The sequence below is a fragment of the Pygocentrus nattereri genome, chromosome 28 (assembly GCF_015220715.1).
Source record: "Pygocentrus nattereri isolate fPygNat1 chromosome 28, fPygNat1.pri, whole genome shotgun sequence".
NCBI lineage: Eukaryota > Metazoa > Chordata > Actinopteri > Characiformes > Serrasalmidae > Pygocentrus > Pygocentrus nattereri.
Window position 1 is genome coordinate 15313619 of NC_051238.1, and position 72089 is coordinate 15385707.

General features: G+C 39.5%; 2 protein-coding genes across 2 annotated transcripts; one reads left to right on the top strand and one right to left on the bottom strand.

The window, feature by feature from the left end:
* The first annotated feature begins 11127 nt into the window (after positions 1-11127).
* On the top strand, positions 11128-55837 carry cttnbp2nlb (CTTNBP2 N-terminal like b). Its single transcript, XM_037535695.1, has 6 exons — positions 11128-11238; positions 24997-25104; positions 47070-47324; positions 49385-49492; positions 53596-54552; positions 55241-55837. Exons 1-6 carry the CDS (start codon positions 11233-11235, stop codon positions 55577-55579), a joined length of 1773 nt encoding a protein of 590 aa, XP_037391592.1. The 5' UTR covers positions 11128-11232; the 3' UTR covers positions 55580-55837.
* Positions 55838-59053: 3216 nt separating this feature from the next.
* Positions 59054-66929, bottom strand: capza1b (capping actin protein of muscle Z-line subunit alpha 1b). The gene is made up of 10 exons (XM_017687783.2): positions 66808-66929; positions 64568-64631; positions 64077-64128; positions 63878-63941; positions 62495-62701; positions 61514-61593; positions 61269-61347; positions 60945-61016; positions 60531-60593; positions 59054-60376 (listed from the first exon to the last, which is right to left on the bottom strand). Exons 1-10 carry the CDS (start codon positions 66844-66846, stop codon positions 60236-60238), a joined length of 861 nt encoding a protein of 286 aa, XP_017543272.1. The 5' UTR covers positions 66847-66929; the 3' UTR covers positions 59054-60235.
* Positions 66930-72089: the final 5160 nt, after the last annotated feature.

Consider the following 72089-nt stretch of genomic DNA (forward strand, 5'->3'; position numbering starts at 1 on the left):
ATGAATGAATCAAAGGTCTGCGCATGAATATTCATACTATCTGCTGTCACAACATTCAGATTACAGTTTCTCAACTTATTTGGCACATTTCTGCATATTAACATCCATGCTCTCACAGCAGTTAGCACAGCTGTCAGACAATTTTGGTCAACACATTTGGTTTGCTTTATCACTAATTTGCAACACTAGAGACAGTTTTTGCCTCATTTATGCTGAAAGATTTGATAATTTTGATACATGACTTGTCACTACAGTGACAAACGGAGAGTGTCAGAGAGTAGAGAGTGCCAAATGATTTTAACCCCAATCAACACATTTCTGTATTCTGTGCTTCATTGACCCAGTCTGTGCGAGCAGGCACTAGTCCATTTTTTGTACACTGGTGAATAGGAGTTGCCATACTTTATTAAAAAACATTTAAATGACTGCAAATGACTATAAATATTAATCTTAATAGAAGTTTGAGTGTGCACAAACAGTTTGTATGATCTCCATAGAAAAGCACAAAAGAATAGGATGCTCTGGAGCAGATGAATCTGAGCCCAAGGTCACCATGCACCATGCCAAGCACTGGCTAGAAGGATCTGTGTTCTCTGGAGTCTCACTAATGCTCTAGTGGCTGAAGGCAATCAAATCCTCACAGCAATGTTCCAACACCTGGTGTAAACCCCTCGCATAAGATTGGAGGCTGTTACCTGTTATCTATCTATCTATCTATCTATCTATCTATCTATCTATCTATCTATCTATCTATCTATCTATCTAATGTTTTCACAGGAACATGGCTCCAGGCATTAAGGTAATCTTCACAAAAAACTGAGAAATTCTCTACCACTGTCACATTCAGTTTGTCCTTCACTTCTTATTGGAGGTTGGTTGATGTCATGGATAAAAACAGTCACACCCCTGGCACCTTCTATGACCTTCCTGACCCCCCTTTCTCCCAGGCTTCCTCTGCTCATCCCTGTAGGCTGTCGCTGCTCTCGCTCTGCTGCTGTCCTCTCTGTCTCTGTCAAAGGCAGCAGCTTTTATTTATGCAGGGACCAGCAGGGTTTACTTTGAAGAGAACCTGTGCTTTGTAGTTTGAAGGCTGAGCTCTTTGCTATTAAAACTTATAGTGACAACACCAGAAAGGTTCTATTACAGTTCTGAATAGCTCTCAACCTGTACAAATAAGGTTGTATTGGCAGTAATGTTTAATCTTTGTTCTATAGGCAGTCTACAGGAAACTTTATGCTAAATAGTTTGTTACTGGAAAGAGCATTGTTTTAGCTTCCTCTGTTGTTTTGCATGAGCATTCTTAAATAACAGTTATGGATACTGTTCACATTCATTTGATGCCAATTGATCTGGCTGGATTGACTTTTCCATATTTTCATATTTCCAATTTTGCTATTGATGTATGTCATATATATATATATATATATATATATATATATATATATATATATATATATATATATATATATATATATATATATATATATATAAATATCCCCCTCTCCCTTCTTATTCTGACAAGACCCCACCCTGCACTAGGACCAAGATTGACTAGCAGTTTGTACACCTGTATTATGACTATCTAGTAGTTTATACATCTGGGTTACCTTTACAGCACTTGGCAGATGCTCGATTCCAGAGCCACTTACAATTTAATTATATTAGAGAAGCAGAGATATATAGTGTACGAGTCTATTATGTATTGTTATAGCACTTTATCAGCTTGCCAGGCATGGAATCAAACCTTAATCTGCAGAATGGAGGGCAGCCCACCATACTAAACAAACAGGACAACTCAAACTCTCAGACCCTCAAAAGTGTTCTACCTATGTTGTTACATCTCATTATATAACATTTTTTTTCTATTTATACTTGTTCGTTCTGCTGACCATTAGGTAGAGGAAACTGCTAATGAGACAACATATATGCGAAACAAGGTTTGAGACTATGTTGCTTTACTTTTTCTTTACATTGTATATGGAGTACAGGCTGTGTTACCATGTGTTACCTTGTATTCCTGTAACATTTGACTGAAGTGGGATGCCTTTCACCCCCCTCTCTGATTTTTGATTGCAATACCATGCATGCACCATCAGGAGGAGAAAAGTAACCTTAATCAGTTTAAGTATACGAATACTAATATTATTTAAGTTGAATTATATCGCTGTTGTCGGAAGCAAAACCTCAAATCTCCAAAATGGTAACTTTACAGGAGAAGGAAAAAACATACTTTACTTTTAATGTACACTCACCAGCCACTTTATTAGGTACAATGTTCAATTGCTTGTTAACACAAATAGCTAATCAACCAATCACATGGCCCCAACTTAATGTATTTAGGCATGTAGAGGTGGTCAAGACAACTTGCTGAAGTGCAAACCGAGCATCAGAATGGGGAAGAAAGGTGATTTAAGTGACTTTGAAGGTGGCGTGGCTGTTGGTGCCAGATGGGCTGGTCTGAGTATTTCAGAAACTGCTGATCTACTGGGATTTTCACGAAAATCAGAAAATGCCTTGTTGATGTAAGAGGTCAGAGAAGAATGGGCAGACTGGTTCCAGATGATAAAAAGGCAACAGTATCTCAAATAACCAACCAAAGTCTCTGAGGAATGTTTCCTTGTTGAAAGTAGTCCACGATGAATAAAGGCAGTTCTGAAGGCAAAAGGGGAACCTTCTAATAGTATTAGTAGTAGTAGTACCTAATAAAGTGGCCGGTGAATATAAGTCAATGGAACCAGACATTTTTCCAAGTCATTTTGGACCAGTTCTTTCGGTCATCGTGAAATTTACACACAATGTAAAAAAAACAACAGGCATTTTCAAATTATATCAAACTGAAAAACACCAAAATTGGAAATAAAAGGTTTTGTTCTGAAAGCAGCGATATGCTTTGTATAGACATGCGGCTGCATGTTTGAGACATAAAGATTACAGCAAAGGTCATTGAACACATTTACCATGGGTGCAGTTTTAATTGGATGGCTTCCACAACCATATTTTTTCATATCAATATTTAAAATGATTACTTTAATCTTTGACTCATCTCTAACCAACACTTGACTGTGTATAATAGATTTGGTTAAATCACTAGACATGGACCTAAATCACACAAATGCAAATTATGAACTGCTTCAAAGACTTATTGACTTTACAAGCCACTCTGAGAAACAGAGGGTGAGTTCTTGTCACTTACAGAGAGAAAATAAGAGGGAGTGTGTATGTATTTGTCTGCCTAGTTGAGAAGGAGCATGAGAAGAATCTATTAGTGAAAATCCCAGAGGGCAGCAGCCATCAGACAGTAAATTAGAGGTCGATAGAAGCAGCCGCTGAGACTGCTCTGGTTTTTTGTATTTTTTTTTTAATAAGTGGCATCCTTCTTTCAAGTGCTCTCCTTCCCTCAACTCATATCTGACAACACCATCTCAGCTACGGTGCATAGGAAAGCATGTTCTGAAGCCAAATGCAAAAGAAAAATAATAATCCTCCTTAAAATTAATGAGGGAAGAGTCTACCTGCACATTGAAGTGAGTAACTGTGAGGTTTAAGGGTGAGCTCTACTGTAAAAGCTAACCGGGAGTTCCATAATGAACTACACTTCTGAGACCGCCAGCACTGGCCACTAGAGAGAAATAGGTCTCATTTAAATACACACACATCCAGTATTGTATTGGGTCACCTTATTAAAATCAATATTTTCTCTGATTTGCTCTCTGACTCACAGTCAGGCCAAGGAAAATGAGTGTCTTGGAGAAACTTTTGTTTAAAAACGTGTGTGATCTTGTTCTGCATTGCTAACTATACAGACCACACATAGCAGTCCAGCTTTTACTCTGAGTTCTTGTGCTCTTCCTAAGTACATTGACATGTCATGTTATGACAAGTACAGAATCAGAACATTCAAGCAAAAAGGCACAAGATTGGGCAAGTATGCAAACTATTTCAGTGTGCTTTTGTTTTACCTCAAATCACCAAGGCGTCTGACAATAAGACCAGCACTCACCCAGTCTAAGCTGATATACACTGTAAATGTTCTTTATCACAAGTTTTTAAAGCAAGCTATATAATGAACTATAATGAAGGTGTATAGTGAAGGCTTTTGCCAACAGCAGTCTTTTATGCTTGGCCATTTATATCTATGGCATAATACTTGCAAACATATATGTTGCTCTGAGAAATGTTTACATTTTAAATATATGGACCATAATATGGAGAACAGTATATGTTTTCCTGTGGTCATGTAACCCATTCATCAGCCCAGTATAATTTTAAAAGTCTAAAATGAACTTGTCTTAGTCTTTGGCTGCACGTAGGTAAAAGTCAAGCTGTCCATCACTGCTCTGAGCTTATAGTAAGCCAAAAAACACTGTACCCTAGAAATAACATGGCTGTAATGGTGGAAAACTGGTGGGCGAAATGACAGCAGCCTGCGCGTTGACTTCACAATATCACAGAGCCTTCACATGCAGCCAAGGACAGGTAGTGGGCATGCTTGCACATCAAAACCTAGCAAGGCAGAATTTATCATTCAACAAGTCAGCAAAGTTATTGATTTGGTGTAGTAGAACAGATAGAGAGGTTCAGGGAGCCAAACCTGAAGCTATGGCTGGGAGCAGTGTTGCTGGGTGAGAAACAGCCTGTACTCAGTCTCTACAAACTGGCCTCTGGGTGAACCCTAGTAGGGACAAGGTCAGAGACAGGTAAAATTACACCTTTCGTCTCTCAGTGTCTATATCTCCTCTACTAATCTCTGGTCTTTTTCAGTGTCATACTCGACATCTTATATAAGTAAAGAAGGACTTGGCCCACCATAAAGAAATATGCTGAATTCAGTAGATCTTTAGAAGCTGTTTGGATAATATGAACATTAATTATCATAATCTTAATGATGTAAGAGTCAATAAAACAGTCGTATTTTTTAGATAATGACAACTAAGGCACTAAATGAATTTGTAGCACTGCATGTGCGACCTCTTCTTACCGGTTCTTGCAGCTGTCATCATCAGGGCCCAGGAGGCGAGCGCATGACACAGAATTCTTACCGAGAATTTTTTACATTATTTACAATTACCTCTTTATCATTTCGTTCAATAACATTCAAGTTCATGGAACCATTATTCCTGGACAGGTGTACCTGCAAGATTTCACGGCATGCTCTATGCACAGATAATAATTCAGTAATAATTCAGTTTATTATATTTCAATAAAGAAGGATTGTGCTCTCATAAAGTAAGTTAAGCTACTTCTCTGTAAAGGGTGCTGGGGCATCACATATCAAATGAGACATAAATGGGTTGATGTATCAGGACACATTAGAGGAGAATTTTATCTCATTGGCCAATAAATATATCTGGGAAGAAGATGGATGTTTCAAGTTGACAATCCCAAAAATACAGTCATAATAACTCAAAACTAGTTTCTCAAAAAGAAAGGAAAAGTTCTTGTATGATGTAGCCAATCTCCTGACTTGAATCCCAGTGACAATTTATGGAGGATTTTAGAATTGTCCATCAAACAGACCCTCCTAGCTCTGGGGCCTTGAAGACAGTTTGCCAAGAGAAATGGACCAAAACAGAACCAAATGCTGCAAAGCTACAATTGCCAACACCTGCTTTGCACCAAAGTACTAATGCCATTAATTTGTGGTTAGTTTTCTTCCTATTAATTTTGTTTTTTGAACATATCTTTGTTTCTGCTAAGATTACATTATTTTTGGTCATATCTATAAGTATAAAGTCAAAAGACAGTATGCGTGTGGATATATGATCTGGAAATATATCAAACAACAAAATTTGTCTGAATACTTGCTGCTTAATCGGTCACCTCATACCCTTCCTATACACATACACATGGTAACATACACACTTACAGTAGCCACGGTTGGTATGTGTCCCATTTGTAGTTGCGCTATACTGAATAATGGGCTGCTGGACGGTAAACTGGACATAAATCTAGAAACATCAAAACATCAAACTTCAGAGGTCATGAAGCTTTCAACAGCTTTCAATGTTCAATTAATGTCAAAACATCCAGCAAAGCAACGCATCACAAAGGAAAATTCCCCCATTGTTTATTTCTGCACAATTCAGTCATTAATATGTAAAATAATACCTAAAATAAACTTGCTAAAATTGTTGCCAGATGGATGCCTGACACATGGCTTTGAGAAACTGATCTAAAACGTAATTATTTTTCACACATATGGGTGTCAGAGAGGTACATGCAGCCTGTTCTATATAAGTAGGTCTTCTCAACAAGTTGCTGAATGGTAAAGAAACTTTTTTTTCAGCATTAGATAAAAAATGGCAGAAGACACTTGTAGGTTTACATCAAGCTTAAATTTTAAATAGCAGTGGACTTTTCCTAACACATTTTTCATATGGCAGCATTAACCTATTACTGAATGCTGAAAAGGTTCATGTCAGCTTTTGTTTTAGTAAAGCAGTGACCACACTAGAGAAAGGAAAGCAGGGGAAACATGTGAGCCTGTTCAGGACAACCTTATAGCTGCAGCTGGATAACAGGGCTTTCTCTTCAGATGGTTCAAACCTTACAAAACCAACTGACCCACGATGAAACCAAATAAACCAGATCAGAAATAGTGCCAAGGTAATCCAAAGGTAATCAGACAGATTGGCTCTGTTATTGATCCACTGTTCAGCTGTAAAATATGAACCTGATTGATACATGTATAAACTGTTTGGGGTTTATATACTATATTCATGCTCATGTGCCTCTATGAATCATTGTTATGGTCGGGCTTTTAAAGAAATGTATGTAACCAGTACATACTGAAGAATAACGCTAAATAATAAAGAATAATATGTTTCATAGTTAGGAATTTATCTATCATAGCAAAAGATACCATGAATAGGGCACTTACTCAGCAGCATAGAAGCATGCCCAGTGTTGCCATTGTGTTTCGTCTCATCATCTTCTCTACAGCTTGGTTGTTCATCTTGAGCCTTAAGGTAAAGTGTTCCTGTCATGACAGAATTCAAAATCATGTTTAATTTATACTTCCAGTATGTTTATATACCACACACACACACACACACACACACACACACACACACACACACACACATATATATAAACAGGTGAGTGTCATGATTGGGTATAAAGGGAGCAACCCTGAAAGGCTCAGTCGTTCACAAGCAAGGATGGGGCGAGGTTCACCAATTGGTGAACAACTGCATGAGCAAATAGTCCAACAGTTTAAGAACAATGTTTCTCAATGTGCAATTGCAAGGAATTTAGGGATTCTACAGTCCATAATATCATCAAAAGATTCAGAGAATCTGGAGAGATCTCTGCAAGTAAGCGGCAAGGCAGAAAACCAACATTGAATGCCCGTGACCTTCGATCCCTCAGGCAGCACTGCATTAAAAACCGACATCATTCTGTAACGGATATTACCACATGGGTTCAGGAACACTTCAGAAAACCACTGTCAGTGAACACAGTTTGTCGCTCCATCTACAAGTGCAAGTTAAAACTCTGCCATGCAAAGCGAAAGCCATATATCAACAACACCCAGAAATACCGCCGGCTTCTCTGGGCCCGAGCTCACCTGAGATGGACTGACGCAAAGTGGAAAAGTGTCCTGTGGTCTGACGAGTCCACATTTCAAATTGTTTTTGGAAATCATGGACGTCGCGTCCTTCGGGCCAAAGAGGAAAAGGAGTGTCCAGACACCTACAAAGCTTCAACGATTAGTGTCCTCAGTTCTGAAACGCTTATTGAGTGTTATTAAAAGGAAAGGTGATGTAACACAGTGGTAAACACGCCCCTGTCCCAACTTCTTTGGAACATGTTGCAGGCATCAAATTCAAAATGAGTGAATATTTGCAAGAAACAATAAAGTTTATCCGTTTGAACATTAGATATCTTGTCTTTGTAGTGTATTAATTGAATATAAGTTAAAAACAATTTGCAAATCATCATATTCTGTTTTTATTTGTTTTACACAACGTCCCAACTTCATTGGAATTGTATATATACACACACACACACACAGCTCAAAAAAATAAAGGGAACACACTCAAATAACACATCCTAGATCTGAATGAATGAAATGTTCTCATTGAATACTTTGTTCTGTACAAAGTTGAATGTGCTGACAACAAAATCACACAAAAATCATCAATGGAAATCAAATGTATTAACCAATGGAGGCCTGGATTTGGAGTCACACACAAAATTAAAGTGGAAAAACACACTACAGGCTGATCCAACTTTGATGTGATGTCCTTAAAACAGGTCAAAATGAGGCTCAGTATTGTGTGTGGCCTCCATGTGCCTGTATGACCTTCCTACAACGCCTGGGCATTGTAACCATTTGTGCAGACACATGCACATTTGTGGCCTGCTGGAGGTCATTTTGCAGGGCTCTGGCAGAGCTCCTCCTGTTCCTCCTTGCACAAAGGTGGAGGTAGCGGTCCTGCTGCTGGATTGTTGCCCTCCTACGGCCTCCTCCACATCTCCTGGTAGCACCTCCAGCCTCTGGACATTACGCTGACAGACACAGCAAACCTTCTTGCCACAGCTCGCATTGATGTGCCATCCTGGATGAGCTGCACTACCTGAGCCACTTGTGTGGGTTGTAGAGTCCGTCTCCTGCTACCACGAGTGTGAAAGTACCACCAACATTCAAAAGTGACCAAAACATCAGCCAGAAAGCAGAAAGTTACTGAGAAGTGGTCTGTGGTCCCCACCTGCAGAACCACTCCTTTATTGAGTGTGTCTTGCTAATTGACAATAATTTCCACCTGTTATCTATTCCATTTGCACAACAGCTGTGAAATTGATTGTCAACCAGTGTTGTTTCCTAAGTTTGATTTCACAGATGTTTGATTTACTTGGAGTTAGATTGTGTTGTTTAAGTGTTCCCTTTATTTTTTGAGCAGTGTATACACACACACACACACACACACACACACACACACATATATATATATATATATATATATATATATATATATATATATATATACACACACACACAGACTAAGTCTGTCTTAAAGTAAGACTACTTTATTTTATTTTTTATGCTGTCACAAGCCTCCACACTGCGGTGCTGAAGGTGATGTTTGTTGCATATTTTCTCAGCATACAGAATTTGTGTGTGTGTGTGTGTGTGTGTGTGTGTATATAATGAAATTATCACATGATCAACAACTAAACCCTCCAGTTGTGTATGATTCCACACGATGGCGCCAGAGTGTCACTATAAGGTTTTACAACAGTTCACTACGGTGTGAAGGAAACATTTATGATATGAAAAGTTAACCCGAGTTAAAGTCACTTGAGCATAAATTTGTGAACACAAAGTGTACATAATATCTCACATGTAAACTTAGCGGTAAAGTTGGTTTCATCCTGGATTTACGCAGCATATTCGACTTTCTTTCTTCACTTTTCAATGGAAACAAGGTAGAAAAATGCCCACGGCTACATTTACTCACTCCTGAGCGCACAGAGCAAGCCACAACCTAACCGCAAGGGAGCGTCTAAAATGTTCAGAACCTGTACAAGTATGAAGGTTTACATTTGAACACATTAAAGCTTACAGTGGCTTATTTGGGTGATTGTCAGATTAGTACAGATGACATCTAACATAAAAATCCAATACCATAGACACATTAATACATTAAAAAAGTAGAATTATTAATAAAAAAACATCAAATTAATACATATTAACTTTGAAGGTTGTAGTAGGTACCTAGGGGTATGGCTGACTTAGAGGTGTCAAATCCAGGTCCAGAAAGTAAAAGTCCTTCCCAGGATTTTGTTCCAACAGGCTGGCTTCTCTGGTTAGATCACACCACCAGCAGAGCTGTCCAGCCTGTTGGAACAAAATCCTGGGAAGGATTTTTACTTTCTGAACCTATTCTTCAGTAAAGAAAATGGTTCTCTATAGATTCTCTAGATTCTCTTCTATAGTTTCTCTCTTGTTCTATTCTTTCTATTCTATTGTGACAAGTCTGACATCATAATAATAGAAGAACCCTATTTGGTGCTATATAGAGCCCTTTTCAAAACGGTTCTACACAGATCCATCTACAGCATATTGTACATCCATCTTAAGAACACTTTCACTGTGCAAAAACTCTTCAATTAAGGAAATGGTTCTTGATATATTAATGATTTTATATAGAATCATTTTCTTTATTAAAGAATCACTGAAGAATCGTCATTTTAAGTGTGTACTACAGATGAAATATTATACGTTATTTAGCATGGATAAAGTACGTAAAGTATTATTAAAAAACCTTTTTCAATATTACATTGTTAATTTTAGTTATACTACTACTACTACTACTAATAATAATAATAATAATAATAATAATAATAATAATAATACCAATACACGTTAACTGCTTGATCTTTATTTAAATTAATTCAGTTTCTTCCTGTTAACCGACTCTGAGGAATAACATATTCGCTAATTAGCCTACGTAAAAGTCGAACACTTGTAGAGTGTGATTACGTCACAGCATCCAGTAAAACGTTCCAGTTCTATTTTATTCCGCACGGTGGCGCCAAAATGGAGTGTAAAACACATTACGGCAGCCAAGGCCGGTGCAAACAGTTTCTCATGTGCTTTCTTCATTCTTCAGTTCGCTACACGATTATTAATTCACTTGGGATAAAGCGAGAACAATGCCTTGCACGTGCTTGTTCGTTTATTTATAGCAGCCTATACTTCTTTTTTCAGGAGAAAACACGTGCTGTTTGTGGGCTGTTCTGCAGTCTGTCTGGGCTGTTCTGCATGGTGTTGTCAATATCAAAGTGCTGACTGTATCAAAGCGCATTGTTCCTCTGATGAATAAGCTAAGTGCATGTCAAATGTGACGGGATTTGCTCCCGTATTTAGAAAAATAAATGCAGAGAGGAAATGTTGGAAATCTAGCGATAAACAGTAAATTACGCTTCGACGGAGGATAAAAATGCTTTAACATTGGTTGGAAATCACTTTATCAATCAGAATGGCAGTGAGACGTCGCAGACAAAGAGATCTACCAGTCAGACCTTTAGCCCCGCCCTCGACCGCTCAAAGGCGATGGTGATTGGATAATGCCGGTTAATGCCCTCCCGTCTATTGGCGGACTAGTTTGTCAGCGACTGAAGTCCGTCTTTCCAGGGGGAACGCTGTACGTACAGTTCATAATTGGACAGCAGCACATTAAAAGTGAATGTACTGTGGGGATTAATGAGAAAACATCGGAACGTATGAAGGTGAGTAAAGTGATTTCTGCCCACCGTTAGAAGTGTATGTTCGCTGCTGGGACACGAGAGGAAAGCAGAGAGAAGAGAGTGAAGAGGGAACGTGGTGCTGCGTCCTGTAGATCATTTCTGGGAATAGATAATCATGATATTGTGCTGCCTACAACTTTTCACTAATGTCTAACCGATTCCTCAGTGTTACAGCATAAACCGTATGTGGTGTTTATCTTGTACGTCCATGCATTATGGGACCGTATCTTTACCTACGTGTGACAGGCTCAGATAAGTACATGGGCACTAATGACAGAGGCTTGTAAAGTTGTTACCAGTAATTGCTTATCATTAGCATTCAGCACTAAATCTGAAGCACTTGATGGCCTGTGTATCTTGTAGTGCAGTTTGTAGCTACCCATGGGGCTTATCAGTAGACCAGAGGGCTGGACCATCACCCTGAGCACAGATTTGATGTGAAATGTGTCCCTAAGGAGGTTAAACACATATGTAGTCAACTGATAAACTCTGACTATGTATTAGTGTGATTTAACCAGCTGTTTGTATACCCAGTAAGATATTTCCTTTCTTACGTCTTCTGTTGTTCTTACTTTTGCACAGGTCATGAGCAGGGCATCATATATAATCACATATAAGGCATATATAAGGTGGTGTATGAAGTAGTGCGTACACATTGATGGACAATTTTTTAACTTCACCTCTAGATATTAAAAAGTTGACAGATTAGGACACGTGAAATTAAAGCTTTGTGATTTTTCCTTTATTTTTACTGTCCTAAATAATTTGTTTTTCATCTGTTTTGATTTGATGTGCTGATAACATTTGGCCTGTGGTGTTGTGTGAAGTTCAAGAATGCAGCCAGGGCTGTAAGGGCACTTTCAGACTGCAGGGACTCGGTGTGAAGGCCGTGTCAGAATCACTCAGAGAGAAGAGCAGCCTGCGCCGCTGCTGCAGGACAACCTCATCATCTTTTTTAAGTGACACGCAATTTCTGACCCTCTTTGCTTCATGCACTGAAGAGATGCAATGAATTTATATGATCAATACAAATCATTCGGAACATTTGGGAGGAATTGTGTTGATGTAACATGTTTTATTCAGTCAATTAAATTCACTTTCTTTAGTGTGGATTGAGGTTGAGTATCCATAGAGGTGGTATATATGGCTAAAATAGAATACTTCAATACTTCAAGACATTTTCAAGACACACGTCACAATATTTTTTTAAACATCTGATCAGTTGGAAAAGGGAAAAGTCAGTATTTGGCGTGCTACATTGCACTAAATCTGGTTAAACTGGACTAATTTTGCTCTCTTTATGATGAACCATGCAGTTGGTCAGTGTTCCACAAGTACCGATGATATCACAGTATGTTTTGTGACATAATTTACCAGAGTAACGACAGATATCCCACAACATTGCCCATTCCTATTTATATGACCGCTTCCCCTGGATTTATGTGCATGTGATGGGAGGCTAAAAGGTCAGGACTGGGCATTTAGGGGTTTGTCTAACAGCAATTAGACAGCTCTTTGTGCTCACAGGGAAGCAGCTGTCATATTAAAACTTCTTTCCTGGGTTTTTATTTTTGTTCAACCTTTTAAAATGGTCAGCTGCTCTTACGTTATATAAACATTTCATGATGAATGGGCCAGCTAAAATTGATTGCCATAAACATCTTGTTATATTAAGGGATCTGAATATGCTGATTTTAGTCGTTATTGTGATAAATTACATCACATTATGTCACAGTTTGCTTTTCTGAGCAAAATCTAGATATCATTAATACTAAAATAACAGCAACCCTCCTGAATGTTTTATTACAAAAGAGAACATGAATATAGGTCTACTATTATATCTAATATCTAATTTTTATGTATCGGCAGATGCGTACAAGAAAAATATCGGCTATTAGCATCGGCCCACAGTTCCAATATCGGTTCATTCTTAGTCTTATATATTCTATTTTTGCCCTATTGTGCATCCTTATGTTATATTAACATACAGTTAAGAACCGTTTTAACCCGTTCTACGTTTTGTTACAAGATTATATGAATTATGTAACTGTCATGTATAATGGACTGTTGGGTAGCTGTTCTGAGACCACTGCATATGTGTTTTAAATAAACAGTTCCAGGTTGTGGAGGTTAGTGAGCTGAGGAAAAGTCAGTGGTCAATTGCAGGCCGCTTCCTAGGCTGTATGTTAGAGTGTAGAGAGATTTTGTTAATATTTGATGTGAGTGGTGGGGTGTGAATTCCTGAGATTCCTGTAAGTATCTGTAACCCATATACTGTTGCTCTCTCACTCTCACCCCCCACCCTTCATGCTGGGTCCCATTGTCTTGTCTCTGTATGGTAATCTTTCATATGTGACATAGAAGCATGTTCAGCATCTCCTCCATAAAATGGTTCATGTTCACCTTTGCTTTACAGGAAGTGCTCATTGGATTAGGCAGTGAAATGAAAGCTGTGCTTTGTGGTTGTGACTTGGCACTATTTGGCGAGCACTCCAGATAGGGAGGTTTATGGTGTTTTTGTTTTGCCGATAATTTTTTCCCGTGATGTTTAAATTTGATTAGAATTTCAAAGCGAAACTTAATGATGTATTCATCATACTTTAGAAAGCGGAATATATACACAGTTCTGTATCAGTATTGATATTTGCAGATATGCGCATAATAAATAAACTTAAACACAAAAATACTGGATATTGGCTCCCAATTTCCTATATTTGTGCATTCCCGGTTCAAGCATAAAATAAAGAGCAAAGAATAAAGAGAATTCAGGTTCAGCTGAACAATGAGAACTGGTAGAATATAAGCTAATTCAGCCAGTTCCTCAGTCTTGCATGACCCAACATAGGCAGGAACAGCAAAATCCCTGTGAGTTTCTGGCACAATCTTGGTTCATTAATTAATAATTACATTCTGCAGCGGGTGTCTCAGTCTGGCTACCAGACTACATGGAGTGTAGAGTGTAATTAGCCTCAACTGCCCTGCCATTGTATCGCTTTGATTCACAGCATCACTAAACAAGCTTAAGCCCTGCCTATTGGGAGAGGTGAGCAATTTCAATTTCAAATATTGGATCATGCAACACAGGCGTGACCAAAAGCAGACAGTTGGACATTTGGGCTTTGTCTGATGTGTGGGTGTGTGTGCATGAGTGTACAGCCATAATTATTACATAATCAGCATTAGTATCTACGTATCATATGTTTACACTACAAACAGAATGCATACTGGGTGCATTTTTATGTAAATAAAATAAATTGGAAAATGCATTTATTTAAGAGACCTGGGTCTAGAGATGAATATTAAATTGTGATTTTTGTCTGACTAATATTGATAAGTGATACTATTATTTTGAAGAAATGAAGGTCCAGGCCTGTTTTTTGTGAGTGTAGTGTGCCGGACTGCCAGTAAGTTATAGTTGTGATGTCATAATGCATGGAGCTTTGGGTGGATCTGATTGGTCTAATCTATTCACAAACTGCCTGTGTTATTAGGTTAAATATTCTTAAAACTTCAGGCAGACTTTTCAATAATGTAGCTCATAATTTACATAAAATTGCAGCTTTTGAACGAGAAATTTGAACCCTCTGAAATTGAAACTGCAATTTTAGTATAAAAAACATTCATCTTTCAGCCCTGCGTGGGTCTTAGGAAAACAGCAACAGTTCTAACTTCTGACTTGTGGTGTAGCACATTTAGAGGGATGTGAGTAGTGTTTGTTCTTTGGAGCTCTAGCCCTGTCCATTGTAATTTGAGAGTTACTAAGTGTCGACATATCAGCCCATTTGGCCATTTTAGGCATGTGCATTAATATGATGACCAAAAAAGACAAACTGTTAATTGCAGTAACTTCAGTTATCAGCCAGCTAAAATTTCATGGTCATAACCTGCCTGAGTTACACTGCTGATCACCATTGGGCTACAGGAGTACATGAAGAAATGCTGGTGTTGTTACACAGTTTAGGCCTTCTGATAATAGGGCTGGGTACTGGCAGCAACGTCAAAATATGTTTCATATCACAATAGTAGTGTCACAAGACAGTAGGTTAAGCAAGCATGATGACTGTAGGCAGATGATTGTAAGGATGCACAGATATGGAAAACATGGAAAAATGCCAATATACAATACTTTTCAGATACATATCTGCCTAGTGGTGTAGGTTTCATTGGGGGATGCACTTCTCATACCACCTGACTCAGCATATAATACGTGTTTGATACTTATTAAAAGCATTAAGAATATGTTACATTAGGATTATGCATTAAAGGTTTTTTCAACATGCAAAACATTCTTACCTTGAATGATTCAAACTACTATAATTATGTTTAGGCAGACATGCTGATCTATCAGTTGCTCAGTCACCAGAACTATCCCTAATTATGCTACAGCATTTTATCAGTGTTGTAGCTGGCTTCTTCATTGACTTCATTAACATTAATTTTTATGTAATACTGTACAATCAGTGATATGTAAGTAGAAACTTGGATCAGAGAGAAGCACAGTGACAAGGCTAGAACGGCATCTTACCTACTTCAACAACACAACATTTTAATGTCTTATTAGCATTACCGACTAGGCGCTGGACAACAGAGCTGAAAACAGAACTCTCCAGTCCAAAACTGGACACCCGGCAACCCTTGTTAACATACATAGGTGTCACATAGACACAGCAGTATGAATTTAGATGTAGATGTTTTTTTGTAGGATAAATGAAATAAATAAATCTGCTAGACATTTTAAACTAGTTAGCTAAATGGCACTAACAAAATAAGCCATATAATGAGTCTTATTAATCCAGGGAAGAGCTACAGCCTGTGGCAGTCTCACATTATTACAGTTTACTTTACATTTAAACATCCTTGACAATCATAAAGTACAGTAAAGGAACAAAAAATATACTGAATGTAAACAGACTTCATTTCCCATGAGTCTGTGTATGTAAAAGAGATGTAAAAATGTGGTGGAAAATATGGACTTAAACTCTGCTACAGTTTTTTAAAAATGATATACATTTTTAAATCAAATTTAACTATTAACAACAATCACAACACATTGTCTAAAAGTCCAGATGTGTTAAGACCAAATAATGAAATCCCTGCTGTCCCCATAAATCTACAGCTGTGTATCTTACAATGCTGATACATAAACATTTATAAAATGTAGAATCTTAGCTGATGTCGGCCCAATAATGATACCTTATATTGGATCAGTGCCGTATCTGTTGTTTTACATATTTCGAAGTCTAAATAAAGGCGATTCTAATATGTCCTAACAGGTCAGCACACACCTTCTACGAAGTCCAGACCATGCAGCATTTTCCAGAGCCTCAACGGTTCTGCCCTCGGGGAAGAACTGCTAGTTTTTCTAGTATGTGTTTTTGTGAACTTTCTTTGGCGTGCCATGATTTATTTCTCAGAGCAGTTTCTAACTTACATTCAGCATCTGAAAATGTGAATCACAAAATGTAAATCACAGGATCGGTTGCCACAGACATTGTTAAAATGTAGCTGTATTTTACTCTCTCTTTCTCTCTCTCTCTCTTTCTCTTTCTCCCTCTCTTTTTCTCTCTCTCTCTCTCTCTCTCTCTCTGTGCATGTGTATGTGTGTGACAGTAGTGGTATGTTAATAATGATCTTCTGTGGTTAGTGGTTTAATCAAGAAATGCAAAGCTGTTTTTAGGCAGTTTCACTGGGCTTCCTGAGCAACATTTGAAGATATACAAACTGCCTACAGAACTGAGATTTTCAAAGGATGCATGTCTGTGTCTGTGTGTGTGTGTGTGTGTGTGTGTGTGTGTGTGTGTGTGTGTGTGTGTGTGTGTGTGTGTGTGTGTGATATTTCGTACCTGTGGTGGCACCACAAATTACAGCAAATATGCTGTCTAATATATTGAGCTATGATGTTATAAAATAAACATACTATTCAAAAGTAAGAGAGAGAGAGAGAGAGAGAGAGAGAGAGAGAGGTGAATGCATTGAGAGACATGTAGAGAAAGAGAAAGATACACAGAGAAAAGGAGACACAGACTTATATCTGCAGAGAGATGTAGGGAGAGAGCGACAGAGAGAGAGAGAGAGAGAGAGAGAGAGAGAGAGAGAGAGAGAGAGAGAGAGAGAGAGAGACGAAACAAAATAATTTTTTAAAAATCTGCAAAATAATTGAGAGAGAGGAAGACCTAGCAATGTAGAGATGTAGAGAGAGGAAGAAAGAGAAAGAAAGAGGGCCACAGAGAGAGGCAGATGGAGAGAGAGAGAGGCATTATTAGTCTGTGTAACTATGGTCTTATAGTAAATAGGTACTGCATTGTCATAGCAGCATGTGTTTGAGTAGCGATCCTTTCTGCTCGCTGTGTTTGCACTTAGATATGAGCAGGGCTGTCTCACACACATGCACACAGACACATGCACACACTCACACACACATGCAGTTACTGTGAGCACGTGGTCTGTAACACTGAAACCCACGGATTCACTGAGCCAGATTCCAAAGGAAATGCTTATATAAGTGGCTATGAAATTGTCTAAGAAAACATCATCAGAGTTTTAATGAGTCAAGTTTTTAGAGGACAGTCTGGTCAGGAATGATTGTGGTAGAACATGAGAAATATTTGGCAACTTGTGTCTGTAGGAAGCCAAAATTATTCCATACCCTGAGTGATTTATTGAAACATTTTCTTTTTCTTTCTGTTCACTCAACAACACTCCCTCTTTGACTGTAGTAACTCAGAACAACAAACTAAAGGTCTTCAGGAAGAACGTCCCATTCCGGTTTTAGAAAAAAAAAATGCTGGCAAGAGTTGTCGGTAGGATCTGGATGATGACATCATGGTGCTGTGGAAAGTCTGGACACTCCTGCACCGTCTCTCCTTCATGCAGACACTTCTGAGTCAACATGGCACTCTAGATGATGAGAAAAACCACGAGAAAAGAATCCGGTTGTGTCATTATCGCATGTAGTCTATATTTAGTCTGAGTGGTGTCACTGTGATGATGCACGGCAGAGTCAGACTTATAACAGCTGAGAGACAGAGAACATCTAAACATTCTCAGGAAAGCGTATGAGTGCTACAGAGTCTTCTAGCTTTACCTATGCCGGAGTCAGGCCTGTAGAGTTTAGAATAACGTGCAGTAAGGGCTGGGAATATGGCTGAAAATATCACAAGACTTCGATAATTTGACATGATTTTTTTTTCTAAGATTTGCAAACTATGTGAACAATGATTTAACCCTTGGGTGGTGTTGGGGTCTGAGGGATCCATTTTTAATGCGTAACAAAAGAAAAAAATTACGTTATTTATTATTATTTTAACCACCTTGAGCTCATTTTCTGTGAAGAGCATATGAAATAACACATTTTCAATGACTTCACACTGTACACCCTCTTGACGTGGTGTTTGGTGAGCCCATGGGGAATAAAAGTGTGGAGGTGCTGTGTCCCTTCACTCTGTTCTCTTTCTACATGGCCTGCTGTTATTGTGGGTGTGTCTGTGTATGTGTTTGTATATGTGTGTGTGTGTGTGTGTGTGTGTGTGTGTGTGTGTGTGTGTGTGTGTGTTTGTGTGTGTGAGGATGGAAAACATAGACAGGCTGCTGTCTACAGCTGCTAAAGGAGAACCCTACACCGGCCACTTGATGTTTTTGTACATCTGGTGTTTTACATGAATTGTTATGGCTGTATTGATGTAAAAAAAAAAGAATAACGTGGTGGGTCCACCAGACCACTAAGTAACAAAAATGTCAAAACCACACAAGGGTTACAAAAAATGAACAGGGGGTGGGAATTACTGCAGGTCAATTCAGTATTATCACAGTACTTGATATTTTGTTGCACCCTGTAAAGATTTGTGAGATATATTACACTTGATTACTTGTCACTGCAAATTATTCCTTCAAAAAAAAACTTTCTGTTTTATCAACCAAAGTTTGCAGTTTGCTTACTTCAGTCTTTATTAATATCTGAAGTAAACAAATATCATTTAAAACAGAATTTACAGAATGTTTATATGCAGAGCAATTCACAAATGGCACATCAAAGTAGCAGTAAGAGCATTTCCCATAGACTCTTATCAGTGTATCAATGTGATGTTTCTAAATTCTGCCCAAACAAGGGGATTGAACCACATTCTCCCATGAGTGGGACAAGCACTCTTCACTATCAGATTGTTTACAACATTAGCACCGCCAACAGCGTACTTGGTTTAACCTTGTAAAATCACAGGGCTTATTTCTCAGTAGCTACAGGGACAGCAAACTGGCTGAGTTATTGTTAGGTTATAGAAGTAATAAAACTTTGGGCCTGCTGGTGGGCCCTGGCCATTTAAGGGGTTAACCAGAAAGAAACAGAGCAATGCATTTTGGTAATCTATTAGCCTAACACTAATAAATAAGATAACCAAGTGATGGGTTGACATCAGGGCAGCTGTGAGTACTTCTCTGAGCACTCAGCTAACTGTTTGAAGTAACAGTAATGAAATAGTGAAATCACTATTTGGGTTCTGTCTTATACTACAAAACACAGGTGCCTTAAAATGAGCATGTTCCCAAAAATATAAATATGGTTGATGGTTGTGATTGAGAAACTGATAGCGTGAGTTTTGGCACTAAATAGCCTAAGCTGATGTTAGGCCCAGAAACAGTTTAAATATACCTCTCTGACAAACTAACATGTTGGCACATTACTGAAGATAGAAAAACTGCTATAGAATATGATGAGTCTCCATCAAAATCCAGAGTCAGAGGAGTGGTTAGCTGTAGTTTTAGCTCATTATCTAATCTGAGACTGGCTTTGTTTACACAGCAGGTAAAAGTGGCTCAAATCCGATCTTTTTCTTCATATGTGACACAGATGTGTCATCTGTGTGGCAGTGCAAACAGCAAAAAACACATTGAATCTGACATTTTCAGTTTGTATTTGAGACACTTCCATATGTGGTACTGAAATATGATCCGTATCCGATAAGTGGCGATGCCACTCTGAACAGCCAAATTGGAATTCTTTTGACTTTTATGCCAATCCAACTCTAAATTTGTCCTAATTTTCCGCTGCTGAGACCTCATAAACATTGGCTGATGTTTCTGTACTAAAAAATTAGAAGGCACTTATCAGAACCACTCCATATTTGAAGAGATTTTGAACAAAGCAGCTGAACACAGCTGTAGTTGTGCGGGGCTGCAGCGTAAAAAAGTTTTAAAAAAATAAAAGCATAAAAAAAGAAGAATCCAAGGACACAAACCAAAGAAGTGACCGTGGCTGAATAACATACCCTTTTTTTGGTAAACCCAAACACGTTCTGGGTGAAGAGCCAGGCTGTCAACCATTGGAACATGACTGCTAATGTGATGCTGGCAAAGATGAAACTGGAAACTCTGGGAGTGGACCTGCATTCGTTGGCAGTCATGATTGTTTATCTCTGGATGAGAACCAATGTTGTTTTGCGCATGTGGGTCAGTTTTGGAGTGTGATCTGTTCAGACTGATGTCACATATAGGTCATATTTAAAAGATATTGCCAAACAAAAAATTGGATTTGGTGAGAAAAGCAGATTTGGATCACTTTTACCTGCTGCGTAAACATAGCCTATGCGCCGAATCCAACACAAAAACCTACCATCTGCTGTTTTTCATAAAGCATGTGATGAAATATACTCCTCTGCATGATACAAAATTTTTGTGCAACACCAGTATTTTCACCAGAAAGGTATGAGCTATATATCAGTTTAATAGTCATTGCATAACTCAAAAGGATACCCATAAGAGTCCTTAAAATACCCATGATGTGCTCAGAAGAGCTTATTAGACCATAATTCTAGCTTACTTGTGCACTTGAACCAGGCCTGTAGAATCTAGAGTCATTTGGAGTTCTAGCAAGTACTTGGAAGTTTGTAGGTTATAAAAATGAAGAACTGTAGGTTTCAGATTGCAGTTCTACTGCTGCCCTCCATGTTGACGATCACACGTGGACCATGTGTGTAAAATTAGAGTGTACCTTTCAGGCTCTGGCTTTGGGCTGACTGAGGCAATTGCTGGTTATTTCAGTCCTCCGTATTCTCAGAAGCCTCAATATGGTCATTTTGCAGCCATTACAAACACAACTGTAGCAGTGTAGAAAGGTCCCTTTTGGAGTGAATGAATGTGAGATGACAAAATCTCAGAACAAATAAGCAGAGATATTTGATGAAGCAGGTACTGCCTTGTAAGAGGTGAGTAAACAGAGTGAGTTGCCAGTTTACGATGTAGTTGCACTCTCTGTACAGCATTTTAACAGATACATTTATTTACTGTAGGTACAGTTTGGAGTCATACAATATGCACAGTTTATCAGTCATACTGTATCATATCCATCAATAGGACCCCCACTAACAATCATTTGGGTAGTGGTCTCTTTCCATTGATGGATAGGGTAGAGAATATGCATCAATGGAAAGAGACCACCATAGGACCTTCACTAACACAATATTATTTGGGTGGTGGGCCAGTCTTAGGACAGTAATGATAACAAGGTAGTTAGTGTGTGTTGTGCGGATATGAGTGTATCAGGCACAAGCAGCATTGCCAGGGTTTTTACACACTGTGCCCACTTACTGTCTACTTTAATAGACACACCAACAGAACTGTGCAAAAATCAGAGACCACCTTCATTTACATACTGTCCAGTCAACCCAACCAAGGTATTCATTTATCAGAAAAAAAGCAGACAACCAGAAAACAAAAAGCTATATCTTCATTTTATTGATTTTTATGATTTTTATTTTTCTGTGTCATTTGTACATGGCAGCTGCTCTTTATGTTGTATGAAAATTTCATGAAGAATGCACCAAAATTTCTTGGAATAAAATCTGATTTTTGCCTTTGTTTTGTAAAGTTATTATATTAGAGATATAATATATATATATATATATATATATATATATATATATATATATATATATATATATTTCTTTGGACAGCAATGATATATTTAACAGAAAATTACTGCACTGATATTATTTCACACACCATACATTCAGTGATGTTTGTTAAATCAGTGAAGCCCATTGTTATTCATATATACAGATTCTTTCTTTGATTTGCAAATGTTCCTCCTTTTTTGTCATGTTTTGTTTTTAAAAAAAAATATTTATTTTTAAAAACAAATATTTATTGAATGAATACTTGTACATATTGGCCATTTAGACTGGAAATTAAATAAATGAAAGGTGGTCTCTGACTTTTGCACTGTACTGTACCTGTTGGCAAATGCTGTTGTTGTACAGCTAAAGCCTCAGACAGCTCATGGTGTCCTTGCAGAATTTGTCTTAATCATCCTCTAGTCATTCATCAGTGGTCTGTTTCTGACCACTGAACCACTGTTGGCTGGATATTTTTAGGTGGCGGTCTAGCAGTGGTGACATTGAGGTGTTTAAAGTTTGTGGCATTGTTGCTGAAGTTGATGCACTCATACAGCATGACGCCAGCTAACACGTTGGTGTCACTGCAGTGTTGACAATGCTCTACCACCCAAACAATATCTGCTGAGTGTGGTCCTATAAGGTAGGTGTATCTGATAAAATGGCCAATGAGTGTAGATACATGTAGGCACCTGGCAACTTAATATGTAGGCAGTATGATGTGTTGAGCCAAGGCACCTGTAAGCTGCCCTCTGCTGTAACAGCTAAAGCTGTTCTTTCCTCTACAGTTGTGTGCTCCACTCCATAAGACAAACAAACAAACAAAAACTAGCTAAACCATCAGGCTCAGCATGAAGCTGGACACCACAGAACATTGAGTCCAGCACTTCCCCTCTGCTGGATGGAGGATGGTTGTGGTCGCTGGATTCTCACCACAACACGTCCTGTCAGCGGCAAACAAAAAGGTGTTTATTAGCAGTGCCAGTACACTCTGTGTACATGTACTGTTGGATGCATACAGTCCGTTACATTACAACACAGCAGTTGATTACTGTGGGTATTCGTGTGGCTAGGTGGGAGTAGACTCCCACCATTTTGATATGCTAATCGCTTCCTGTAGTTCTGCGGTTTGAAAACTAGCCAAGCCACAGAGCAAAAACAGTGAATACCACTCTGTGTGAGTGTGTGTCTGTGTTCCTGCATATGCGTATAGTGCTGTAATCGTGTACCTCTGAGTGTTCATTCATCCATGCTTAACGTTTGACATGGAAACGTCAGCCCTCATTGAGAGTCAGAGGTAACTCATGGCCAGCAATGCTGAAGCTGAATGAGGTCACATTATGAGCCACGGGTATGTTCCAATAATGTCACAGTTTGTGAGGCCAGAGGAATTGATCTGTTTGTGTAAGTATGTGTGCAGGGCTAACTACTCCATAACCCTGAAGCAATATGATACTATAATAGGTTATGTTACACCAACATTATTGTGGCGGTCAGGATGCTTTTAGAGGCTAGGCTTTATGTGATTAGACTGATGTCAAAACACTCAGTATACCATTGGCCACTGTGTCTTTGGCCTTGGGTTTTAGCCATACGTGTCAAAACATGGTCAAAAAAGGGAAAAAAAGGGAAAAACACCTCTGTGGTAATCCTGATTTCTGCTAGTGTCCCTATGTATTCTAACAGTGTGTTAGTGCTAAGCTAACACAGGTTCACATGCACATTTTTTGCTGTTAGAATTTGTGGAAGACATCTCATGTTTTCTTTGGCGCTTGTAACAGACATCAATGTATATTTTCCCTTATATGTTGCAGTTTACCAGTGTCCCTCAGTAAAGAGCCCTGACATGGAGCTGCCACCACTGTTTTCCATTCCTAACAACTAACTGGAACCTGGACAGGTTACCACTGATACTCACAGTCGGTGGTGTGCCTAGGACTTCCAGAAGGCCTAAAATCATAATGTTCTATTATATTCTATTTCTATTAAGATGTTAACTGTTTCCAACAAACATAAACTAAAATAAAAGGATTAATATAATTCATATGATGATGATTCAATTAAATAAAAATTGACTGTGTCTGAATGAATTAGGGTTGTGTTTTTTGTTAGACAGAAATCATTCTACTTCCTCTTATAAGAAGAGGATACAGTGTTTACATACTCTTATATAATGTTTACATACTCTAAACAAGACAACAGAGGGTACGCTAAGCTGTTGTATTTAAGTACTTTGGCAACAGCAAAAAGGTTATTTAAGGATGAAGACTATAGTGTAATCATCTACTTATCTGCCTTGAAATGGAATTGTCACTTTTTAAATACAAGACATTGTGAATACTGATAGTATTGTAACATCATGCAGTTATTTTAGAATTGCAGTAAATGTAATTTTTGCAGCTCTGTTCATCAGTCTGGATGAAAAATGCCCTTACCTGTAATTACCTTTGGACGTTGCACAGTATTAGTGTGTTAGAGTTATTTTAAACTGGTTTTATATCATTGAAAACATTTTTGAACTGCAGTGTTGTATTATATACACCTATATACACCTAAATCACAGCTAAAGGCATCACAGCAGTGCAGTGTGTAAAAGAGAATTGCAGATATTCTGATGTTCTAGTGCACCGTTTGTTGAATCCAAACTGGGTGTTGTTTGTCTGTTGTTTTGAGGAATTTTAAGTTATTTGTCTGTTTATTGTTATAGAGGATTTTTATGTTTATTTTTTTTATTTAGACGATTTCTGTACATTTTAAGGTGATGTATGAGGAACATGAATGAGCTAACTCGTGGAGACTCAATCAGGAGACTCAGCATTAATCATTTGGTGTGTGTGTATGTCTGTGTGTGTTTTAGGCAGGCAGGATGAATGTGGAGACTCTGAGTAAGGCGGAGCTGCTGATGCTGCTCAGCATCCTGGAGGGAGAGTTGGAGGCTCAGGACCTCGTCATACACACACTCAGGGTAAGAACCACACACATGCATGCAGACTTACACATTGGAGAGGTCAGTGTCTGAAATTTTCACCCAAACCTAAAAATAGTCCCAAACATTTCCCACCCTAGTCCAACCTGATCTTACGCACTGCAAAGCAAGCTGTCAATGTGAACTGGACTGTTGGTAGAGTCCGGTACAGTCCAGACCTACTCCAAATTTGGAGACTAAACACAAATTCTATATCCCTAAAGATAACACCTGTATGGTTAGCTAATCTCAGTTATCATATGAATGAAGATGAAGATAACGTAACCAAGCACTGACACAACCAGTAAATGCACCAGAATGTAAAGAATGCAGCTAGAATGGCATGTTGATATGTACGTTGCAACATTTGAAATACCTTACATTTTCCAAACGTCATTGGTTTTTGTTATCGTGAGCATGGGTACCTGAATTTAGTTTAAGAAAATAAAGCCAGTGATCAAGCGTCCAGGAATGTTAGAGGGTTGAGGTGGCAGGCCTAGTGTGCGCATATGTGACTCAGGAAATCAGCAGAGTGGAGAACAATGCTCTGCTAATAGCGTTATTCCTGTAAAACGCTCACTTACTCGACATAGCAAAACAGCTTCAACTTTGTTCCATCATCAGGCTGTTCTAACAGTGCAGAGGCAGGAAGCTGCTGTAAGCAGATCAGAGAAAGCCGAGGAGCTCTGGCAGGACAGCCAGACCTTTACAGCCATGACTGCATTAGCGCTTGGCTCTCATTACTGTAGAGACACGTGCTAAAACCCCAGAGCCTGATTTACACAAACAAACACATACTTACACTGACTTACACTCACAAGCAAAACACAGAGCCTGGTTTATTAAACCTAGAGCCTTTATCATGTTTTACATCAGAATTGCATCAAATATTTTCATCAAAAAACCCAAATCTTTATATTTTCGTAAATAATTGTAAAAGTGGTCAAAATGTTTATTCTTACTGCATTAAAACATTTTGCATGGGAATAATGTCACTTTTCATTGCCATCACAACTCAGTTTTTCAGGTTTTTTTTAACACCCTTTGAAAGCATGTGAGTTCCATGATAAAACATACAATAGAAATGGTCCAAAATTACATCTAAAAATCTCTCTTTACATCAATATAGAATGTTTCCTACATTTTTCTATCATGTCATTTTTTCTTTGTGGTTCACTTCTCATGGATTCATAAATAAAAAAGCAGTCATTCATTATTCATTTTTACATATGCATTTCCCTCACTTTATCACTTAAACAGGCATATATATGTCACAGAAAACAAGGAACATTCTGTTTTTTTTTCATTATATAGGCCCTTTAAAAACGTTAAGCACATGTTTTTGCTTCCTCTGTAAAGTTACTAGCTTGGAGATTATTACGCTTTTGTTACAACAGCAACTGAATGAGTTATCTCACCTCAGGGTTTTTTTGCATTTGAGTAATTCTTGTTGTTTCCACTTCATTTGATGCTTTATCATATACACAAATGAAATCACTGCTGCTTAAATGGCTGTATACACTGTAGAACTCAGTGTTATGGTGCACATTCACACAGATTAAGCCCCCTAGGGACTGCTGCTCACCGTTGGGATGTGTGTGTGTGTGTGTGTGTGTGTGTGTGTGTGTGTGTGTGTGTGTGTGTGTGAGTGTAAGATTACTGGTAAGTGATGCAGAGGGAGGGTTAAGGCAGTGATAATGACAGGGCAGGAGACTCGGAGATCAGAGCAGAGTTCATTAGGGTTTTAACCTCACTCTGAGAAACAGCCCATCCCACAGACACCCTGGCCCCACCCCCTCTTATCACAGCATAGGGCATGCTGGGATTGTGGCTTTGCATGCTCTGCAAAAAAGACTCCAGTCGTGTAGCTCTAAACAGCTGTAGATTGGTCTAAACTATGGCTACAGAGTATGTTAATGTTGATTATTCATTGACAGTGTTAAAATTATGGTCACAATATTTAACTTTTACAGTACTAATACTTTGGGATTCAAACTTGCAGTCCCCCAGTGATAAGGCTAAACATGGACTGTTTGTGCTTCTGGGGAACAAAATGTGAGTCACCACTTTTGTATTGATATCACAGCAATACAAGCTGAAGTGGTGAATTTGAACACAAAACACAAATATGGACTACAAAAACAAAAACAAAAAAACAAGACGAATAGGAAGAAATCAAAACTTTTAACAATTCAGCTTGGCTCTGCTTATATTACTAAAGACTGAATTTCTGCTGTTTGTTTGAGTTTAAGAAATGTTATAATTGAGAAAGCACTGTTTAACTCAAACAATTAGAGTTGAAAATTAAAATGTAAATAATATATTGTATGCAAATAAATATGTTGTATGCAAATATTCAAACACCCCTGGTCATATTTTATGTAATGTTGTTTGAAAAGTTAATTCATCCTCTACAGGGAACAAACTTAAATATAAATATAAAAAAAATATATAATAATTATAATTAGCACCTTAATGAATCAGCATAATGATGAGGATATATGCATATTTTAAATTCTGCTACAGTGAGAATCCTGATGGAAACACTCATTTATGTGTGCGATTTTGCCATTTGTGTAATGAAGTCTTTTTGAAAAGCTTCCCAGTTTATTTTGTGTAATTTTAGAATCTTGGTAGGGCTATGCATAACCTTTTATTGTTCAGATTTGTCCCCTTTTAATGTTTGTGCTCAAAGTCTCTTTTAGCTGATCGCTAATAGTGGTTTATGTGTTATGTCTTTCTAATTTGTTAAACTCAATAAATAAATAGAAACTGTGCACTAAAATATGCAGAAAAATACCACATTTAATTGTATTCCTTGTAGAAGATGTGTTAACTTATTTTCAACAAACCACATAAACTGACCAGGGGCATCGAAACGTGTATCTATATATTGCTCAGTTCTGTTTTTACTATCATAATCATCGGTATCATCATCTGCTTATCCTGCTCGATCCGGCTAGAAGAGCTTCTACGGAGAAGCCCAGACAACCCTATCCTTCACAGCATCTTCCAGCTCATTCTGTGGGATCCCAAGCCGCATTCAGGCCATCTTGGGGATATAATCCCTCCAGCGGGTCCTTGGACAACCTTAGGATCTTGACCCAGCTGTGCCTGGTAAACCTCCAACAGGAGCCGGCCAGGGGTCATCCTAATCAGATGTCCGAACCACCTTAACTGACTCCTCTCAATTTAGATGAGTAGCAGCTCTACTTCGAGCTCCTCCTGGATGACCAACCTCCTTATCCTGTCAAGTAGGGTGTAGCCCACCACCCAGCAAAGAAAACTCGCTTCCAACACTTGTAACTCATTCTTTCGATCATTAGCCACGGCCATAGGTGAGGGTAGGCATGTAGACTGACCAATAAACAGACAGCTTTGCCTTATGGCTCAGCTCTTCACCACTATGACTGCATTACTGCTGCCGCCTCACATCACTCGAGAACAAGACCCCGACATACTTCAACTCCTTATTTTTCATTTAATTTAAAAAGGTGCATATAAATGCATTATGATGTGTTGTGTACTGAAACTGTCATGATTTTCTGTCATGCCATGATATACATTTCAGGCCATACCACCCACTTCTAGTGACAGCCTTACATATCAGTATAATAAGTGTCCAGATATTCAGGTTACATTTCTATGAAGAGAAACAGATATCTGAGGTGAGAGAGATGTGCGGTTGATTTGTGAAAGCCAACACGCAGGAAAAAGGTAATGTGAGTGTGTGTGATGGCTAGGGATGAGAAATTGATTTACTCGCCCACTCACGCACAGCTGACAGCTGAGTGAGGTCTGGCTATTGCAGTGGCACAGTTTCACTGGCTTTATGTGTGTGCTGATTGTCAATATGAATGGAGAGATTTGCCTTCAGGCCCCCAGTCACAATGTGCTGCTGCCATTCTGCTCTTTCTTTCACACATAATCACACATGGGCCTTTATTAGCACGGACTGGCAGTGCTAGCATGCTGCTCTGGGATTAGCGTTATTCACTGGGGATTTCTCACTCACACCAGAGGCCTTCGTAGCCCCTTTAAGCCCTACTTTTACCACCCTGCCCTGGAGAGAGAGAGAGAGAGAGAGAGAGAGAGAGAGATTACTGTTCTTTATTGTCTGACTCTGTGCTGGTGTAAAAGGCCATTTCTCACAGTAGAGACATTCAGAGGCCCTGGAGGCTCTTGGGACTTTTGGGCTCTAATGGAGCCATGAGTGTGTGAGTGTGTGTGCGTGCGTGCGTGCGTGCGTGCGTGTGTGTGTGTGTATGTCCGTTGGTCTCATGCTGACTCCATGCTCTCTTCTGTTTCCTGTTAGGCATGGTTTCCTCTCCTTTGCCTCCCTGTGTGGCATGCTGGGAATGTTTTTTTGTTTGCTTGAGGCAAGCGGAAGGAAATAGCATGTGTGACCTGACCTTAATGCCACAGTGTCTCCAACCAGTCCCCTCTCTCCATGACAAACACTCACAGGGGTGTATTAGGCTGGTCACTGTCATGAAAATTTAACTGATGAATTATCAGCATTTAAATAATTGTAATTTAATTGTATTTAATATTCATTTTATGCGGCTATGCAAGTACACCAAAATCACTAAATTGGCTGGTTAGCCGTCTTGATTCCTAGCTGTTGAAACTTAGTATCTCCCAACTGACAACAGAAATAGCTTGAGCTCAAATAAACAAACATTACTCACTGCTGCCCTCTAGAGGTGTTGTATCACCAGTGTCTTCATAAAACCCATGACTTGTCTAATCAGTGGTGAACCATGACTGTTAGTGCTCCAGTCCTGGCTCATTTAGACATCCATTGATTGTATGGATTCTATAAACTCTAACAGGCTACTTCTAACTGCAGATGTCATTATAGATTGGTCAAAGAATTAGAATAAGCAGGGTGGACACTGAAACGTGGTTTGATTTGTTGTCTGTGGTTATGATGTGCATTTTTCATCACTGTCATAAGCAAAAAACAAGAATAATAAAACGTTTACAATATTATTATTTATTTAATGCCGTGTGAAAACACTAGGAGCCTGATTTATAAGACAATCAGACACATGGGTTTGAGAACAAAAACTCATGTTTAAGTAATGATTTTCAGACAATGTAAACTACTAATAGGAATAGTCCAAATATTTACTTTAAAAAAAAATTCTAATTATTTATTTTTGAAACTACTGTAATGTAACACAGTTAAGAACATTATGAGTGCAGCACTTTGCTAGTGCTGTTGTTGAAAACCCTGTAATGACATAAATCATGTTAAAAAAAAAAGAGCTGTTTCAGCAGCATGACTCACTCTGTCTTTCTTTATTAAAGATCTGAAAGTCAGACCTGTTTTGGAGACTGTGATCCTTTTAGGCATGAGTTAATAGGACGATGCATACTGAAGACAGATTGCCTTAAAAGGCCAGCCAGTGTCCAGTGAAATAAAAATGTCCAGTGCTGGTTTGAGCTTTTAGAAAGCAGAGCTATTAAAGGCATCTAATCACCGCTGCACCTCTACCTGCTTTTGTGCCAGAAAAATGAACAGAGACAGCAAAAGAGAGCAGGAAAACAAGAGAAAGAGAGAAAGGAAGCAAGAAACAGAGACAGACAGTCAAGAGAGAGAGAAAAGGGGAAGCTGAGAGATGGAAAAAGAGAAAGAAAGCGAGAGAGTGAAAGAAAGAGAAAGAGAGATATTGTTGAAAGAACGGTAAGATGGGGAAGAGAAAAAGAAAGCAGGGGAGAGATAATTGAGATGAGAGAGAAAGACAGATTGATGAAAGAGGGAAGGAAAACATGACAGCAAGAGAGAGAGAAAGAGAGAGCAAGAACGAGAGAGGGGGAGACTGAGCACAAGAGAGAAAGCAAGAGAAAGATCGTTGAGAGAAAGAGAAAGCAGGAAAAGCAAGAGGAAAAGAAAGAAAGCAACAGAGATAGTAAAGAGAAGTTGAGAAAGAGCTAGTTAAGAGAAAGGGTTAGTTAAGAAAGAGAGAGAAAGAAAGCAGGATGGAGAAAGATGAGAGACAGAGAAAGGGAAAGAGAAAGAGAGTTGTAGAGTGAAAGTCAAAAGAGAAAGAGGGGAGTCAAAAAGAAAGCGAGAGAGAGAGAGATAGAGTAGTTGAGAGTGAGGGTGAGAGCGAGAGGGTGTGTTTCTGAGATAGAGAGAGACCCATGTTTGGTCATGGTGGCAGCGTATCTTTCTTTGCCTTTGGCATGGCATGCCCTGAGGGTGAAATCGAGTATTCCTCAACTCTGAAAGGCCTGGAATGTATTTGTGCATCTGTGTGTGAGTGTGTGAGCAGTGAGGTTCTCTCAGTGTTGACTTTCTTCCAGGAACACAGTGGAAGCCACTTCATCTCCTACGGCAACAGCACGCCCAGTTCTCCCACTAACTGCTCGGTCACCATGAAAAACATCTCCTGCCAAAAGAGCTCACATAACTTCTACCAGCTCTATAACTCTCATGCATATCACTTAAATATATGACTAACATAAAGGTCCGAATGGCATTCATATTATCGGAAACCTATCTAGTGTTGATCTGTGAGAACAGACAGTAGATAGTAGTGTTTGAATCAGTGCAGTCTACTCCCAGTAGAGGCATGTTATCTCTGGTGGTTTTTGTCTGCATCTGTGTCTGAGTTTTCGTTGTCTGTAGTGTTTTTATAAAGAGGCAATGTAACTGTTTAATCATTTAACACTTAGTTATTGCCAGTGGATTATATAGCTGAATATATGTTGAACTTGCAGATGGTAAACTTTGGATTGGTATCGTTTTGTTTGTAAGTAGAATAAAAATATGCTAGGATTTGTTTTTGATGAAAAAACATCTTTCATTCTTACATTTTTTGTCACTTCTAGATATTGAAATGAACTGTGCCGAATTAGAAAGAGGATGAATAAAGGAAAAGTGGTTTCTATACTGACTCATGCACATTGTCTCATCAGTGTGGTGAGGTGTGTGTTGTTGAATGTCATCAAGGTGGAGGTAGTGAGGACATAGTGAGTTTCCTGCCTCCACAACACAGAAAGATGCAGGGTTTCTTCAAGTAATCCAGTCAGGAAATTGTTTGATTAGGTTATGGTAATGGTGTACTGTGCATTAATGTTGGTTTTCTTTCACAGGAAAGTGTAGTTACTGTAAAAGTGTCAAACATACTTCCTGGTATAGAACAGTGTGCAAGAATTGCAAACATTTCTGGTTGCGAAGGAAGTATAAAAAAAAACGCAGGCATTTCTTGCTGTGAAAGCAACTCTAAATAGATCACTGGCATTTGTGGCTGCTAGATTTGCATAATTATTAGGCAGAGAAACTGGTGCTTTAATTTTTTCCCATAGTGTGAAAAGATAATAGGGTTGATGCACTCTCTCAGGATTCACAGATTTATACTGGATGGGTGTTTGTGTCACACTAAGTGTGATGGTGTTTATGGGGGGGCTCCTAACATCTTTATTGGAGTCCTTGTCTTGCTAGTTACGCAATTGTACACCTATGACTTATGGGTAGCTACTATAAGTGAATAATGTACTTAAGTGCCGTAGTGTCTGGGAGTGCAGGGTATATACTTTCATACGGGCTCATGTTTTGGGGGCCTCTGCTATTGTTACCAATGCATAATTTGCCAATGCCAAGACCCACACACTGGATGCAGTTGCAGACAGTACAAAGCACAGCTATTATACAGAAACGTCACAGAAAAGCGGCATTAAGTATTAAGCTCAAGCTCTTTTTACACTCTAATTGTATAAATGTAATTGTTTAGTGATCACTTTTCTCTGGGTTTTTCTGTGTTGTAAGGAGACCTCTGTTTGCTCCTTTCATTTGTAGCTTTAGTGAATTTCATGTTTTTTAATAAAGGTGATTTTCATATTGGGGGCCCATTCATTCCTTTTTGCACGGAAGCCCATAAGATCCTAGTTACACCACCGTTTCTGACTGTCTTTCACACATATACACATGCACAGGGGGCCAAAACTGAAAGAAAACTGAAAGAGCCCAAAGTGTCCCACAGGACGGGTAACTTTTCCTGCTTTGAGTGATAGTGAATAACTTAGCCTCTTCCTGCTCCTTCCTACAACCCCCAATAACTTCTTTCCGCTCTCTCTCTGACTTAAAGGATAAGGCACTACAAAAACAGTAAAACTGGGCCAGACAAAGAAAGAAAGAGACAGAATAGCTCTATCCCCCAGAGTAGCAGCTTTATAGTAATTTGCAGTAATGATGTGGAGTAATGCTTTACGCTCAGCTTAGGAAAATAAACAGCTGCCTCTTGGTGGTCTGAGATTGTAAGCCACCATCATCCAATCAGCGACACACCCAGTTCATTCACCCAGTACCAGCAGCCTCAGCCAACTGTATACTACTGTGTACTCTAATCTCATTTACCTATTCACGACACAGGCTCTAAAGCTCAAAATCACTGCTGCACAGCAGGAATCCATTTAGAACTATTCAGATATCTATGATACAGCAAACCAGTAGCAGATGTATGTCTTCTGTTAAATTAGATTGAGTTGGTTTATGAGCTTGTTTAAGGTACTGAGAGGCATGAGTATAAACTTCACAAAAAGAAGCTTTAATTGCTTATGTGAGCTGGCAAGTGAGTCAATGATGTGTGTGTGTGTGTGTGTGTGTGTGTGTGTGTGTGTGTGTGTGTGTGTGTGTGTGTGTGTGTGTAAAGGGTGTGGAGAGAAGGAGTAATTTGAGCTGCAGCATGAACAGTCTTTCTATATGTTAGGGACACACAATAGCAGAATCACATCAGTATCTGCAGATACTTAACAAAAAGAAAACATCAGCATTGGACAAATATGTAGATTTGATGAACCGATATTTTATGATGCATTAATTGCACTGTGGAAGAGTAGTATGTTTAGGTGATGCTTGGCTGCTGTGCTAAAATGTCTGCATTTTATTCATTTTGCTATTCGTCACCCTATAGAAGTAAATGTTAGAAATTGATATTTGTATGACAGCAACAATATGTAGTAGCTGTTTAACTGTTTAATAAGTAGTGATTTTATGTATGTCTTTGAGTTCATTGTGTTTTAAAACCTCTTCTTGTGGCAGCCCAGTATTATATATAGTTATCATCCAATAACCACCTTGGATAATCAGTACTTCATTAAATTAAGGTAATTTCAATTTAATTTAATTAATCAGGTGTGTTTGTGATGGAATTTAACACATCTATATGATGGCGAGGGGCATCCAGATCCAAACCTGCGATCTTCTAACTAGCTCACAACATATCAACTACTATTTGATAATAGATCAAATAAGAGATTCTTACTATTTTACTGTATTTACATTTAATTTATTCTATCATCATACTGTGATCTGCGATGGACTGGCGACCTGTCCAGGGTGTATCCTGCCTTTCGCCCGAAGACTGCTGGGATAGGCTCCAGCACCCCCCCGCGACCCTGACGGAGAAGCGGCTTAGAAAATGGATGGATGGATGGATCATACTGTGATTTTATGAGCAAAAGTGCACTTACTACCCAGATAAAAGTTACTATTTTGGCTTGGCTTTAGCACATCACTGTACAGTATGTGTAGCCATTTACATTCTGAGCATTTCAGGATAAAATCACCAATGGAAATGTTCTACAGTTACGTGGAGTAAAATTTTATTACATTAACATATATTAGAGTTAACTTTTACCAGCCTAAGAGCTAAACTACATGTCAGAATTACATTAGTGTTATCTGAACAATCATATCTACTGTTCATCTTTGAGAAAGTAGACAGTAGACAGTTGTGTTTGAATCAGTGCAATCTACTCCCAGGCGTGTTATCTCTGGTGGTTACTGTGTGACAGTGTATGTATATGTGGCTTTTTGAGGAATGATTTGAACCATAATGCTTAATAGTGTTTGCATTCTCTATACGTATAACTATACTATTCACATAGTCATTGTCATATGCAGCTTTTTCCAAAATGCCAACTGCCATTTACATTCTGTGAATGTTTCAAGATGAACAAATAGAAATTACTTGAAATAGAATTTCATTACATTAATGTATAATAAAGTAAAAAAAATGTTTGCTGGGAATATCCCATTCTACAAAATAAGACAGTCACAAAAACAATTACTGTGTAATATTAAAGTGCTCTCCATTATCCCCCCAGCCTTCCAGCTGTGGTCCACCAACTATATTGTTTAACCTGCATGGTTGCTTTTGTGTTCTGCCTCTTACATTATGAGCAGTTCTGAAGTCATTGTGATGCACGTTTGCTTGGACTGCATCCATGCATGATCATGGTTTAGCCTGGTATTTAATGCAGAAATGATTAGACTCGTGCAAGAGATGGCATTAATATGCCTTTATTTGATATCAAAACTTGGAGTGCTTGTTTTTGTCCACAGAAATCAAACTTATTGTGAATATGAACCAATGGCCCTTAAGGTGCAACTGAAGATGAACCAAAGATGTATCCTTGATGGTACCACCCCATGACAGCGTTTGTACCCTGAAAGTGACAGTGTTTGTACCCTGAGTGTATGAGCAGGTTAAAACTGTATATAAATCAAAGCTCCGGTGTTGTTTTGGATCAGGTTCCAGTTCTTGTTCCCACTGTTTTAAATGGAGTTGTGCAGGTGCACTTGTGTTTGTCTGAACCCTGGAACACAAAGCTCACCTGCACATCTCTTTTCTACAACATGTTCAGAAGTGCACAGAACAGCTACCTACGTAAAACAGTACGTAAGTAAAACTGCATAACTTCTTAGAGGCATGTGTGCCTTGTCACTGGCCTTTTCCCAACACTTCCCTGACATTAAAGTAAACATTGCTGATGTTCCCAAATCAGTCCTGCACACCTGCAGTCTCCATCTGGGCTGATATCACTAAAGGGAGGGAGGGGGAGAGAGAGAGAGAGAGAGAGAGAGAGAGAGAGAGAGAGAGAGAGAGAAAGAGAGAGAGAGAGAGAGAGGCAGAGGCCTGAGGTAAAATCGAGTGCTGATTGGTCTGATGTGATTACAGGAAGTGACCTACATTAGCCAAGCCAGTTGTACTTTTGGCCATTGGCAACTACTCGTCATGAACTCATGATAGCTTTAATGTGCACTGCTGAACACTTGATAAAGCTGAGAATGCCAGCCTCAAAGTACTTACTCACATTTTGTCACACATTCAGTCTAGTTCATTTTGTGTGTCACCAGTTGCTGTATATTTCAGTGCAATGACTGCAATTGGAAGGTGTCCAGTATGACAGGTGTACCCAGTAAACTCATAATAGGCAAACAGTGATTGAGGAGGTCACAGAGGAAATCAGATCAGATTAGATTCTCCCAAAACCTATGATGTTGAAAAAATAGGCATCCTACCTGGACATTTACAGATTAGCTTACTGAGGTCTACATTCATGTTTCAGTAAACTGAAACAGGTACTTTTCTCAGGTCTATGTATAAAGTCAGGAATTTACATCTGATAAATCAGGAAGTTACTGTATTGTCTGTAACAGTCATTCTATTTCAAGTAAAGCCTTCAAACAAGACAGCTTTTATTGGCACAATGATCTTATAAAAGAAGTTTTTCAGTGGCTAACAGACTCAAGTTTGAATGTCTATAGTTGCTGAGCTATAGAGTTACACAATTGGGCTACCATAACAGCTAAAAGGCTTGAACTGAACTGAATATACTCTGTAAAAAATGTTGAGACAGGTACAAAATGTTACTGCTGTGCTATACAAACTGCAAACAAAAGACAAGAGTGGTGATGTTTTTACTGTCACACACACCTCGTCTTGGTTTAGTGCAAAGGGTAACATTGCTGGCCTCTCCCAGAAGACTGAGGCTTGATTCTCTGCTTGGGACCAGGAGTCCTTGGATAAAACTCCTAATTCTATGTTAGTTGCCTCAGGAACATGGTTAGACTGTTAGTCGTTGGATGATGGTTTCTTCCAGCAGATGTAAATGTAATGTAGACTCCTCTTTTAAAGCAACACTATGTAATATTTTTCGTTAAAATTGAAAGAAACATCCTCAAAAGACAGTGTCCTTCATCAAGGTCTCTCTGAATACTCTTTCAATGCACTTGCATATATCAGATTACTTATCAATTGCATGCAATTACAGATTTCCACCAGAGAGGTCCAAATCCCCAAATTCTATAGTTTTATTGGCAGCCTATGTTAGAAGAGCAAAAAATCTAACTTAGTTAAATAAACTTAGTAAACATGACTACACAATCTGCTGTTGAGAAAACTCAAAAATCTTAGTGCATCATGTTACCTTGAAATTTTGAGTTCTTTGAACAGTTTCTTTTTTACAGCGAAGCTAGCTAATGAGGTAGAGTGAGGCGTGCTACTTGGTTTCACTCACTCCCTGCTCAAGACTACTTGAGATTTACTGCTTTTCTGCTGTGCTTCTCCAAATATCTTTCTAATATTGTAACAGTAGCCCTCTTCCCCAGTCAGTCGCACCCCTACACACTTTCAGCTGCCTTATTTTCCTCATTTCAGACAGATTCTGCCCATTAACTCTGGGCTAGCTCATTCCAAAATGCACAATGAAGGTTCATTTTGTGTTGTTATTTGTTGCCATTATTGTGTGGTACTGACTTCTGTATCATTGATATACTGAGAAAGTATGCATATTTAACCACAAGTTGCCACAAAAAGTACTAATTCAGACAGTTTCCTGGTAGCCTGCTAGCTAGCTAACCTAACAAGCGCTAGGTTTCCAGAGACAGCCAATATCTTAAGATAAGCTAGCTCACTCATCAGGTTTTTGCCACCAAAATGGCACTTCACCTCAGAGGCCCAGCAGTACTATAGAATATTTTCGATATGAGTGATATGTTAGCATGCGTGTTTGTGGTATAACCTACTTGGCTTGTCAATTTATTTGCTAGAGGAGTCATGCTATAGCTAACTAAATGATAACCTCCTTTTCAAATTAACTGACCTGAACGTTTGAAATTGTAATTCATTTTCATGTAATATGTCTGTGCTGGTGTGGGGAGTCCACTTTCTTTATCCCTGGACTTGTTCAGCTGCTCTGTTCCTGCACTCAGCCTGTAATCAGTCGCTCTCTCTCAGAGCCCTCGGTGTCCCACACTGCAGATGTTTTTCCAAGTCCGTGGCTAGGATGGTTTAGGTCATTCCCACAGATTACTCCACCCATTGAGCGTACGCATTCCAGAAAGAGAGAAGAAAGAAGAGTGGAAGCGGGCTGTAACTGGACTCTGTACTCACCTGGTTGCCATGGTTACCGGTGCAGGTTTCTTTATGTTGATCACTACTCAGACACGGCAGTCTGAAAGGCAACACCCAGAGTTGTCCTAAAAAGCATGTGCCTGTGAGCAAGAGGGAGGAATTAGAAATGATCAACTCACTTTTTGTGTTATCGCTGTTTTAACACATCCCTGATCACAATTATTTGAACTGATCACAGTCCTTTAACCCCTTACCAAGTTGTACCCCCATTAGTTTGTATGGAAGTCCCTATAGTTAATGAATAAATAAAACTGTGTAATAAACCCGGAATGTTAAGGGGTTCCGCTGCATGCATTTCCATCTATTGGGTTGGAGAAAATACATGTCAATTAAAGTAAAAATGCATTTAAAACACATCACTATCATCAATTTTTTAAATGTTTCCATTTTACTGCTATATACTTGAGTGTATTTAAATGTAGATACCCAGCAGTTTTGCTTTTTGAGGCTCAAGAGACTGATTCTTCTCGTTTTTTTTTTTTATAAGTAAAACAAATAGAATTAGATACCAAGGAGAAATTAGACACTTGAGAGACAAAGGAGACATGAGAGATCAATTGTAGAAGGCAAGAGTTATTATCTTGGCAAATCTAAGCACAATGTGTGACTTTATTAAAGCTCAAGGGGAGCCACACATCAGATTACTAGGCTGTTTTGTTCAGGAGGAACACCTGAGCAGTAGGAGATTTCAGCCAAAGTATCCTTTGTCTTTCAGTCTGATCTCATTGTTGTCTGTCTATACTGTAGAAATATTAAGAAGAACTCTTTAGTGGGTGCTTTTTTTATCATCACTCAAGTATATTTTTGGCTCCATACTTCCTCTTTTAGGTAAGTAAAATTTGACACAGCACCCACTATAATTTCCCAGTGCTTATTCCCACGCCTGCCAAAGAGTTCAGCATGACTATCACATTATAATTACACACACAGTAGCCATAACTTAGTCTTAAAGTAGTAGCACAGTGAGCACGGAGAGGTGTGTACATTTGTCTGTGTCTTTAAAATCAATCATTAAAAAAGGCTTTGTTCCCAGGACTGGCATGATCAGTCAGATGAGAAGAGGAGTGAAGACTCGTAAAGTCAGTTTAAATATTACACAAACACACAGCCTGTCTTTCTCTCTGAGTGTGTCCTGTAATCTTGGAATTACCGAAAGGTTTACGTCCTTTGTTTGTGTAGCTGAAGGAGCGTCAGGGAGATGGAGGGGGAGGGGGGAGGCAGCTGAAGAGAGAATGATTGGAACACTCACCTTTTGTAGGAGAGATGTGAGCAAGAAAGAATGCATGAGGAAGAGAGAAAGAATGTGACTAGGAGGAATGGCATTAAGAAAGCTTCCGTTCACTCCTCACCCTCTGCTCTGTGCTGTGGATTAAAAGTATTAAATAATAAATAATAATAAGCTTTATTTCTGTAGCTCTTTTCATTCACAATGCAGCTCAAAGTGCAAATCTTCTAAGCCGCTTCTCCTTCTGAGCTACCACAATAGAAGAGCTTTATTTGGGTCGCAAGATACATCGGTGGCCAAAATATTATTATTATTATTAACCAGTAACTGGGAAAATGTTATCATGTTTATGAATTACACTGGAATTAGAGCCACCTGATAATATGATGCCCCATATTTTACTTTTGCACATATTAGGCCAAATGTATATGCGAGTAAAGGTGCAGCGCAAAATGTGACTACATTTACATTTACGGCATTTGGCTGACGCTCTTATCCAGAGCAACTTACAATTTGATCATTCCAGCATATGTTAGAGGCTCGTGTCTCATTCTAGTTCCTCATTGTTGTTGTTGAAGGAAGTCTCTCAACATGTTTTTGAGACAGCAGTGCAAATTTACATCTGATTTAATAAAGTGGACAGAAGTCCATGCAAAACCTGCTTCCGCTAGTACCTCTAACTTAATATCTCTGCACTTTATACCAAGGACTCTGGCCATATTCTGTGCAGTCCTTCCTCATTTTGCACAATCCTCCCTCTTATGCATTTGCACTTGAAAGAGAAGTGTATTCTGCTCATAAACGTTTAGGTTCATGTGCCAGTTTCATACTTAACATGCAGGCAGAATGCATCCGATCTGTGCATCAACTAGTGCTAAAGTCTCGTCTCGTCGAGTGTCAATGTTAGCTCTATGGAAGTTTTTCACAGTTTCATCAGTTTGCAAGTCATGGTAGCGTTAAAGGTAAACACACTAAATACTTTGAACACTTATAGCCTTTGAACCCCTCTTAAGCTCTCTATTATAGTGCTGTGCAGAAGTCTAGGCACCCTAGCTGCTTGTTTAAATGTATTTATCTCGGTAAGCATGCTGTTGCCAATGGAAACACTCTAGAACATTAGAAAAATACAAATAAGCATAAAGACAGTATGTCTCATCAACATTACTTATTAAACCTTAGAAAACGTGTAGGTGGTGGATGGTTGTGGAGAGTAAATAAAATGGCTATATTTTATAGTGGCTGTATAACACAGGTTTGATTCCTGATCATTCTTGGTGGATATATACAAATGACCACCAGCACACCTGATTTAATTTAATCGGATCGATTGGCCAAACCAGGTACTGGATGATAAGTAATAATACCAAACTGTTATGAGCAAAGGTTTGGAAATTGTTGACACATTAGTATACTAAATACTACTTATTGTGCTGATATTATTTGTGTTGTTTCTAAGCAGATAAATGCCCAGTGGGCCAAAGTTGTACTGCTAGAGGGCTATTGGCAGTTTTTATTAGTTTTTTTTTTTTAAGTGCAAAATTTCATGAACATTTGAACAATTAACCAAACCATGTACTTCTGTGATAATTATTTGAAAAAACTCAATCAAACTCACTATTTAAGGTTAGCTCAGTCTTTGGTCTGGCCAAACATGCCTGTTCAACATAGCTACTTCTCTCAACAGCTACAAACAGATTTTTTTTTATGTCTATGTTAGGTAGCTGTACAGTCAGGTGTCATTCAGTAGGCTATATTGTTTACTGTTATTAACGATACAGTCTTCTTTTGGCCTGTGTAAGCTTTTGTGTTCTGTTGTTGGGCAGTCAGTGGCAAAAGTTTGGAAACCCCTGCTCTAGAGAGTAAAGAACACTTTCTGTTAACTCCTATTTGAACAAAATATGTTCACCCCCACCCTACCACATCATCATAAAGACCTCATGAGTGTGCCTGTGGGTGTTCTTCATCTCTCCTGTCTCTTTCCTCATCTCTGTGTTCTCCCATCTGCCAATTCATTCAGTAGGGACTCCCCATTTTGCCCTCCCAAATTAGTCACAATGTCCTCAGTCCACACACACACACACACACACACACTCTCTCCAGGCCTCACCAGCTGCTCCTTTTGTGCTCCCTTCTGTGTCAGTGACCCTCTCTCCCCTAGGAAAGGTTTAACACCTGCCTGTGTGAGTTTGGGGGCAGGGTGGTAGCTAGTGTGTGTGTGTAATTTGGGGGTAGGGGGAGTTATTATTTGGGTAACAGGACCTGATAGAGGCCAGGCTGCATCATGCTGATTTGTGTATGAGTGAGTGCAGAGGTACAGATATAGAGTGTCTGTCTCAGCACCTGGTTTGGGTTAAACGAGTGTGGAGATGCATGTTGGTCTTGGCAGGAGATGTGGAAGGCTGTTCTGTCCCTTCTTCTTCCTCTCTGTCTTTCATTCTGTCTTTCTTTCATCCTGTCGCTCTTTGCTCTCTCTCTCTCTCTGTTTCTCTCTCTCTCTCTCTCTCTCTCTCTCACTGTTTCTACTCTCCGTCCTCTTCTCTTTCTGTCATCTCTCTCTCTCTCTCTTTCTCTCTCTCGCCTGCTGAGTTCCTGCCTCATGCAGAGCTGCTTCACTTCAAAGTCTGACCCTACTCACATGCACAGTGTGATTAAGTTCACGTGCCGATGCTGACACACATTACCTTGCGGTCTGTAAGCAGAAATGTATAGTATTGTGTATCTAACAGGATTTGTGTCTCATAGAGTGAAACCCTCAGGTCCTTCTAGCATTTTAAATAAGGCCTAAAAATTTCTAGGAACCACAAATTACATGCATATAATGTTTAGGTCATTTTTATTTTAATGAAATCAGCATTAAACTCATATATTCATATTTTTATTAGAAAGTTCTGTAAAATTCTGCATAATTATATTGTTAAACAGGGTCATTCAGAATAGTTTAATGTGAAATGCTTTGTTCTGTTTCTTATTCATTTATGGAGGTTCATGCAGACCGTTTTAAGGCAAAAAACGAAACTTTTTTTTTCTCAGATTTACCACTATTGTACCATACTTAACACAGTCAACTTCAAAATATTAAAAACTCCAAAGACACATGTAGGCAATATTTGCATTTTTGATATCTTGACCCCTGGTTCATATCACCACCACTGCACGTTCTCAAGAACTAAGCATTTGAATGACTGTGTTTACTTTTTGAGCCACTGACCATCACATTATACAGAAATGTTAAAAAAAAAGACTGAAATGGAAAATTGTCTAATCAGGATTTTTTCCCCCACAGTATCTTGGTACATGTGGCCATGTGTGCTCCTCCATTGATTAGGCCTTCAGGAGCTGGACTGAAGGCCTTACACATTCAGTTAACTATCAGCTTAATGACAGTAAATAATTCACTGACTGTGAACATGAGCAGCATCCTAATCAAGTTCCAGTTAGTTGTTCAGAGTCACAGTAAAACTGTTGCATACAATGTAAAATATGTGGAAACTGAATGTCTAGCTGTACTAGTCATGGTTTGTCACTGTTATTTTCCATTGACAATACCCAACAAAACCTCACCAGAATGGTAACTTTCATGAACCTTAATGTATGCTAAGTAATTTTGGAGCATTTCTATTGGCAGCAGCGCAGAAGGCAGCAGTCATTTTGAAAGGTGTAAAAAACAAATAAAATAACTTTGAGCAACTAATTCTCTTTTATTTTTATTCTGTCCTCTTGTTTAGATCCTGGGTAGTTTTGCTGTTGCTCACATCTCTCATTTTAGAGCTTTAGCAGTTTATTTTACACCAAAAAGAGAAGAGCCTGCATTTCCTATGCTGATAGATGCTGGATGTACTAAGAAGTTGCAGTTCTATAGTAAACTCACTACTTCAGGTGTATTTTGACCTGTTACTTCATTACTCCTTCTCCAGTTGTTTTTGTTTAACTTTTACTTCTACTCCAGTAATTATTTCACTGAAGTAACAATACTAATATGGATTTAGGCTACTCTACACATCTCTGTCTGTAGGGATAGAGCAGAGTGATGAGGCGTAGGGAGTGAGTCTTTGGATGTAGACTGAGGTCCAACTAAAATATCTCCTTATCAAACATTAAAGCACTTCACACATTCTTCCCATTTCCCTGAGTGTAAACACCACCACACACTCATGCATACTTACTAAGTGCTTTTTATAGATCTGTTCAACAGGAATAATGATCAGTTGTGAGTGAAGTGTACTGAAAAGTTAGAGACCAACTTTACATATTTTTTTTATTTCCAGTCAAAAGTTTTATTTTAAGTAAAAGTTAATAATCTTTCATAAGATGTTTCTGAGGAGATTAGATATGAGATAATCCACTTACAGAAAGAAAGAGAAGCTCAAAGGCAAATAAGTGGAAAACATTCCAAAATTGGAGTTAGAAATGATTAAAAGTTACAGAGAAAATAGGACTCTTAACAACGGTGTAAGACCTGGTAGACTACAAGACCCGTCACCATCAGATAAACAATACTTAAAGCTTTCATCCTTGACAGAGGAGGAGAAAATCAAGCTTCACTCTTGATTTAGATCAGTTTCAGTCCATCCTTCCACTGTGAGAAGACAACTCAGCACTATGGTTCTGAAAGGATGTGCAGAAGCCATGACTGAGAAAAGGAAACAGACCAAAAAAAGGAAAATAAAACATCCAAATCAAACAAAGAAACTTCTGTTGTTCTCAAAACAAAAACGAACCACCCAAGAGTCCAGAGACCTCAACATTATTGAATGTATTTGGGATTACTTATTTGTGTGAGAATAAGAGAAAGCAACTAACTTCTAAGACTGAACTTCGGATGTGTGGAACAATATCCTTGGAGATTTAATGAAGTAATTAAGTGACCCTTATTAGTCCCACAACAGGGAAATTTCACCTCCGCATTTAACTCATCCGTGAAGTAAAGCACCACATACACACTAGTGAGCACACACACTAGGGGACAGTGAACACACTTTCCCAGAGTGGTGGGCAGCCCTATCTGCAGCGCCTGGTGAGCAGTTGAGGGTTACGTGTCTTGCACAAGGACATCTCAGTCACTGTCGACTCTGGCGATCGAATCGGCAACCTTCCGGTTACAGGGCCGGTTCCCTAACCTCCAGTCATGACTGCCCAGATTTCTATAAAAACAGAAAAGAACTGCCCTGAAAAGAATGCAAACTCTAATAAAGGCATAAAGTTGACACACTAAATCTGATATATTTAGTCAATAATGCAGTTTTCAGTTAAAATCCAGTTTTTTAGTTTTGTGTGAAATGTTTTCTTTTTGTGAAAAATGAAAAATGCATAACTTGTACTTAAAGGCCATTTTGTCTACAAATTAAATGAATGAAGGGCTTGTACAGGACTTATTTATACATTAGCTTGCTCAGGATTTGTTTTTGTGACACAAAATAAGTCAATGACAACTTTGCTATAAATAATAATATCGTTGTTATTACATTCTAACTTATATAGTAAGTATGATAACAGCACCGAGAAACCATGATGTTAAATGTGAAGAGGAGCAAGGCAGAAATAGCTTTGGCACTAATTGGTTAATGAGCTGATTAGTTGAATTAGGTGTGTTAGAGCAAGAAAAACACCAGAATGTACTGCAGGACCAGGACTCGGAACCAATGAATTAGAATTCTATTCTTTGTACACAAAGCTTCTGTGGGCAGAAAAGCCATACGAACAAAGAGCTGTAATTGCATAAGCACCAGCATGTCAGGTTTGTTTGTTCGCATGTGTGTGAACGGCATGTAATCACAAGAGGGAGAGAGACCCTGGAGACGCATCAAATAATTTAACTTTCAGTATATGAGGCTACATCAACACAAGTATTATCAAAAATAAGTAAACCAAAAGAAAATAGTGCAAAAAATAGCGCTTATTTGAGAACAAGTACACATTCTGTATAGATTTCTTGCAGAATTCAACATATTGGAAAAAATAAAACATAAAATGTTGCCTGTGCAAAAGTTATGGCACATTTGACAGTTTATGTTTTATATTTTTCCCAATACACTCAATTCAATCAATAAATAGAAATCATGCACAGGGAGTTGCAGATGCGTGCCACAATTAATGGCATTACTTAATTATTTTCACCTAGAAAATAACCTAGAAATAACTTGATGCCCAAACTTTTGTGTACGGCTGTATATATTCAGGTGGATATTATGTACACATTTGAATCAATACAATTCGATGTTTTAACCTTTTCAGTCTAAGATTGCTGATCTAAAATGAATTTTACTTTCAAATCCCTCTGAATGTGACTAAGGTCAGCACTCTCACTCTGACAGGCCTGATATACAGAGAGACGCTGATCTGTCAGCAGTGGCAGCTTTTTGCCTGCAGCAGGCAGTGACATCACTGACACAGCAGTGCCGGTTTCAACTTGAAATGGCTCCAGGGCAGAATGAAGCCAAACATTTTCACGGCAGAAGAGAGACAACAAACTATGAGCCAATTAAAAAAATACACTACACATGATGCCGCTGATGTTCTAACTGCCTCCTTCATCAATGCAGTTTTTCAAATAAATTCATTAATTAGTTACCATAGACCATTTCCTTTTTCTTTGGTATCCTCTCACCCAGCAACACATTCTTTAGATGTCAGGCTGTACACACATACATCCACACACTGACTGACTGACTGACTGACATTTATAGCTCAAGTTCTGGACAAGTGTCTTCAGTCTTTTGTAGGCTTTTTGCTATACTATTTAAAGTTAATTATGCAATTACATGTTTACTTACATAGTGAGTAATGCAATGCATTACATATACATTCAGTTCACATTCTGTGTCAGCAGTTGTGAGTTCTCTTTTTATTTGCTTCAATGTCAAGAAGTGACAAAAACATAAAACAAAAATAACATTTCATCAAAGTCAAATCATGATAAAATATCTCAAATGTAATAAAATATCTCCTCTCCATGCTTTTGAATTTTGTTTCAGTAAGCTGTGAATAAGAAGTAATTAATATAAAACGTAGAGATGGTATTGGTCAGTGCTGGGGTGATATATCAACAGAAAAGGCTGGATTGGAAAAATTGAAGGAAAAATAGCCCTGTAACAAATCAAGCCTGAAACAGCACAGATTCACACCGTGTGATGTCATGCTTTTTCTATGTTTTTTTCTGAGGGGTGGTAGAGTGTTTAGGTAATTTGAGTATGAACACCGACTTTTAGATTTTAAGTGATATAACTAAGCTTCATAGTTTTTAAAGGAAAAATATTGGATCGGTATTGCTATCGGTCGATACTCAAGGTTTCAGTACTGATATTGGGAAAAAAGTGGTATTAGTCATCTCTGATAAAATTACACCATGTTTTTGTTATCACTGATGCTAAATGTGACTTTAATAATAAAGGGCCAATCTATGACCAGCCTCCTGTACCCAAATACTCCTCCTTCACAAATCTGTTGTCACCATCAGTGATCAGCACTGAATGGCACGCTATCAACACACCTTACCTGTGGTCTCACCTGTGACCTTCTGACCTCTGTTCCAGGCACAGCACAGAGATGCATTTGTGCAGGAGCGCTATGGACAGTATGACCTCAGTGACCCCTTCCTGGCCCTGCAGAGGGACAGCGAGGTGCTGCAGGGTCGAGAGCAGGGTCAGCCTCAGGATCACAGCCAAAGCGTCAGAGCCCATGTCAGTCCAAACCCGCTGGCCGTGCTGAAGCTGGTGATGACCCACTGCAAGCGCATGCAGGAGAGAATGATGGCACAGTTGGCAGCTGCTGAGAGCAGACACAGACGGGTAAGCAATACGAAGTATATGTCTGTGTGTGTGTGGGTGTGGTTGTGAGTACACAAATCAGATAGAGACTGCTCTCGCAGTATTTTTAGAACAGGCACAACATCAGCCTCATCAACATCTAGCAGACAAAGGGATTTTTTTATTATTAATTTTTTAAATTATTAATTTACCTCTGCATCTGATCTCATTGTTATCTAAGAGAAGCTACAAAGTTGTCTTTTTTCTTTCCTAGTGGCCCAGTGGATCTAGAAAATTTTATACCTGCCTATGGTGTATATATATCATGGAAGTAGGAATAAATATTCCAATTTTGCAGGGTGCTGTGGGAGCCCTTCTTGTATGATTTGTTTTTCAGAGGAATGTAATTATTTGTTTCCCTGAGGTCAACTTATGACATTTATGTACGTTTATGTAGCAGCAAGAGTCAGAGTTGGTCATCATATGTGGCTATCATGAATGGGCTGTAAATTGAATAGGTGGATATATGTAAATTTGTTGATTTCTGTGATATCACAAAAAGAATGAACACAAAATGGACAGTTTTTGCAGTTTAGCTTCCATGTTATGGACTGCAAGAACTGTAGAATGATACAATTTAATGCTTACACACTACATTAAACTCTTTCATGCAAAAATGATGAAAATTCAGCTTTCCATGATATGTGCCCTTTAACAAACAAACAATAAATAAAAGCTTATAGCTCAGTTATGCAAGTTACAATAATAACAATAATAAATGATGGTGCAGAGGCCCAAAATACAGCAACATTTTAGGCAAGAAAGATCCATTCAGATCAAACAAAGTAATGTCTGAATGTGGTGTTCATTCATTATTACACAAAGAGCAATTATTTCTAAACCCTTTGATTTCCTAGGAGAGCCTGTGTGTCTCTGTGATTGTGTGTTTAAGCCGTAACCCTCCCCACCCTGATGAGCCCTGTGAACCAAAAAGGAATAATGCAGCTCCTGGGGTGAAGCGAGTGAATGGGAGTGAGAGACAGTGAGTGTGTGTGTGTGTGTGTGTGTGTGTGTGTGTGTGTGTGTGTGTGTGTGTGTGTGTGTGTGTGTGTGTGAGAGAGAGAGAGAGAGAGAGTGAATGACTAAGAGTCTGAGAGAGAGAGAGAGAGAGAGAGAGAGAGAGAGAGAGAGAGAAGAGAGACACAGAGTAAATCCACACGTATTGTCCCAGCGTACAGTGTTTTGTTCTAAAGGTTCAGTCCCACACAATGGAGCTGTTGTTGCAATGACCTTGGGCTTCAAGAGGTTCCTCCCTGTTCATTTATTCTGTCCATCACTCTCTTCTCATTTTCTCATCCTTCCTTTTTTTAGTCCTATTCTCTTTTCTCTCTCTCTTTCTCTCTTTCTCTCTCTCCCTCTCTCTCTCACTGAGGTGAGGAGTGTTGAAGTTCTTGTGTTGAAGTGTCTTTGATTTATAAGCTTCAGTTGAAACTCGATCAGCCTGAATGGATCATCAAAGAGCACAGCATGGCTTCGATATGACCTCAGTCCTAACAGCAGTGAGACTGCATTATTTGTTTACGATATAGTACTGCACAAAATGCATATGCAGTTGTGCATAACCAGCTGCTGATGCTACCTAAGCATCCCTGATTGTGATGTGCTTAGGAACACTTCAACCAACTTCTGAGACTGAACTTCAACAGTGTGGAAAAATATGTACACACATTTCTTTGAAAAACTGCAAGCAAGTCTCCTAAAAAGAATGGAAGCTGTAATAAAGGCAAAATGTGGACACACTAAATACTGAAAAATTCAACATTATATTTAGTTTTGGAGATTTCTGTGTAATTTTCTAGGAAACATACATTTTCTGCTTTTTCCTGATGGCGAAAATGACTTTAAACATAATACTTAATAGCCCTTTTGACTGGATGTTAAACAAATGAAGGATGACTGCTGACTTTCTGACTACACAGTATTGTATACATTGCTATTATGGCTGAGATCAATAACCAGAAGAAATCATTTATCTGTTATAATGACACATATCTATATTTATGACTGATATGTGGCTGATATGTGTATGTGTGTGTGTTAAGGTCATCGCTGATCTGGAGGAAGAGAAACGGCGCCATGCCCAAGATACAGCAGAGGGTGATGATGTCACATACATGCTGGAGAAGGAAAGAGAGAGACTACTGCAGCAGGTAACCAAGCAACACCGCCAAAACACAAACAAACACACACACCTGTACACAGTGTGCCATAAACCCGTCAGGCTGTGAGACACTGTAAACAGGACCATTGGACCTGTGTGCTGCATATTCATAACATTCCTGTTCCACTGCTATGTGTCCAGCCACATGACTAACAGCCAGTTTGGAAAATCCAACATACAAGCAAACTATGAAAATGTCACTTGTGGCATCATTAACTGGATTGTGGTCCTTCGAGAAAACGGCTGAGAAAAATTTCTGGACTCTGCTGGAGTATCTTTCAGTCTTCTGATACCCATAATATCCAACCCATAAAATGAAGATGAAACTACTGCGTCTAAGCTGTGTTCCGAAAGCTTGTACATGTAGAGTGTGTACATGTTTAATTTATGCAGACTTTTTGTAAAACATATAATGATGGATTATCAAAAATCAATCTGTAAGCAGGGCCAATTATACTGCCTATTGGATAGCCAGTGTGGTAAAAGCTCTTTCCAGATCGTACTGCACATTGGATAAAAAGGCCAGTAAAATGACCAGTAAAATATACACCTTGCCATTTCAGTGAGTTTTTGCTTGCAGGATAGCATTTTGTTAAAAACAAATTAGGGATCTGTTATGTCATTCACACCACTTTTACTTGCTAGTTTAGTATCATTTCCAATAGCAGCATTTTCTCCATTAAAGTGTGTACCTTCTTTCAGGTGACGTAACCTGTGCAGTCCTAATTTCCGTATTATGTAATACAAACGAGGCAACTTAATAGGACAGTGCTACCAAGGACCCACCATCCTTGGCTGTAGCCAACTTTGCTTCATGGGGACTTTTCCAGCACCAAAATAGAGCCAGTGATGTCATAATAAGCTGTAAACTTCCCATCACTTACCACACTGAGAAAGCAGAGTATCGACATGGTATATTTACTTCAGCTCAGTTATCATGACAGCATCCAAACTGTTCTGCTCCAAACTCATCCATGAGCAATGGTGTAAAATTCAAGAGACAGTGAATAAATAAACTGTTATTTTGATTGAAGTCAATTCCCCTCTAAAAATAACAATCAAGAGATAAATTATTATTAGAACAAAGAAAGATAGTCTGAAATGTTTCTTGGAAAGAATTTCCTGACATAGAAATTCCTCTAATCTGTTTAACTTAATTCCAAGTCCAATTCCAACTCTTTTCACATCACATTTATTCTGGCTATATTGTAACTGTGAATGGCACAGGCCACATACAGCCTCTGGTAACCCCCTGTTAACTGTTATCACTAGTCCACCGATGTCTTCAGGAGCTAAAGCATAATCTGGTTTAACAGCACTGTTTTCCCTATGATGTCACGCCTGGCCCTGCAAGGCTATGAAGAAACATTTTTCGGCGTCTGTGACTATTTGGGATCACTCGACCAGCCAGAACCTGCCTCCTAGTGGCAGAGGAGAGCAAGTGCCTTGGCTCCATCCTAATTTCACCCAAACTCTGCCCTGAAACTTACCCAGTGATTCACACCTGTATTTTGTTTCATTATAGACTATATAGTCCTGTATTTTAATTTATTATGGGAAACATATTGTGTTTGTTCCTCTTCTTGTTCTCTGGTTTGTTTCTTCCCCTGGGTTATCTGACTGTATCTATTTGCTTATCCATCTGTCTGTACATACTGGAGATTTGCCTTCTGTTACGATCAACAACTTAGACTTCTAGGGAGACGCCCTTCTACTCTGTAAATACATCTATCTGCCTCTAGCTCCACTCTGCAGTAAGTGTATCACCCTGCTTTAGACTTCTGTCTGAGACTGGGGCTAAATGTGGCCTAGCCTTTAAAGAGCAGCATTGTGTATGTATCACAATGGGGCGTCTGGACTCTGTGTGTGTGTGTTTGTGTGTGTGTCTGGCGGAGGTCTTGCATCGCTCTGTAATTGTTCTATAGGAAGCCTGCAGAGGAAAAGGGCTCATTGTTTTGTAGGCTGCTACTGCTGTGAGTGTGGGTTGTGTGGTTAAAGGAAAAGGTGATAAGGTCAGAAGACAGAACATGCAGTATTATATAAGACCCTTTTTCCTGCCTTCCTGTCGGGTTCAGACACGAGCCACAGCATACATACAGTATATCACAACTAGAATGTGCATGTTGGGTTTGGAAGTGATTTCCCAAATATGTATCACGCTCAGGTGAAGTTCAAATTTTACGTATTGGGTTCTAATAAGGCACACAAGCACCACATGAGCACTAATAACTCCCTTATGTAGACTATATTCAGCCTTGTAAACTTAAGAGACTGTGAGCTACAAGCCAAGTCCATGAGGAGTCTTGCATATAAAATTAAAACTCCACATAGGAGCTTTACATAAAACTACATAATATAAAACTCCAAACTCCACAGTCAGTATGATAAAAAACATGAAAAAAAGCTGGATGGTGCACATTATCAGCGTTATAGACATTGACTTCAAAAATAGATAAAGGACATCTGGCAAAACCACAGAGCTGAAAGATCATAACAACCAAAAAAATCAAAATATAGAATGAAGTAATAAACCTGACTGGTAAAACAAAATATCAACATACTTATATCAAATAATTTCAATGTTAGTACCTCAACTGTATTTACAGTACATTAGCCATATTTACTAAATCTGGAGCCAGACGCTTAGAATTGGAGAAAACAGCCATGTGATTGGTCAGGGTTGTTTTCTCCAGGGACCTGACCCAGTATTTTTTTGCACTGCTGATTGGCTATTGGCAGTGCCCTGGATCTAATGTAGAGTTTGGAATCCATAGGCTGCTGTGACCAGTAGCACAGAAACAGCTGTAAATATGAATTATACACTGGCATTCATTTTTTTCACCTCAATGAACAAAATATGTATCCCAGACCTAGCCCTGTCATCTTGCATCGCACATGGGGAACTCCAGGACCAGGATTAGGATGCACTACTCTAGAAAGTACAGGAAACCCCCTTCCTGTTCCACCAAAAACACCAGATAAACTACTGCTGTATAAATACATTAGCACTCTAAAGAAGGGGTATTTCATTCTGATCCTGGAAACTCTGGTGTCTAGCACAGTTTGGTGATTTCCCTGTTAAACACACCCACTAAGCCTGGCAACTAACTGCTGAGTTGAATCAGATATGTTTCAGCAGGGAATCACCAAACTGTGCTGGGCTAAAACCGTCTTGGCCTGGACCTGCACACTCTTACCGTAAAGAGACTAGATGAACTAGTAGCAACATAAGACTGGTTCTTTGAGCAAAATCCAGAATAGTGTAGCATTATAAGGGATATAAACCCTCACAGCTACATGCTATACCCAATTATAGTCTTATATATAAGCCTCAATTTTGTTCTGAGCCATATCTCTCTCCCAATCCTAATTTTAGGTTTCACAGTATTCACTACAAAATCCAGTATCAGGACATGCACATATTACTATTATTTCCCATAACAGCTGCAAAAACAGTAATCTGCTACTTTTGTGTTGCACATTTAGTAGGAATACAAAATTGGCAGGAGTCTGAAGGTGGCAATAGAATGTTTTAATAAATTATAATCCACTATAATCAGTGGTTAGGCAAGGCAGAGGCTCTTATAATGGCATCTTATTTGGTGACTAGATATGTCACTAACCAATATGTCATGAAGTTACATTGTTTATCAGTACTCATTTGGGACATACAGCCAGCAGTACCTTTTATTTATATCATTTAACATATAAACATGTACATATAATGCCTTAGGATTTCAAGCTTCAGTTGTCAACTTTATAACTTCAAACGTCCCCCACTGGCTAACACTGTATATCATACCTGTATTTCTTTTTAAACAGTCCACATATCTGCTATTTCAAACATAAACAGGTTGCTGTATTGTTGTTTATGGTCAGTGTTCCACATATTCAAAACACTTTCGAATCAAGCTGACATTTGAGATGTTTTCATGCATTAAATTGTTTTCTAAACAATCACCTTGAATCATTGTGAGGTCAGACATTGACACCGCTTACACTCAGTGGAAGGGACATTATTTGCTCAACATGTCTAAGACTGTTTTACATGTTTCTCTGGTCTCCTTATGTTCTCTCCTCATCTGTGTGCAGCTGGAGTTCGAGCGCGCACGGGCAGAGCGTCTGGAGCGTGAGCAGCAAACTGCATCTGGTCAGGCACAGGAGGACCTGGCCCAGCAGCAGCAGCTCTCATCTGCTCTGGCTAAAGAATGCCAGCGGGCCAGTGCCCGCGCCCAGGAGGAGAGTCAGCGTGTGGCCCAGCTGTGCGAGCAGCTAGAGGAGGAGCGTAGGGCCACTCAGACCCTGCGAGGGGAGCTGGAGGCAGAGCAGGCTCATGCCCGTCAGACAGAGGCCCGTGCTGAAAGGCAGTTGGCCGAGTTCGACACAGAGCAGGAGCAGCTGAGGCAGAAGCTGCGTAAAGAGGAAAAGCGAAGCAAAGAACTACAGGAGCTGATAGAGAGCTTGAAGCAGGAGCTGCAGGAGATGAAGGAGAGGGAGAAAGAATGGAGAGCAAAAGAGGAGGAGGTGAAGAAGGTGAAGGAAACCCCAGCTAAAGCCACTTTGACCTCTGCTGCCTGCCAGACCGAAATGGATGGAAAAGCAGCTGTTGTGGAACAGTCTCAGCGACCAAGGTTCAATGGCTGCCTACTACGTAAAGAGAGTGACTCTTCAGTGGAGGAGAAGAGTGCAGAAAATGGAGGGCTGGAGAACGGAGGAGGGACACTGAGCTCCCCTGTCCAGGCGCAGCAGTCTCTGTCCCCCAGCGGGACAGCTTGCTCGTCTCTCTCCTCCTCACCCTGTTCCTCGCCTGTGCTGGCCAAGCGGCTGGCCTCACTGGGCTCCTGCAGCCCCACCTACCCCTCGTCCTACCAGGCCAGCGTCAACCAGCGTTTCCATGCTGCCCGCCACAAGTTCCAGCAGCAGGCCGAGCAAGAGCAACATCTGCAACATCAGCCTCACTCACCTCGTGACCTTTCACCCACCACTACTCCTCCACCTCCACCTGAGAACCCTACAGCCAAGCAGATCGCCCGCAACACTGTCACACAGGTACAAGCTGCTCCTAATACAAAGGCACAAACAGTTGGTTTTACTTGAATAATTGGTGCGTTCACTTTTGTGAATTTGACTTGACAAAATTCCATGTAACCTGAGTTTGATACCACTAATACTATGTGAATACAGTAGAACAAGCTGGCCTTCATCTATATGTATTGTTCACATGATAAATTTACGTGTTCCTAATGAACCACCTGAATGCAAGCCATTACTAGTTATGATCTGTTGCTGTGACAATTTCCAATGTTAAGTTGATGAGGACTGTCCGAACACACTATAAATATATCCACCTCAAGTACCTTGACAGTTCTAGTCTAAAGTGGCCAGAGTTGATCTCGTAATAAGAACAATTGGCCATAAACATGAGAAACTTTGGGATTATTAGGGTGGAAACAAACTGTGAAATTTCTAAACCTATCCAACACTTTCTGAAGGCGGAGCTCAAAGGAGAGGATGATGATGCAGTAGTCAACATTTTTTGACAGACAACAAGCCTGTCATTAGCCCATCAATGTAACTCAAGTTTAAATAATTGAAAAGTCCCCCAAAAAATGAAATGTGGCCAAACCACCTCATTTATGCTTTCAATCCAAATCAACATAATTTAATTCTGTTAAACAAATACAAATACAGGCAGAAATAGTACTGTCTCTGAACACTCCTACTCTCCTATCCCCAGGTGCTGTCACGATTCACCAGCCAAGCAGCAGGTAAACTGCCCCCTCCCAACAACTCACCATTCGGCACGGACTACCGCACTCTGGCAGCATCTTCTTCTTCTTCTTCACCCACAGGGAAAGGGCCAGGCCCCCTGTCACCCGGCATCCGCTCACCCATCATCTCTAGAAGCCACCCGCCCCCCATACCCCCAAAGAAGCCTGGGATGAACCAGTCTCCAGGATCCCCTGTCCCCTCCACCCGTGGCAGCAACTTTCCGGAGCTGTCCGTGAGCTGCGGCATCACCAGCACGCAGGAGGGTTCTAAAGAGCTGGACCTGGTCATGTCCTCCTCAAGCTAACTACTAACCGCACTCAATCAACAGTCCAGACCAAATTAAAGGGCCTAATCAACATAGTGCCCTTGGGACTTTCTCCTCGTCTAGTCCATAAGCCCTTCCACAGAGGTGTGATTACAAAGCACTGAAAGGGTGGTTAATTGTTGCAGCTTGCATTCCTTTTACTCTGCAAACCTAAGCAAGTAAAACCATTCGCAGAGCTGGAGGAGAGACATTTAGAAGCCCAAGTCCAGAACTATGCTTCTCTATCTATGAAACTGATGACATTTATTTAGATTTTTTTTCATGTATTTTACATTATATATATATATATATATATATATATATATATATATATATATATATATATATATATATATATATATATATATAAAAAATCTTCTTATTGTTCCTTTTATTTTAAGATCTTTTATTTATCCCTAAATGTTAGCATTGTCTTCTTGTGCCATGCTTTATAGTTATAAAGATTTGTTTAAAAATGGTTTCAAAATGAACAGCAATAACTAATGAATCATTCTCAGGTAACTAATCAGTCATTTTAAACTATCAGCACAGGACCACACCGTTCATATCTAGCATGATGGTAAATCATGCAGCGTGCATTAAAACTTTCAATTCTTTGCAGTTCCAATATCTAACTTTTCTCATACTTTCACTGTAATTTAAGTTCCACATGATTCTAGAAGCTTGACTGATAAAATCCCTTTAAACTTTCAAAGAAATTAAACAGCATGTCCAAGCAGTTTGTGTAGCATGTGGTGAAAAGCTGCTTTGGCTGTACAGGAAGGGAAATGGTTTTCTAGAAATGAGCATGTCGCCCCCTAGTGCTAGACAGGTGAAAAGCTTTCCCATTCGCAGTTTCCTTTTAGGGAAATAACATACACTGTATGTCCAAAAATATCCAGACACCCCTTCTAGTAAGTGAATTCAGTTACTTAAGGTGCACCCATTGCTGATACAGTTGTGCAGACACAGCTTAAAGTCTCTGGAGCAGCTACACATCACTGGAGCCTAAGGTCAAAATGCCTAATGCCAGGCGTTGGCTAGAGGGGAATATTGCCCCCCAGCATCTGGCCATAGAGCAACTGCGTTCTCTGGAGTGATGGAAGTGCATCCAATACCTTTGGGATGAGATGGAGTGGCTTTTGTGATCCAGAACTAATCATCAAAAATAGGTGAAGAAGAAGAAGAAATTGTGAATGAGGTTGTGTCTACCAGCTTTTTGACGTATCATGTAACATGTTTGTTTAGCTGAGTGATAGACTGTTGCCAGCATGGCTAATAAATAACTATGGTAGGTGAAGCATGTGACTCACTTCTAAATATGGTTTAAAAGATGCAACAATCATACAGAACCAAATTACACAGGATTTTACTGCATGCTTTCTTTTTCCACGTGCGGATTTGAAGTTGAAACACTGGCTTTTTTTAATGCAGCAAGACTATTCCTCATGTGTACAGAATCTTGTTCACGTTTATGTTATAAAAGTTAGTTTTAAACTGCTGTATTTAAAACCATTCACTGCAGTCTTAAGGATATTGTATGTAGCTAGGTAGTGTAGGTAGTCCAAGACAGACGGCATATTAGGAAATAGGTGGGCTTATTCATTGCAAAGATAAAAGCACAAATAAGTTAAAATGCATCTTTATTTCAATTATTTAAGTGTTTAAATCTGTCCCCATCTTGCTAGGTTTAAGTCCATGAATTATTGGTTGTATATGAATGGATATGTATGTGTTTCATGTTAATGAATGAATCTGTTTATCCAGCTAGTTCACTTGAACTTGCAAGTTTTTTTTTTCCAAACAACACTTTGTATTCAAATCTAAGATATTTGGGGAAAAAAAAGGAGTGGCCATCTTTTCTACTGGTCAAGCACCTCAGTGTTGTCCCCCTCCCCCCTCCCCCATCTGATTGTACTTCAGACTTTGTTAAACCTGGGCTTACACTACTTTTTGGTCTTAGTTGAACCAATTCATACTTTAAAGATGATATATTTTTTACATTTTTTATTTCAATGTTCTCTATAGAAGGAAAACTCGATTCTCTTTTACACTTTGAAAAAATAAAACCTTTTGGAGCTCACCATGTGTTGTGATCTCAATCTGTCTTGAGAGAACATTCCAATAAAGCAGTGGCTGTAAAACTGCATGTGATATAATTTTGACCCTAAACGTCAAATGGGACTTCTAGGCAGAATGATCATACTGCTGACTTGTATCCAGAGAAATTCAGTTGGTTCTACAGTCTTGTGTGACAATAACTATAATAAGTAACAAAACAGGTGGAGGTTATGCCATGACTTTGAAAATGAAACATTTTTCCCTATGTTATTGAGAAGAACCACTTTAGAGAAGTGAAACGTTTTACATACCAAGGAAAATAAAACCTTTTGGAGTCCATGTGTTGCACTGATCTCAAAGGGAACTAGCCATTAAAGCAGTGGCTGTGAAACTGGATGTGAGGGAATCTATTAAAATCAGACTCATGGATTAAAATAACGATGAGGCACCCTTCCAGTCAAGACGTTCACGGTACAAACTGGTTGCATTAAAATGATACTCTTGACAATAATAATTAGGATCTCTCAAATATTGGCCTAGAATATCAGGCTGTTATATGTAGAACAGGACTAATCTATCTAAAGGGAACTGAGTATCAGAGCAGCAGCACTGAAACTGGATGTGAGGGCATTAATGAGAAATTGGATTTTTACATTTATGGATTAAAAGTATTAATAACAATGAGGCACCCTGTCAGTTAAGGAAGTATAGAATATAAACCATCCATCCATCCATTTTCTAAGCCGCTTCTCCGTCAGGGTCGCGGGGGGATACCGGAGCCTATCCCAGCAGTCTTCGGGCGGAAGGCAGGATACACCCTGGACAGGTTGCCAGTCCATCGCAGGGCAGAATATAAACCATCCATCCATCCATCCATTTTCTAAGCCGCTTCTCCGTCAGGGTCGCGGGGGGGTGCTGGAGCCTATCCCAGCAGTCTTCGGGCGGAAGGCAGGATACACCCTGGACAGGTCGCCAGTCCATCGCAGGGCAGAATATAAACCAGTCGTACTCAAATAATAATAATATATATTGCTGCCTCGTATAGTACCTCGTATTTCTAGTTTTGTCCTTTTTCAATTTTTGACTATTTAAAAATGCTGACAGCAATTGATAATGGGTTTCCATTCAAGTGGCTTTCCAGGCAGAATGCTTGTGGTATGTGGTCCTACACTAGGAGAAATTCTACTATCTGACTGATTCTACTATTATGTTGTGCTTGGCTTTAACCTTCAGGAACTTGACTTAGTATGTTCTAAGGTTATTACATTTAACTGCAAATTACTTTACTAAGTCACAAAAGTCAAAGCAAGCAGAGACAATGCCATCTTAGGGATACGAATTAGTGAAGTTTTCCTGAATTAATAACCATGTACAGACAAAGCTGAAGGGGAAAAAAAGTCTTCTCAATAGGAGTTTCAGTCATCAGTTTGGTGCCAATTCTTTTATTACCTGTGAGTAGCATATACTTTTGCTAAAATCAGCATAAGAGCCGTGTTACAGGACAGAGAAAGAGAGAGAGAGAGACAAAGAGAGAGAAAAAGAGTGATATAACACAGTCTGACAATGCTTCTGTGTTCAGGGTGAATTTACAGTGAGGGGGAAGCACCCAACAGTACCATGACATGAACATGCGACAACACTGGCGGCTCCCCTTTCTGCTCCGGGACAGGAGAGTGCATAGAACAGCTCAGATTCCCTGTTTGCATCATAAGACTCATTTGATTCTGCACACCCCAAAGCGCACGTGATGCCTGTAACAAAGGAGTGCTAGAATGTTGTTTTAAGGACTGCTTAGTAAAATATAACATCTGTATGTATAAATATGAAACTCAGACTTAATTTGGATTTCTTTGCCATGGGAAAGAGGACTTTGTTTTTTTTTTCTTTTATTGAACCATTAAATTTTGCGCACTAATTCTGGATTGACTTTGAATTCATTTAGTAGGAGGGGTTTTAAGTTACAGGTGGAGGGAGATTCTGAGAGAGGGGAGTTAAGACAGAGACTTTTTCCAAAACTCATAAACAAGCCCTCTCTCCTCATATATGCTCTGCAGGGATGAGTTTATAGACTAAGAGGGAAGGAGAGAAGAAGAGAGGAGGTTTGTTCAGAGTATTGGACTTGAGTCAGTAGTTACTGAATGAGACAGCAGTTCTCTGTCATTTTAAAGACAACTAAACCGTACTCACAAGCATCCCATCCATTGCAGCTCACAACAACAAAAAAAAAACCTATGATTTACACGCTTTCAGAGAATTTTGGACAGACGGGACAGATGAATTTACGTTAATGCAAGAATAGCATCGGATTTACCAATAATTTGGATCCGAACTCCCTCTAAGCTCTCGACTGACCCTCCTTCAATAGCTGAGACCGGACTGAGTCCTCTGACGAACCAGAAACCGAATGGAATCGCATCCTCTTTGTAACACCGATAAGAGTACGTTCCTTGACTTTTTTTGTTTTGTTTTGTTGTTTTTTGTTTTTTTTCTGGGAGGGGGGGGCTGTTTCTCCCTCTGGTTAGCGAACAGCATGTAGTTTTCGTTTTGACCGGTTCTGCGTTGAGAGAGAAAGAGAGAGGTGGAACCAGGCGGGTTTTAGGCATTCTGCATCTCTTTGCCGATCTTGTAGCTGAGGATCTTGTTCCAGTCGATCTTGGTGCGGGTAACTGGAAGCTGCCGACGCAGAGCTTTGAATGTCGTATCTGACATTGTCTGGTAGTTCTCGCTGATGGCCGTCTAGGGTAAAGAACATTCAAACAGCCATTTAGCAGATGAAGCCCATGTACCCGCTACCTCAAAAGGGTTAATATTTAACAATAATAATGGACATCACTAACATCAAGTGTTCTAGTTAAGTCTAGCATTTAAATTTTTTTTTACATGTCCTCACCTGGTAATCATTTTCCGCATTTTCAATAATTTTTACAAATTCCTTGGCAGTCGATTCTTCATCCTAAAGAGGAGAAAAGCAATGAAGTACTGGTCTCACCATACAGTACAATACTAAAAGTTTGTGGATCTGATTCCAGAGTTTCTATAGACAACTACACAGAAAAGTAAGAGAAATTTATTTGAAGACTATCTGCATAAAGACTTCATAACACATGCATATTCATTAAACAATGTATTTATAAAGCAATATCTATATGTTTCTGAACAGTTTTGCAAGTAACTGTAAAATATCCTAAGATGTTATATAAAGCAAATGAAATTGCACGGTCAAAGGTTTTTAAATAAAAGTGAGATTCGTTCCATGCAGTTATGAAGCATCATTCCAAGTAATGGAACCTAAATGGTCACTTACAGATACTATGATGGAATCCTCCACCTCTTTATGACTGACCAGCTGAACGTTACCATCCTCATAGTAATGCACCTGCCACAGTACACACACATACAATATTATCATTAAAGAGACAATGCATACACCACTGACTGCAACGCTAAAGGAAATCTGAGATTTTAGAGAGATTACAGGCATCACGTTATAAACATGAAAGAAATACTGTGTAAATTAAACTTAGGAATCAAGAAAATGCTAGACCCTGGATAGCCAGAGTCTCAAAGATATTCTTAGAAAGTGCTTTGACTACACATAACTAGCTGAAAGTTATGCATGAAGACTCACCTGGATCTTCAACACTCCCACCACCTGAGATGAGGACTGGCTGATGGTGAACTTCCATTCAGACCTGCAGCGACCGTTCCTGTACACGCACACGCACACGCACACACACACACACGTCACTTAAAGATATGCTGGACATCAGCTCTGCGTGGGTGAATTCAGTCCTCATAGTTATCATTTACATCAAGGAAACAAAGACAATAAAGCAACACTGAAGAATACTGAAGACTGACTATATAACTCACCAGAAATTTTTTGGCTGAAACTGGTGACCCTCAATACAGGCAATAATGGTCTTCTGACCGTCCACTGTTTTCCCGTATACCTGTTCAGAAAAACAAAGCTGACACTATTGTGGCTAAAGGCAAGCTAAAAAACATTTTATTACAGCATCAACACTATTACAGTGGGCCATATACTTGATTACTAAGGAACAGATTACTGCATCCAAGCCTGTTGTGGTTACTCATTTTTAGAAGAGGAAGTTTACAGCTTACCTTCCAAATCACTACCAACGTGTAAAACAATATTTTAGTAGCCTGTGCATTATTCACTGATTTAATTGCAAACTAAAATCATTATTATTGGTCCAATATTGAAATAATAGGTGACAGAGATGGCACAGTACAGCTTTTTCATTTACAATACTAATACTAAAATGTTAGGTATGAAGTAGAAATGGATTCAGATAAAAAAAAAAAAATAAAAAAAAAAACTGTTTTCCTTTAAAAACCACAACACAAATCTCCACTTATGAGCATCTAAAAAGTCTACCATGCTCAAACTACTCACCACGCTACCACAGGAATCTCTAGACAGTAATATGACACCACATGAGTGTGTGCTACTTGAGGCTAAATTTCTAACAGAATAGGAGGAGATTAGTTTTATTTCTCCCTCCTCTAAAACCCCAGCATTTTCTGATGATATCTGGCCAATACTGGCATTTGGTATGATACTGCTGCCATCTCTATTGAATAAAGTATAGAAGGCAGTTAACAGGTAGGTTTTAAGACCATTAGCAATATGTTATACTTTTCATGATCACTACACTTATGCATAACGTAAACTTGTTTTATAATGCAAAAAAAAAATATTCAGTTAGTATCAATAACATTCTAATGATCTAATACCGTTATCTGTCCATATTAGTGTGTCCTTAATTTATTCACATTCAGTGTTAATATCTTAGTGTGGAGTCACACTCTGTATCTGTATGTGTGTACCGTGCACACTCCAGTAGGGTAGTGCTCTTTGACGTAGGCACTAAGTGCAGTGTCACAGGCATCTCTCCAGGAGTGCAGGGCGGTCTCTCCTTGGTAGGGCTGAGGGTCACTGGCTTCTTTACGCAGGTGATCAAAACGGAACGACTTGCGGCTCCGTGGATCAAAGTACCGTCCCTGACCCAGGTCACCATGCTCTGTGATCAGAACCTACGGAAAGTGCAGCAAGGGGGAAGAAATTAGACGTCATATATGCCCACAAGTACACCTACTTTTTTTTTTTTTAAGTTTTCATGAAGCAGTAAGATGAACTCTTCCCTCAGGAAATGAAGTCTGCCAATAACTGACAGATTCTATGATCACCAGGAGATTCTCTACTACCTCAACACTGCAGATCAGGCTTCAGTACAACATTCAGTGACTTGTGAAAGAACTCTGAATGCAATAGAAATTTAGCTTAATTTACAAAAATGAATAAATGTTATTTGTGACAACTCCTTTAAACGCTTCATAATAAATGTGCCAACAACATTTCTTTGATGCAATGCCACAGAAAGACACTTCTGGTTTCCTTAAAAAATAGAAGAGTCTTTTATATATAGAATCATACATTGAAAGGTTTGTTCAGGAAACCAGATGGGGATTATTCTCATGGACATGGGGAAAAAACTGGGACCCAACTGGGGGGAAAAAAAAAATTAAATCTTACATGTTTGGATATGCAATGATGCCGGATTGAACAAATAAAAATACACCTGAATGATGATTTACTGACAATGATTTAACTAATTTTAAACTGATTTATAGTGATGTTTTCCCATTTTAAATTCTTCAGTAACTTTTCACTGTCTGTACACTCTTGTCAGACAAGTATTTTAAATTATTAATATACATACATTTTGCAAAATGCAGTATTTCATTTGTAGTATTTTACAGAGGAATTGACCTACTAAATTGTATATATAGCTTATGACTTTCAAATATTTAAAGATGTTTTGTTGCTGTTATGTGAGATTGACCAATATTGATTTTTACAGCATTGCTACACAGAAACCTTCTTGGCATCTTTATATGTAACAATATAGGTACACACTCCGAGGATATCCTTGAGTAAATGAGTCTTAAATTAAAGCCCTCACATAGCTGAATCACCCAGTTTTGAGGTAAAGCCAAGATCAAACAATCCTGAATGAAAGGATAATGTTCCAAGGCATGAAGAAATCTTGCTCAACCTACCAAAACCAACCTCTTTTTAAACCAGAGTATTTTACTTAAACAGTTCTTGATGACCATCATTACTGAGAGTCTGTTATAACTTGAGGGCTTCATTTTCACAGAAGTACTAACAATGTGATTGTGTGTGTGTGTTATGTGAGCAACTCTTACCGACTCCTCCGAATTTTCCAGTTTTACAGGGGTGAACTGATCCATGTTATACTGGGCAAAGGCACTAAGAGAAACAAAGCAGGACAGAGCTTGAGAGATCAACAAAAAAATAAATACACAGGCAATTTCTAAGTGCACAGTGTAGTACTAAAAATTATTCACCAAAGGCTACGGTGAATCCACAAAAATGGAAACTTACTGTGATGCCCCCTCCCTGAGGAGGTTATCATTGTTGAGGAGAAGCCGCACATCTAAGGAAATAAAAATTATTATGTATTGTGAAATTTGGGAACATAAGATTACGTCAATAATAAATAACAAAAAAAATTCAGAACAAATGATAGCCTGGAAGGGCTTTATATAGAACACCATGACACAATTTGCCTTAACATGCTTTAGGTCTAGCTTGTATCTGTATATCCCAATATCCTAAAGTAGTTTAATAAGTGAAGCATGCATTTTTAAGCATTTGAACAATAATGGAGAATAATTTGACAGAATAAATTGTTATAAAATATCATAGGCCTACACCAGGTATGCTGATTCTAAAAACCTGAGGGCTCTAATTCTACTCACAGGTCAAGCATAGCTAGCGTTCAATTAAAATGACAGTCTCAAAGGCTTTTATTGTTTAGAAGGAATGTAACCACAGGTCATCTTTCTTTCAATTTACAAAAATGTTAAACATACCATTGAAGACTTCGTTGAACTCGCCGGGCGGAGCATGGGTGACAAAGTTAGCTGCTATGCGGACCTGCACAAAAAGAAGATAAGAAAAAGTGTTAGGTTCACCCTCGAGCCTAGTATTACAGTTAAGACACTGCAAATGGAAATGATTTTCTTAGACCAACAAACTCTTACCAAAAAAAAAAAAAAAAAAAAAAAAAAAAAAAAATCACTGTTTGGTTTATTAGGCTATATTTCCCTTAGTGTGTTTCATGGCCAGAGGGCATGAGTTTCCCATGGTCTTCATAATTTGGCTATAACTGCATTGTTAAGAAAACAAGCTAAACATGTTCCAAAACAAACAAACCCTTTGACCAAGACAAAAGATCACCCTCTGCCCTATAGACTATCTATGTGTTTGAAAGAAGAGTTAACAACACACCATGTAGTTATGGTTTTCCCCACATGCCTGCATAGTTTTACATAGTGGTACCTCCTTGTCTGGGCAATTATAAAATAAATAACTTAAAATAGCTCAAGCACTGAGCAAGTGTCCTGTACTAATAATTTCATCCTGGACCAAACATATTTGATACTGACACTAGGTCAGCACAACATATTGGGTGTTTCAATAAACAGGTATTTCAAAATTCAGGCATGCCCAAAAACACTGAGCTTTAAGGACTCATGCTAACTACCCTTTCTCTGCTCATGCTGTATGCACTGATTGAACAGATCACTGACCAACAACGAAGTGAGAATTATGAAGGTGCAGTAGCACTTCCCCTCTAGAATCAGCACAACTATAAAAAAGCCTTTGAGAATATAGTCTAAAATACAACAGACCACAACATTGGAGCTGCTTTTTGAACCGACACTGATCTCATGCTGTTTCTGAGGAACAAAAAGTGAACCAGTAATAAGCCTTGTGTGAAAACAGGCTGTACTAGTTAAAATGATTAGATGTTTGTTTCTGCTTGGGATCCATAAGTTGGTGGCAATTAGACAAGTATAAGTAAGAAAGGAAGAATAACAGATAAAGCACAGGACCACTCAACAATTTCAAGTGGTTACCAGACAAGGCCTTTCGGGTAAACGCTCATTTTGAGAAAACTGACTCTTTAACATAAAGCATATAAAAGTAACTCTGCTACTTAAGCTGCTTTGAGAGTTTTGTGTACTGCTACTATTAAACCAAAGCTGTTATCAGTTACTCTTTGTATATATTTTGTAATCCTACTATTTTGGAAGTTAACCTATTGCCACTATTAAACAAAATACTTTTTGTAATATCCTGACAACAGGCGCAGTTCTAACAGAAAACTAATTCTGTTAAGATGCACACTCACTATGTGTTAATCCCATGTTAATAAAGGTATCCTGTTTTCCCCTCAAATCAGTGTCATGTTCTCTGGCCAGCGCTTAGGCCAAAAACGCCTCCGTTTTTAACCATTCAGCGGTTTCACTTACTTTCCAGCCACATATTCTGCACACAACTCTGACAAGCTTAAAGCACTGAGATCCGACTACATGCCAGGACAGATGCATTTCAGTTTGCAGGGGCAGTCGCAGAGCAGGGGGAGTAAGGAGTTGGCCAAGTCGAAGTCATTTTATTCAGCGGACCGTGTAACACATTAGCTAGCTAGCCAGCGGATCTTAAACAATCTCCGGCTATCTAACTTCAGTGGAGTCTGTGTTGCAAATCACACAATTCTCTCGATCACTGTTGCTTTTCTTGGCGATATCGAAACACAGAGAATCGGAATGCTAGCACTATTTATGGTTGGCAGCTAGCTGCTCGACGCTGCTACTTCCTGTACTGTTAGTCATTTTGACAAGTAGGCGAGCTAACGCCCGGGCTAACAACCAAGCTCAGACCATTTCAATCAAAGCGAGCAGTTCGCAAATCTAAAAGGACGAACAAAAGGATATCCAGCGCACTGCACTGGTGGCTACACCACTTGAAACACTTGCCGTCTAAAACCGAGTTCTAAACAAAGATTACTAACTGCTTCGCTAGCAAAACAGGGAATGTTTACTACCAGGCTGCCATTCCCTAAACGGGCAGCTTCTATTCAGCTTCCTGTTGCAGCTAGCTAACGCTAGCTAACAGACTGCTAACCGGCTAAAGGCGGTCTGATATGCGCCGTGCGAGCCCAGAATTGACGTGTACCGATCAAAATCGTTTTCGAGGATACAGAAGGACCTGCAGCCCGAATAAGAAGGCAGTTCTGATAAGAACAAACTGAACGAAAGCGTCTTACCTTCTCCTCGTCGGAGAGCGGCTCCTCAAAGTCGGTCATCTTGGCTCCAGCAGACCAGCCTCAAACCGCAGCGCATCATGGGTACGGCGCTGTCACGCTCATAACCATAATAGGTCAGAAGAATGTGATTGGTCCAAATCGGGCAGAGAGACAGTTCAGCTCGATCCTTCACAACGAACCGCTACTGAGAGAGGGAGAGAAAGAGGGAGAACAAGTGGGGAGACAGAGAGGGAGAACAAGTAGGGAGACAGAGAGGGAGAACAAGTGGGGGGAGAGAGAGAGGGAGAGACAGAGGGAGAACAAGTGGGGAGAGAAAGAGGGAGAACAAGTGGGGAGAGAGGGAGAGAAAGAAGGAGAACAAGTGGGGAGAGAAAGGGAGAGAAAGAAGGAGAACAAGTGGGGAGAGAGAGGGAGAGAAAGAAGGAAAACAAGTGGGGAGAGAAAGGGAGAGAAAGAAGGAGAACAAGTGGGGAGAGAAAGGGAGAACAAGTGGGGGGAGAGAAAGAGGGAGAACAAGTAGGGAGAGAAAGAACAAGTGGGGAGGGAGAGAGAGGGAGAACAAGTGGGGAGAGACAGAGGGAGAACAAGTAGGGAGACAGAGAGGGAGAACAAGTGGGCGGAGAGAGAGGGAGAGACAGAGGGAGAACAAGTGGGGAGAGAAAGAGGGAGAGAAAGAAGGAGAACAAGTGGGGAGAGAAAGGGAGAGAAAGAAGGAGAACAAGTGGGGAGAGAAAGGGAGAACAAGTGGGGGGAGAGAAAGAGGGAGAACAAGTAGGGAGAGAAAGAACAAGTGGGGAGGGAGAGAGGGAGAAAAAGTGGGGAGAGACAGAGGTAGAACAAGTGGGGAGAGAAAGAGGGAGAACAAGTGGGGAGAGAGAGGGAGAGAAAGAAGGAGAACAAGTGGGGAGAGAGAGGGAGAGAAAGAAGGAGAACAAGTGGGGAGAGAGGGAGAGAAAGAAGGAGAACAAGTGGGGAGAGAAAGGGAGAGAAAGAGGGAGAACACGTGGGGGGAGAGAAAGAGGGAGAACAAGTAGGGAGAGAAAGAGGGAGAACAAGTGGGGAGAGAGAGAGGGAAAACAAGTGGGGAGAGAAAGAGGGAGAACAAGTGGGGAGAGACAGAGGGAGAACAAGTGGGGAGAGAAAGAGGGAGAACAAGTGGGGAGAGAGAGGGAGAGAAAGAAGGAGAACAAGTGGGGAGAGAGGGAGAGAAAGAAGGAGAACAAGTGGGGAGAGAAAGGGAGAGAAAGAGGGAGAACACGTGGGGGGAGAGAAAGAGGGAGAACAAGTAGGGAGAGAAAGAGGGAGAACAAGTGGGGAGAGAGAGAGGGAAAACAAGTGGGGAGAGAAAGAGGGAGAACAAGTGGGGAGAGACAGAGGGAGAACAAGTGGGGAGAGAAAGAGGGAGAACAAGTGGGGAGAGAGAGGGAGAGAAAGAAGGAGAACAAGTGGGGAGAGAAAGGGAGAGAAAGAAGGAGAACAAGTGGGGAGAGAAAGGGAGAACAAGTGGGGGGAGAGAAAGAGGGAGAACAAGTAGGGAGAGAAAGAACAAGTGGGGAGGGAGAGAGAGGGAGAACAAGTGGGGAGAGACAGAGGTAGAACAAGTGGGGAGAGAAAGAGGGAGAACAAGTGGGGAGAGAGAGGGAGAGAAAGAAGGAGAACAAGTGGGGAGAGAGAGGGAGAGAAAGAAGGAGAACAAGTGGGGAGAGAGGGAGAGAAAGAAGGAGAACAAGTGGGGAGAGAAAGGGAGAGAAAGAGGGAGAACACGTGGGGGGAGAGAAAGAGGGAGAACAAGTAGGGAGAGAAAGAGGGAGAACAAGTGGGGAGAAAGAGAGGGAAAACAAGTGGGGAGAGAAAGAGGGAGAACAAGTGGGGAGAGAGAGAGGGAGAGAAAGGGAGAACAAGTGGGGAGAGAGAGAGGGAGAACAAGTGGGGAGAGAAAGAGGGAGAACAAGTGGGGAGAGGGAGAGAAAGAGGGAGAACAAGTGGGGAGAGAGAGAGGGAGAGAAAGAGGGAGAACAAGTGGGGAGAGAGAGAGGGAGAACAAGTGGGGAGAGAAAGAGGGAGAACAAGTGGGGGGGGAGAGAGGGAGAGACAGAGGGAGAACAAGTGGGGAGAGAGAGAGGGAGAACAAGTGGGGAGAGAGGGAGAGAAAGAAGGAGAACAAGTGAAGAGAGAGAGGGAGAGAAAGAAGGAGAACAAGTGGGGAGAGAAAGAGGGAGAACAAGGGGGGAGAGAAAGAGGGAGAACAAGTAGGAAGAGAGAGGGAGAGAAAGAGAGAGAACAAGTGGGGAGGGAGAGAGGGAGAGAAAGAGAGAGAACAAGTGGGGAGGGAGAGAGAGGGAGAACAAGAGGGGAGAGAGAGGAAGAGAAAGAGGGAGAAAAAGTGGGGAGAGAAAGGGAGAACAAGTGGGGAGAGAGAGAGGGAGAACAAGTGGGGAGAGAGAGAGAGGGAGAACAAGAGGGGAGAGAGAGGAAGAGAAAGAGGGAGAAAAAGTGGGGAGAGAAAGGGAGAACAAGTGGGGAGAGAGAGGGAGAGAGCGAACAAGACAACGCGACAGTTTAAAAATGTGTGAATCGATACCCAGTAAGTGAGTGACAACACACAACAGTGAGACGTGTGACTGAGTTCGTGTTACACGACCCTGAATTCTCCAGTTTTAAAGGGCCACATCACGGAAGACAGATCAGTGCAGTGTTGCATTTAAGCACTGTTAACGTCCCAAATCATCCATTCAGTCCATATATATGGAAACTACTGCATAAACAGCACCTTATCCAATTCATTGTTTTTTGTGATATCACCACAGCCAGATTATAAATGATAGTAATATTAACATTAATTATAATTAATTGTAATTCATGTTAATGTTAATTAATGTTAGTTCTACCATTATTAATAGGAGCATTTCTATTTTGCCAGACAAAGTGATAAAAATATTCACTCCAAGCACATATAAAACTTTACGGGAGATAAAATCCTGTGATGGTTATCTATGTCATATTTATTTGATTATTTACAAGTGGAAAAGCATGTTTATACAGATCCGAGGATTAATAAAGACAATTACACACTGTCTTCTGAGAGAAAAAAAGGTAGGTGATTATATCTCAGAATATGATGCACATTTTGCAAACCAAGTCAAACCAATCATAGCACACCTTTCACTAAATCCCTCTTCCAAATACCAAGCATCCAGTCTTAGTTTAGCAACTGTAACCAGAACAGGACAACTATAAGAAGCTTTCTGAATAAAAGAAAACTCATTGTGTGAGCATTTTTAAATCAGACAGATGATATCAGTAAACTTGAAGACACAAGATTAGAAATGTTGGATTGTTAGGAATGTTGTAATATCACAATGCTTTTAGTTTTGAGACCTTTGGACTTAAATTTGAGTAAAAATATAAACAGAGCACATTTATTTGAGTAATATTTTACCAAAAGTCTCTACTTTCAGCCAAGCGCTGGATTTGTGTACTTTGTCCACCACTTTTTAATACCACTTCATCTTTACAGAAGTATAGGGCAGACAAAGCAAGCAACAGGACAGAACATTTATCATTACACAGTCTTGCACATGACTGGACAGTCATTCTTTTATGAGTACAGTGGGCTCCCGCGAGTGTTGGAAAGAACCACTTTGGTTCAAACCTTAATGATGAGCACTTTTTGTTGGTCTAATCTGAAACAGTAATGTAGTTGAATGTGATGTTGAATGATGCTCTACTGCAGAGCCAGAATCCTGCAGCGTTCAGACAGACCGTCTGACTCTGATTTCTTTACATTGGTGGTGATAGGAACCAGGCTTTGTGATGTCTACAACACAAATATAGCCAGTGAACTCATATCATCAGTTTTTTGTGTGTAATATTAATAACGGTAAAATATTGCTAAATCAGAAAAAAACATGTTTTCTTTGTGGGCTTTCTTTGCATTCATCTGTCTGACATGTTTACCAAAATATCATTAAACAAAGCATCAGGCACTACATTCATAACCATTGCATGTAATGACTCTCTGCGAGAGAACCTTTAGATGCATGAATCTCTTTGTACATGGTTCCTATCACCACCTCTGTGAACAATTCTGACCTGCCAAGTTTCTCTCGAACTGTTTACATCTTCACCATTTCATAATGCTGCAATTTTAGAGAATCAGTGTAATTCCTCTTTAATTGCTAGGCTTACTTGGCATGTGAAAGCAGAAAAAACACTAAACTGTGCCGACCCTCAGTTCCCCACCCTAGTTCTACTGAATAGCTGCTATTTCATGGGAATGAAAGCCTTTCATATCTGCACACGTTAATCCTCATTTTGAAAAAGACTTAAACAGCAGCTTGAGTCTAAAAACCCTTCATGGATGTTCATGTAGACATGTTCAGATCCATTTGGAAGGCCTATAAATGAGCTTTTTTGTTTTTGCTATTGCAAATGAGCTAAACAGTTTCCTACGCCAGCGTTTCTAACTCCACTCTTAGATTTTATGTGAATGTGTTTCATGACCTTTTCTATTTTTTTTGTCACTAATTAGTCCAAGCTGCTTCACTAATGTTTGTGTTTCAGCCTAAGTGGCCTTGGCTGGTTCATTGAATCTTAAAAGCTTCATTAATTGAGTACTGATTAGAGAAGATTGGTAGCAGAAGCAACATTAGTGTCACAGTTCTTCATTCTGGTTAGATTCCTGCATGAACACTATTTCCCCATGGTTGACCTGTTAGATATAGAAAGCTCCACTTACTATATAGGTGCACTTTGTAGCTCTAAAATTACAAGCTGGATTCCATCTGTTTCTCTGCATACTTTGTAAGCCACCTTTCACCTTGTCCTTCAGTGGTCAGCACCCCCACAGGACCACCACAGAGCAGTTATTATTTGGGTGGTAGATAATTCTCAGCACTGCAGTGACACTGACGTGGCGGTGGTGTAACATAGAGTATATTGTGCTGATATGACTAGATCACACACAGCAGCACTGCTGGAGTTTTTAAACACCTCAGTGTCACTGCTCAACTCAGAACAGTCCAGCAACCAAAAATATTCAGCCAGCGTCCTGTGGGCAGCATCCTGTGACCACTAATGAAGGACTAGAGGATGGCCAACACAAACTGTGTGGCAACACATGAGCTACTGTCTGTACTTCACATCTACAAGGTGTACCAACAAGGTAGGAGTGTCTAATCGAGTGGACAGTGAGTGGACACAGTGTTTAAAAACTCTGCTGTCTGGTCTACTCGTACCAGCGCAACACACACTAAAACACCACACCACATCAGTGCCATTAC

Coding starts and splice junctions, on each gene's coding strand:
- capza1b (XM_017687783.2), bottom strand. CDS start 66,846: ATGACCGACTTTGAGGAGCCGCTCTCCGACGAGGAGAAG. Junction 61,017..61,268: donor TGGGAGTGTTGAAGATCCAG/GTGAGTCTTCAT, acceptor GTACTGTGGCAG/GTGCATTACTATGAGGATGG. Junction 60,377..60,530: donor ATGCGGAAAATGATTACCAG/GTGAGGACATGT, acceptor TCTTTACCCTAG/ACGGCCATCAGCGAGAACTA.
- cttnbp2nlb (XM_037535695.1), top strand. Junction 25,105..47,069: donor TCGTCATACACACACTCAGG/GTAAGAACCACA, acceptor CCTCTGTTCCAG/GCACAGCACAGAGATGCATT. Junction 49,493..53,595: donor GAGAGAGACTACTGCAGCAG/GTAACCAAGCAA, acceptor ATCTGTGTGCAG/CTGGAGTTCGAGCGCGCACG.